At 39.1% G+C, this 72,089-nt stretch overlaps 1 protein-coding gene and 1 long non-coding RNA gene across 2 annotated transcripts; one reads left to right on the top strand and one right to left on the bottom strand.

Annotated features, from left to right (window-relative positions):
* Positions 1 to 20,901: 20,901 nt before the first annotated feature.
* Positions 20,902 to 22,464, bottom strand: LOC145790115 (uncharacterized). Its single transcript, XR_014328756.1, has 3 exons — positions 22,031 to 22,464; positions 21,725 to 21,824; positions 20,902 to 21,167 (listed from the first exon to the last, which is right to left on the bottom strand). It is a non-coding gene; the product is annotated as an uncharacterized LOC145790115 (long non-coding RNA).
* Positions 22,465 to 34,620: 12,156 nt separating this feature from the next.
* LOC145790114 (AP-4 complex subunit epsilon-like) lies at positions 34,621 to 38,306 on the top strand. Its single transcript, XM_082867944.1, has 8 exons — positions 34,621 to 34,759; positions 34,840 to 34,950; positions 36,253 to 36,450; positions 36,557 to 36,688; positions 36,907 to 36,963; positions 37,054 to 37,170; positions 37,474 to 37,551; positions 38,096 to 38,306. The coding sequence occupies exons 1-8, from the start codon at positions 34,628 to 34,630 to the stop codon at positions 38,273 to 38,275; spliced, it is 1,005 nt and encodes a 334-aa protein (XP_082724070.1). The 5' UTR covers positions 34,621 to 34,627; the 3' UTR covers positions 38,276 to 38,306.
* Positions 38,307 to 72,089: the final 33,783 nt, after the last annotated feature.

Here is a 72,089-nt window from a genome sequence, read left to right as displayed (position 1 = left end):
AGATTGCCGGCCGGCACCTTACACTGCCGGTCGGCAGAGTATTCCTGCAGAATCTGCAAATGACAGCAACAGAGGGCAAGGCAAAGCATGGCAGCACAATTCAAGGCATATATGCACCAACCATGTCCCTTATCATGATAATGACTCAAAGGGGCATGTGCCTCAATTCTCGGACCACCAATCACGCATTTCCATGCATGATGGCCCAAAGAACCAAGTATGCAACTTTGATTTCAAATGCAATGCAAATCAATCAAACAAACTCCCAATCCCTATCACCCAAATCAAGGGACGAGGAATGCATGTTGATGCAATGCAACCTAAGCATGTTAGCTATCATGCAACATGAACAATGCAATGTAATCATGCAAAGCTTACAAGCAAACATGCAAGGTAAGCATGCAAACCAAATAGAAGATGGACTTAAACATGAATTAGGCAGCCCCAAATAGGCCTAAAACAGTGGCCATAACATGAAAATGAAGTGCCTCGAAACGCGTGCACACGGGCACGCAAACCGAGGCAATGGCATACGCAATGCAATGGCTAAAACGGCATATAGAATGCAACATGGACTTATACTAACATGAGAGAACCTCAGCCACACTCACATAAGAGGCCGATGAATGAAAATGGAGTGCCTCGAAATGCGTGCACACGGGCACGCAAACCGAGGCAATGGCATACGCAATGCAATGGCATGGAAATGATATGCAAACATGCCAATGGGATTTCAGCAGCAAAATGAGGGGCAAAACAGCCCCGAAATGAGGCGAAAGTACGCCCGATGCATGGAATTCCTCCCGAAATGCGAAATTAGGCACCCGAAATGGCTTACAGCTATACAAAGCATGCATAATATGGACATGGAGCATGAAGACAGAAGCAAGACAGCTCTGAGACAAGCATTTTTACAGTTTATGACATGGCCAATCAGCAAGCAAAGATGGGGCTAAAATGGCATACGAAAAACGGCCCTAAACATGCGATTATGAAGCAACTCACAGCTGCTGCACCCAAACATGTTAGGGCCCTTCAACAACATTGAAGAGGGGCCCAAAATATGCACATTTATAGTTCATGGCAAGGCTCAAAAACAGATACAAGCATGGCAAACAATTTATGCAAGATTAAGGCCACAAAAGGGCTATAACATGAAGTACACAAAATATTCATCAAATAGCCAAAGACCCTTAATGAAACATGACAAGGGGGTCAAAATATGGCCACTTTAAGTTCGGACCAAGCCACAAAAACAGCAACATCAGGGGCTGCCAAGACATACAAAAATGGGACCAAAAAGAGGATATAAAGGGAAGTACAACATGGAAGTCCCAAACAGTGTTGAGCCCTTCTTCAATGTTGAAGAAGGGCTCAAAATAAGCCTATTTTCAGTTTACATCAGGCTCAAAACCAGATTACACATAGGCCAAAAATAACATGCAAGATTAGGGCCTAAATGAGAGATAAAGAAGGAAGTGCTAGCTATTATCCTCAAACAGCAAGAGGTCCTCAATCAAACATGAAGAGGACCTCAAAATATGATGATTTGAAGTTTGGGTCGGAGCCCAAAGATGTAAGCACAAGGAGCTAAGATATAGGCCAAAAAAATGCGCAAAAGAGGGAAAATGAGACTCACCCTTGTAGAACCAAACTTTAGCAACCTTTGGACTGAGTTTGGGAGCTTTTAACCTCTGGAGGACAGCCTCAAGCTGCTGGAATAGGCGTTGGATGCCTTGTGCTATGAGTTGATGAAGAAATGACCCAAGAACAAGGGTATTTGATGGTTGAATGGGAGAGATATAGAGAGAGATCAAGGGTTGTGTGTATGTATATCAGATATATCTATATATCTCTGGTTTTTTGTTGCCTCAAGTCTCTAACCTAGACAAAGGGAGAGGAATGGTGCTTATATAAGCAAAGCTAAGCTTCTAAGACAAGCTTCAAAGGGTCAAAGGGGTTCAAGGCTTATTGGAGAAGCTTGGACAGCTGGTAGGCTTCTTGAGGAAGCCAAGAAAAGGGGTCAAGGCTTCCTCAAGAAGCCTTGAGCAAAGGGTGCAAGAAAAGGGGCCAAAGGTGTGCAAAGGGTGCAAAACAAGCACACATGCACGTGGGGGATCAATTCTGTGCATTCCAGCTGGCACAGCTGTAATCCACTCAATCTGCAGAATGCTCTGGAAGGCCGTCGGCTAGCAAAAATTGCCGGTCAGCACAATAAAGTGCCGGTCGGCACAATAAATGGCCGGTCGGCACAATAGATTGCCGGCCGGCACAAACAGAGTGCCGATGGGTGGCTGGTGAGGTCAAAAAAGTGCCGGTGGATGTCCAGATTGAAGACCCGGAAGTTAGATTTCCAATGGCGCAAACCTTGCATTAAAATTCCTTCTGTGCAAAAAGTTATGCCCTTTTCCGTGAAGCCGCGCAGATTCGATCCAACCGGGATGATGCCCGACTTCAACTGATCATATCTCCCCCACCCGGACTTGGCTCTGGGAGATTCTTGAGTGAAAAATGAAGCCCCGGAAGTAAGCTTTCCGACGGTGGTGGCCCCATAGCTAAACTCCAAGCGTACAGACAGATAAGCCTGATTCAACGAGGGCTGCGCGACTCGCTTCTACCCGGATTCATGCCGAACTTTTCCCAAATTAGTTTTCTCCTCTCCTTTCCTCTCTTCTTCAACTCCAAACTCCTAAACAAAGTGTTTTGAAGGATTTGCCTCTCTCCTTGCCAAAGAAACTGAACATTTCCCCTGCACACCTGTCTCCACCAAGTAAACCATCAGTAACGCCCAAGTCTTAAGGGCGGTCAAAAATGGGGTGTCTACAGTAGGTTGAACCAGCACAACCACGTGAACAAGACAAAGCGTTCCAACATTCAAAATAAGATGCTTAATTAAGCATATAAAAATTCAGAATGAAGTAAACTTCTAGAATGAAACATTTTATTCAATTAAACAGTAATTACAAAAAACGCAATCCGTGTTCGAAGCATTACAATATCTGTTCTCATACGGCGTCGCGTTGGGACAAGCAGCAGCGCCGAGTTAACGCCCACTGATTAGAGCACCCGCAACGTAAAATGCCTTGATCTGGTCACGCTAGAATCCACGATTCACACCAACAAGATAATCACCCTTGAGGCTGGGACCTTCAACACCATAGACAACATCAAGGTCAAGATCCAAGATAAGGAAGGAATTCCCCGCTAAAACAATAATACCTAATGGCCCCGACGCTACGACAGCCTCATTTCCCGGTTGCGATTGCGGAGAACTTCGCCGTTGCTGTTTGTCCCTTCGAGGTGATCTGCTTTGACGACTTAGAGGCTGACGTTTTTCTCATCTTTTGAATGCCCTACCTCCCACCCAGCCAGAGTCCGAGCTTCTCCTCTACTGCTGAATAAAAACTCCATTCGACATACACACTTATCTAACCCCACGCAACAAAATCATTTTAAATCGAGTCTGAGCACAGTAAGTGAAGCCTCTAGAGCAAAAAATCTGAGGCGATTTATTTCGAAACACCTTATGATAGCCCCGAGGGGATTTTATTAACACTGAACCCCAAAAGACGGACGCCGAGCGATATTAGCCACAACCACTCCATGCGTTGACTATCTCTGAATTCTGAGCCCCTGGCGCATGACGCCTTTGGGCCGGTTGAGCCTCCGAATTCGGAGCCTCCTCGGCGCGATTGACCGCGCATAACATGCAAAATACATATTTAATGAAGAGCGCTCATGACAAGCCGGCATATAACCGTTCGGAATTAAAATGACTTGCTGACTCAGGCCGGTCAATGTTTATGAATAAAACACATGCAAACACGTGAGTGCCGAATCCAAATTACAATGAAACTTTTAAAATAAGACATTTTATACAATCAGGCAATAATTACATAGATATGAACGCGATCCGCGTTCAAACGCTACATTGAGTGTTTTTACACGTCTCCCTCATCTTCACTCTGCTCGACTTCAAAGGCGGTAAACGGAAGATGGCTACGTTGGTACAGTGGCAATGTCGAGTCGACACCCATTCCTCGGAGAGCTTCTTCGGCCTGAAGCGCATTGATCCAACCGTGCTTAAATCCACGATTTTCGCATCAACAAACTTCCTCGGCAAGTTTTTCCTTGGTCTTCTGTATCCCGACTTTGCGGCCATCGTGGAAGCCTTTTTCATAGGCCCTCCCCTTCGCGGATTCCATCGCAAACATGCTCGCCGTATCTCGATCGGCAAGCGCGATACTGATAAGCCGTTGGGTGACCCTTTCTTCAACGATTGGGCTAGCCTGTCCGACGGGTTACCCATGAATGGCCTTGACCTTCCTTAGCTCACATTTAGCCTCTTCCACGCGAGCCTCCAAGTTTCGAATGCATTCATCCCTCTTCTCTATTTCTCGGCGGGCAGCACAGAGACGCATACCGATTTCATAGGTGATGTAGACCCCCTCCACCGCACCTTGAATGCCTTCACGAAACACTTCGAAGTCCTGCCGACCTACCATCGACTGCTGGACCTCGGGAGGAAAAATCTGTCGAGCAAATTTGACTGCCACACTTGAATCTCAAACGATTGAGTCCGCATTTGTCATGGGTCTATTCCCCATGAAGACTGTGAAGCTCAATGGGCGTGGGTTTGCACCAGGCTCCCATCCAGAACGAGGTTGCGGGGATTTGCCCTGTGGCTCCTTGTCCCCCCTAGGCAACCTACTTCGACGACGAGGAGATCCATGTCTCTCCCGATCCCTCGAAGTCCTACCTCCTGCCGCGAAGGTTCGCCACTTCAATTCATGTTTCCTCCTAGCTCTGCTAGCGTCCTCGCTTCCCCTTTGCTATTAAAAAAGAGTCTATTCGACATTTGCGCTCGTTTATTCTTTATCAAAGACCTGAACTGAGTTGCTCACTGAGCACGCAAATAGGACCTTCATTCATTTATTCCCTACGAGGGCAGCGCCACTGAGGCAATCTCATTAGTATCAAAACCTCAACAGCCCGACACCGACCCAGTCGTGCCCCCATCACACACTGTTATTCGGTGTTTAACGTTCGCGAACCAGTTGGGGCAAGGGCAAATTCATCAATCTATCCGACTTGAGTGTCGCAGCTGCTTCATGAATCGACTAATCAATATTGTATGATTCACCATTTAACGTTCGCGAACCAGCTGGGGCAAGGGCAGATTCATTAATCTATCCGGCTTGAATGTCGCAGCCGCTTCACGAATCGACTAATCAATATTGTACGATTCACTGTTTAACGTTCGCGAACCAGCTGGGGCAAGGGCAGATTCATCAATCTATCCAGCTTGAGTGTCGCAGCCGCTTCACAAATCGAATAATCAATATGGTAGGATTCGCCATTTAATGATCGCGAACCAGCTGGGGCAAGGGCAGATTCATCAATCTATTCGGCTTGAGTGCCGCAGCCGCTTCATGAATCGACTAATCAATATGGTAGGATTCGCCGTTTAATGTTTGCGAACCAGCTGGGGCAAGGGCAGATTCATCAATTTATCTGGCTTGAGTGCCGCAACCGCTTCACGAATCGACTAATCAATATTGTATGATTCGCCGTTTAACGATCGCGAACCAGTTGGGGCAAGGGCAGATTCATCAATCCATCCGGCTTGAGTGCTGCAGCTGCTTCTCGAATCGATTTACTAGTCCTATTCGGCACCAAGATTACACTGATTCCAATCGCTGGTTAGAAGGCACAACAGACAGTAATCATTTTATCCGAAGTAGTGGAAGGCAAAACTCTTTATTAATATCAGAAACTTCGTACAACTAATAATGACATGGGAAGGAAATTTTCATTAGTAAATTGAGCACAGATAGTAACTAATATATACATGAAAATTACCTTCAACTAACAAGGATCCACTAAACAAAAAACGTACATCGAAATTAAAGATGCCTAATAAAACTATAATGCGTCCCAGATCAATCCTCGGGATCAGACTCAAGTGGCTCGACGTCCACTTGCTTGTATGGAATTGGCAAGGCCAATGTAACTCTAGCGGAAGCAAGGGCTTTGAGCCACCCATGTTTGAATCCTCGATTCTCGAATTTGGGGACCTCATCTATGTATTCCTTCAAGGCGGCGCTCTTCCCAGCTTCTAGCGCCGTAGAAGCTTCAGATTCGGCTTTTTCCTTGGCCGCCTTCATTTCTTCTAACTCGGCCTCTGCCTTGGAAAGCGCCTCCTAGGTTAACTTGAGCGACTCCTCACTCGCGTTCACGCTATCCTCGGCTTCGGATCTAAGCTGGTCAGCAGTCCGAGCCCTCTCATTTTCAGCTTCGGCTCGAGTACTTTCCATTGCGGCTCTTATCGCCTCGAACTTGGCCCTACTTCTTTCACCCTCAGTTTCAACCTTTAAGCGACCAATTCTTTCAATGGCATCATGCTGCCGGCGGCCTAGTTCGGCTATCCTTCCAACCGTCTGCAAAACAAGTTTGGATTGCCACATCAAGCAACGTCGTACGCAAACCAAACCAAACCAAACGAGCAAAAACAAAAGTATCGTATACATACCAGAAGGGCCGACTGGGCAATGAACGCTATAGCTACCAAATCTGGCTCTTCTTTAAAGGTGGCCTTGTCAACCGGTAGCGAAACTGAAGTGGCCAAGCTCAACGCTACGGCTGGATCCTTCATGGCAGATGCGTCAGTGGAGATTGGCGTGTCTTTGATCTTCGGTTGAACAACGAAGGGGACAACCACTCCGAACTCCTCTAAGCGAGGTCATTAGTCAGCAAGGCTATCCTCTAAGCTCGCCTCTCCCTCGGCGGAACGTTTTTTGCCCTGCTCTTTTGAAACCAGCCATTCTTCCGTAACCTGTTGTTCAGCTCCCTCCGTCTCGGCCACAACTTGAGCTGTTTCTTCTCTAGTAACCGATTGTATAGATTCAACCAGGGCAGGCTCAGAACGAGCAGCCTCGGCTTTCTTTCGGGCGACCATTCTCTCAGCATTTTTCTTTCTCGCCATCTACGTGACATTTTCCCCTAGCCATGCCTTCAGAAAAAGCTCCAGGAAGATCTCCCAAATTTGTAAAAATATCTCCAAAGGAAAACTCTGCCTGACCCGAAGTGGACGAAGAGTTAGGCTCGTTAAGATCAACTGCCGCAAACGCTGATTTGAGGGCTTCATCGACTTCTTCGACCTTCGTAGTGAACACCTTCATTGATTCGGCAACTACTTCGACCACCGGCTCTAAGTCTCGCTCCGAATCAGAAGCTTCAAGACCAATTTTCCTGAGGGTCTTGAAGTTGGGGAAGACAATAGCCGTAAGGTGTTTTTCACCAGTTGGGATCAGAATATCGTCCGCGGCCGAGAATGTGGTATAAGTAGGCTCGTACCGCAGGAGAATATGGACAGCTCTCCCTTGCTTCTGTACGTTTGGACGGCCAAAGTACTTTAGTGCTGTCTTAATCTCTGCAAGGACTACGTCGTCAGCCGAGGTCAAAATCCTCTTCAACTTATTGCCTGCAAGAATAAAGGGTAAGGCTTGGAGAAAACGCCGCATGAAAGAAAGATCAACAAACAAGGAGTTATACGGCAACCTGGTTCACCCCTCCGTCTGGGAATACGGTCCAGGCGATCTTCGCCCTCGCCGAATTCCCAGTTACCTCGGACATTGACCATTACATCGTCAACTCGTTTGCCAGAGCTGGCAAACATCGTCACCAAGTCATGGTCAGTGTCCTTGGCCCTGAGAAAGTAGCGTCCAAGCCGACCAGAGGATTTGATGCAGCCAAACATGTTAGTGAGTTGGCTCAAGCTTTTGTTTTTTTCTTCACATGGAAGATATGCGTTTCCCTAAATTGTGAAAGCAATTGATTAGCCCTTTGATGATAAGGGATGAGACTTGTTTTCTCAACAATGTACTCTCCACGGAGTTGCTTTACCACAAGTTCTGAATCTTCATAAATTGAGAGTTCTTCAATAAGAATTTGTAATGCCAATTCTAATCCAGCAATTACAGCTTCATATTCTCTCTCATTATTGGAGTATCCTTCACTAAAGGCAAAAGAATGAGTTATTATAGCATTGTCTGCAGTCACAAGCACAATTCCAATTACAGCCTTATTGTTTTTAGGATTTTCCTATTTCTTACCATCTAGATTCCTTGAAGCTCTATCGAAGTACATCTCCCATCCTTTTTGGATCTTTACTTGTATAACCACTTCATCTGGAAAATCAGTTACTAGAGATGAGTCATTAGGTATAAGACGTGCTGCCAAAAAGTCTGCTAGAGCCTGCCCTTTTACAGGTCCTTAGGGAACATATTCAATTGTGAATTGTTGGAGAATTATAACCCACTTTGCAATTTTCCTTGAAAGTACAGGTCGCAAAAGTATATATTTGAAGGGGTTTGCTCTTGATATCAACTTGACTTTATGTTCCAATACATAGTGCTTTAGCTTTTGCAAAGCAAACACCAAGGTAAGACATGTCTTTTCGATAGGGGAATAATTGGCTTCTGCCCCAACTAGAGTATGACTCAAATAGTACAATGCATTTCTTTCCCTTGCTCATTGTGTTGTGCTAACAGTGCCCCTAACGAACCATCAAGGGCTACTATGTACAACAAAAGTGGTTTCACTTTTATTGGGCTTATGAGTATTGGAGGCGTAAAAGATACTCCTTAATACTGTTAAATGCATTTTGGCACTATTGATCCCATTCCAACGGAACACCCTTTTTCATCAATCTTGAGAATGGCAAGCATCAACCCACCAAGTTGGAAATAAATCTTTTCATATATGCCAATCTTCCTTGTAGCCCTTTCAATTCCCTTAAATTTAATGGAGGAGGGATTTCAACAATGGCTTTAATCATGGTAGAGTCGACTTCAATACCTTTGTTTCAGACCACAAAGCACAGAAATTTCCCTGATGAAACTCCGAATGCCCATCCATAAAAGACAAGGTTTCATCTAGTAGTCACATCTACAAGAAGTTCAGTGATGGGCAAGGGAAAGTCATCTTTAGGACAAGCTTCATTGAGATCATAAAAATCGATGCAAACCCTGATTTAACCATTCTTTTTCTTGACTGGCATTATGTTTGCTAGCCAGGTTGGATATTTGACTTCCCTGATGAATCCTACATTGATAAGCTTGTCAACTTCATCTTCAATTTTGGCTTGTAAGCTCTAGTTGAGTTCGCCTTTGAGGATGTTTAACAGGTTGTTTCTCAGGGTGGATTGTGAGTTTATGGACTACAATCTCTAACCAAGACCAAGCATCTCACTATACTTTCATGCGAATATGTCGCAATACTCCCTTAAGAAGGAAATATATTGTTGAGCCTCTTCTTCCTCTAATTTTGCACTAATGAAGGTTGGTTTATTTTCTATTTCATCACCAAGATTTACCTTACGAAGGATATCTACTGTGCTTGGCCTCCTACTTCAAATTCTGTTGGTGTAGGTTGAACTTCATCTTCGTTAACATCTTCCAACACTTCTTAAGTGATAGTCATATTCACTAAAAATTTTCCGTCATCCCTGCAATAGCCTAACCCTTCTGTGCTGGTGGTGATAGTACCGCCTTGCTAGATAGCTTGCCTCTACGAAGGTGTCAATGCAGCATCAAATGGTGTCATTGTTCCTGCTGGTATTTTTCAGGATCTAAACCAACTTTTACCAACATCTGCATAATTTCTATACTGAAGGTAGGCTTCTCAAAACTTGAAATTTTTTTTCTGGCATTTGTTCAACTTTTACATTATGTTCAACATCTCCAAGTAAGTGGAATATGATAGGTTTCGACCCTTTCCCGTTAGAAGGGACCACGATCTTATTGTATTTCTCTACATATGTGTATTATGTCCTCCTTAATGGGAAACATTAAACTCACCCTTTAGATCCAAAATTAGGTTTATTGGGGCTAGAGCCTATGGCCCCGGTCTCATTTCGAACTTTGGCACATATCGAAAAATTATTTTTGTCAAAATTGGAGTAGGCTCTAGAGCATCTTCAAATTCTTTGACTTTTGGAGTATCTTCAGACTTTTTCACATCTTTTCCCTTTCTTTATGTAGTCCTTGTATAGAAGCGAGCATCAGCATAATAGGCTTCTACTTCTTCAAATGGGTCATCAGCCACAATTGTCCTCTCTTTTTCAAGTGAAGACAACAGGTACTTGATACATAAGTGAAAATTTGATGGTACTGCATGATGATTATGCATCTACGATCTCCAACCAAAACATTGTAGGAGGTGTCTACATCAATGACCAAAAACCCAATTCTTTCTTTAATGTCCCCAAACTTGGTTCATAATTCAATCTTTCCCATAAGGCGTTGCTCATTTTGATTGAATCCTTGAATGACTAGATGACTTGAGCGAAGGTATGAAAGTCGAACCCCTAATAAATTTAAGGCCCTTCGAGGTAAGAGGTTTACAGAAAACCCTCCATCAATCATAACTCGAGAAATTTTCAGATCATGGATTAAGCCTAGTGATAAACAAAGGACGATTATGGTTCACCATTTCAGTACACATGTCATTGTCACCAAATGTTACCATAACCATGTAAGTAATTGTCTTCTCTTGATTTTTACCCTCAATTTCCTTATGAAAGTCCTTTGGCTTGGACAGGGCATATATTAAAGACTTTCGAAGCACTAGAGACATCTTCAGTGCATCATACACGCTCAACAATGCTGGAATTTTCTTGAGATGAGCCACTACATCATATTTCACTTCCTCTTCCATCGGCTAAACCTATGGAACTTCTAATGCTTGAGGGTCTTAAGGATTTCATGATTTCCTTTGGTAGGTTAAGTAAGTCTAGCATACTTTAGCACCATCTTTTTCATTGACCTCAACTTCTTTTGATCCATCACTTATTTGGACCGTGTTAACTAGTCCAGCTACAGAATGATCATCATCATCATCAATCACTTCTCCATCTTCCTAGAACTACATTCTTCTCCTATTTCTTAGGTACTGAGAGTCATTCCTATAAAAGCATTGGGATTCTGCAAAACTGTTCTTCATGGCTTCCTAACTAATCAAGGGAGCAATACCAGTCAAAGGTGATCCTATCCAAAGAAAAAGGGAATTGTCATAGGCAAAATGCTTGATTTTGAGCTATTTCCCAACACTGTTTCAAAAAACGCCTAATATGTTTTTGAGGATCTCCATACCCCTCATTTAGAACAAAATTTGGCAACGTATCCCTCAGGAAATGGTGTTTCCTCTACCCAGGAAGGAAACAAACCCCTTGGGCGATAAATGCCTATCTCTCGAAGATCAAGGATAGTTTCAATCTTCTCCTCAATTGTGCCTTATATGAGATCATATGTTTGAGCAGATGTACCCTCTCCCTCCAAAGGTTCTGACATCTTGAGTTCTATTGGCCTCAATTTATAAAATGTCCTATAGAATCGATCAGCCATGGTGTCCCAATCAGGGATTGAATCGGGTGGAGGGTTAAAGTACCAATCTATTGCCCACCCATCCAAAGAAATGACGAATTGTCGTAGAAGTAATGCCTGGCTTTTTATTGTATTTCCACATTATACAAGGAAACAAATCAAATGATGCCTTGGACAACCCATCCCATTATATAAAGGAGAATGAGATACTGTATATCCTCGTGGGAATTGGACCCATTCGACCCAATTAGGGAAAGGATGTCTAGAAATTTGATTTCTTTCAATAAACAGATTTTGATGGGCTTCGAAACCCTCATCTTTTAAAGAAACTATTACTTTTGCCTGATGTTCTGCTTTCTTTCTAGCTTTAATTCTTGATTTCTCATCATCACTTGGATTGCGAATGATATGTATTCCTCGCCCTTCAAAATTTACATCCACAGTGATGACGTTACAAGGAAAGTCAAAATGGTCACTTGATAAACTCTCTCCATTATATGTCCTAGTGGGAGATGTGTATGGTGAACCATCAGGGGAAAAGTCAAGTTTCCAATCTTCATTATGATCTTCAATTTGAGATGATTTTGCTTGTTTATTTTTATTTGAATGATTCCATACTTCATCATCTGGCCTACACTTGTGATTCACTTTATCATCCCTGAAGTGCAATTGTTGTCTCGCCCTTTTTACAAGCTTAGAGTAAGACCTACACCCAGTATCTCCCTGTTCTATTCCCCTTACATATTCTAGAGTGTTTTGATAGTACATTGGTTGTAATGGAGAATATTCTCGAGAAAAGGTTTTTGAAGTGTATATTGGAGAAGTTGGTGTGTACTTTGGGGAGTCAAGTATACAAATAGGAGATGTAATACAATCTTCTTCCCTAACTCTTGAACAAACTTCATTCTCCTCATCTTCATCGTCAGCACTTAAAACAATGATGGTTAGGCAAGGGGCCAAAGTAAACTTTTCCTTTATTCTCTTATCAAAGTGGTTTACAACTCCAAATATTGAAATCCTAAAAGCAAGAATTCCTCCAATGTGACCGGGACAAGGGGACACTGCTCTAATTGGTCATCAGGAACCAATTTCTTCAATTTTTCCTTCTTTCGGTCCTTTCCTTTTCTCTTACTTACTTTAGCTCTTTTTCTGTCTCTTGGAAAGTTTTGATTTTTACTTCTTGGAAATTTTTGGTCCTTGTTGTGTTGTAAAAGCAACCACATTTCTAGCTTTCACTGTGGCATTTCGGTTTTTCCTCATGCTTTTTGACTGAAAAATGACCCATTCACCTTCATTATCATTGTCGATAGTGATTGGGTTAGCCGATGCTTTCTCTTGAGAAGGGAGCTCAATAATCTTAGAGTCTAGAAGTTCTTGAATTTTATCTTTCAGAACAAAACACTCCTTTAGCAGATGGCTAATCAAACGATGATAGGGGCATTACTTTGGAACGTTCATTTTTCTATTTCATGTGGTCTTTTCACCTCAGAGAGAGCAATGAACTTTTGCACCAACATATTTTCAAATAAGTTTTCGACGAAATCATCCGTGAAAGAATATTTTTTCTCCAACCTTTCTTTCATAGTCACCTTTTTAAATTCCTTGGGCTTTTTAGCCCCAACCACAACAGTACCCTTATTTCTAGTTTCAACTATAGCTGCGGTTGAGGACTTAACCCTTTTAACTGTCCTAGACCTCCTTCGTTTAGCCAGATGTAGTTCCATATCATGAGCTTTGGTACATAGATCATTGAACCCATTAAAATTTTGAACCATAAAAGCTGTAGAGAGCACATGTTGGAAGTTGTTTAGGCACATCTGACTTAACTCTAATTACATGAACTTTTGAGGGTAGGCAAATGTTAAAGCTCACCACCTTGCAATGAAATTTGTAATAGGCTCATTGTCTTGTTGCTTGGTTTCAATCAATTCTGGTACTTTGACTTGCCTTTGCGTGTTGCAGAATTGTTTAAGGAACTCCTTCACCATGGAATCCCAATTTGGGATTGATCTCTCAGGAAGGTTAGCATACCACGTAAATGCAGAATTTTCAAGTGATTGGACAAATAGTTGTAGGCAAAGGGCCTCATTCTGGGTTATTGGCCCTTATCTTCAAAGAAAGTGAGCCATATATTGTCTTGGATCTCCTGTCCCACCAAACATTTGAAATTTGGTTGGGAAAAACCAGAAGGAAATGGAATAGCATCTACCATGCTGGGTAATTACTCAAAAATTCTCATCATATTTCTCCTTAACTTTCGTACTTCTCTCTTTACCATATCATCAATCATGGCCATGAGCATTGGATTCATACCACCACTAGTGTAGCTTGACTTTTCGTGCTTCTTTCGGATACAACTAACCCTATAATTCGGACTCCCGTGATTCTGAATCTGATTCCACAAGTGCAATGTGAAATAGATAAACACAAATAAGTCCAAATCTGGCAATTCTTTTGAAAATTTGATTTTGAATCAAAATGCCAAAAATGGACTATTTTGCCTGATACAGAGTCGCTACCAAAATATTTTTGAAAAATTTAGGAAACCCATGACTCGTGCCAAAGGCCATATGTCCGTTATCACCAAGATTGTCTCTGCTCGGGAACTTAGGTATGAGAGGGGAAGGTCGTGAATTGAGCACCCCACTCGCCCAATCAAAGATCGGTCTCTACTAATCATGATGTGATTCTTATTTACATTATATGCTCTTGTTCCGATTATTAGACTAATTGACTATGTGTTGCACACAAGTATAGACTAATTTGCAAAAATTGGAACACTCTGATTTTTATGTTTGTTTGAAAATTATTTGAATATGTACCACTTGAAAAAGTGATCTCATAGGTACATTGATCAAATCATCCCAATTCAAGCAATTAGCCTTAATCCATTGGCATTCGAACAATTTATCACTTAAGCAATTAGCCTCATGGTAATCATGCTTGACATGGCAACAATCACACTCATGCAATATGCTAAAGCAAATAAAAGCTTACCCCAATTCCCGAGGTGAGCCAAAAAAGAAACTAGTTAGAAAAATACATGATCCTAACTAATGAAAGATGCCTAATGCAACACATGCAAAGGTGCAATTAAAAGGCTTGGCCACTAATTGTGACATGTGAATTAATTTGATAGCATGCGATTTAAACATGTATTCAACGAAGTATTAAACAACAATACTTGTTAGAATGGTGGACCGAGCCTCGATGCATGCAAGACAAGTGGATGCAAATCATGGAATATGCTAAATGAAACATGATGTTCTATTATATCCATCATAAGCGGGTAAATAAAAGGAAAAAAGACATGGGGTTGGAAGACATACACACATTATTACAAGTTTGCCCTTGCGCAGGAGGATCCGAATAAATGAATTAGCTAAGTTACTTAACTAATTATTACAACACTGAATTTAACTAACTATTCTAGCTAATTAAATAGTTACGAAACAAAATTAAATCAACTAGCTACTCTAGCTAATTAATACAAATTAACTAATTAAACTAGCTAACTAGTTACATTACAGAATTAATTAATGAAGTAATTAATTACAAGTTGTACAACATTAACAAATGTAACGGGTCCCGAGGAGCAAGGAAATGACTTATGCATGCACATGAATTTCTCCCTCCGAGAATGCCTCTGCACTGTTTTTACACCTCAGTCTCTGCTCTGCTCTATGAAGAAAGTGGTGCTGCCTGGCTGAAAAAGGTGGTCGCTAGGCCTGAAGTAGTGACCAGCCGCCCAGTAATGATGGCCTGCCAGCCACTAATGTTGGGTTTCTCCTGCTGCAACAGAAAACAAACAGAGTACAAACAGAGCATCTTCAGGGGATGTTTGTCCACCCTACCCTTCCTTATCATCGAATAGTTCAAATGAGTGGCAGGCTCGATTCGTAAGTCATCAATCAGCATAAATTCATTGCGTGATGTCTTATGAACCAAGGGACACAATTTCAATAAATGCATAATTAAAGACTCACGAACCCTCTCCCTATCATGATATTGATCAAGGGAAGCGGTTAACGTTGAAACTCGAACCATTTTCATCACTAGTTAGTATGAAATGCTTCAAGACTCAATGGGTTCAATAAACGTCCGATGGAACCCTAACCATTTCATTATCTTACTCCATTTTATCTCCAATTTTAACACCTCTTTTAATTACCTTTTCATTCATTAGTCATTGTAATCCAAAATAAGGATTAAGTTCACTAATGAAGAGGAGTGTCAAACAAAGGGTTGTTTAGGCATGAGAGAGATGTCATGTCGTTGGTAATGAACCTTCGAAGAGATTAAACCATTAAGCCCAACAATCTCTATCCCAAGCTTAAACAAACAATTGGTTTGAAACAACTCTCAAAGAAGGTAAAAAGGCAAGAAAGGAGGGAGGTTACAGAAGTTATTAGAGATGAACACAAGTGTGGAAAGCTTGAAATAAAAGCTGTCAACTCAAATAGGTTGGTGTGTAATGCCTAAAACACCAAACCTATGAAGACCATTACACTACAAGCATGCTATACAAAGAATAAATGAAATAACCAGCCTAAAATAGTCCTAAAGTATGCAAAAATAGTGCTGAAATTCACATGGCAAAGCTTGAAAAAGTTGGCTACAATATTGAGGAATTTAAGCTAACAAACAAGCACAAGGAGGGGACGCTAAACTCTCCATTTTTGGTACTTCAAAACTACATTTTTAGCTTTTGAAAACCTCTAAAAATCAGTGGTAAAAAGCTCAAAAAAATTTGATGAAAAGATGGGAAACACAAGGGTAAAGGCTTAAGAAGCAAGGTTCAAAGAAGGGTGGTCAACCCCTCTACCTTTAATGGCCTTACACCAAAAGTTCAGCCCATAAACACAGGTGAAAAAACAGTACAAAAACAACAAGTAAACATAGAAAAGAAGCAGTGTAAACAAAGTCAAAGTTGTACCTCTTGAAGCAAGGTAACTATTTGTTAACAAACCCACAAGTTCTCACTCTCAAAGGTTGAGATTTGAGCTCAAGAATCTCAGCAAGAAGAGCTAAATTTTTGGTTTAGGAAGTGTAGAGAGAGAGTGCTATGCAAGTTTTGGAATTTTTTTCTAACCTAAAAACATGAGGGAATGTCAAGAATATATAGAAACATAGGTTGATATCTCGGAAATATCCACATAGAGATAGTTGGAGTGGTGCATGCATTTGTGAAGACAGCTAGCAAAAATATCTAGTTTTTGACACAAGTGGCCGGCCAGACAAAAATCTACTTTCAAGCCCAACTTCAAACGAGCATATATGCCTTATCCAGACTCGGATTCAGGTCATTCTTGAGTCTAAATTGAAGCCCCGGAAGTTTAATTTCCAATGAAGGTGGCCTCACATCTAAATTATTGGTGTGAAAAGAGATATGCCTATTTTAGTGAAGGCTACTCATTTCCGTCCTAACAGATTGATGCCTAACTTTTCCCCCAACTAGTTTTCTTCCCTCCACTCCTATTTTCTTCAACTCTAAACCTATAAATAAGATGTTTTTAAAGATTTTTCAAAGAGTTCACTGTGCTTTCATTTATTTCCACTTTGTCCTTACTCAGTTTACTGAAAAGTGCAGTATTTTAAACGAAATGCGAGTCTCGGAACATCGTAAAAACATTTGGAAAAATATTTTGAAAAAAAGGGTTTTAAGGTCTAAAATAGTTTTGGTCTAAAATGGTTTTGGTCCAAAATGGGATGTAAGGTTGGGGTTTAGAAGCTCTTTTTGTTGAAGAAATCAAACGTTTATACAACATAACTTTCATCATTAAGTGATCGACTTGAGGCGCCCAAGTCTTAAGAGCGGTCAAAAATGGGGTGTCGACAACTGGCTAGGTCAGAGTAACAAAGACCATTTCCCCTTTGGGCCAGTGTGCTTTGTACACCTACAGATGTCCCTACCACAGGTTGTGTCGTTTGTTTGGGTGCACTTCTTATTCTTGTCATTTGGACCTGCAACTGTTGCATTTGCTCCAACGTGCCAGCCATTTCCCGTTCTCTTCTTTCAAGTTGTTCTTGTAGGGTCGTCACTTTTTCTTTGAGACCCTATTGGTCCTGTTGGACTTGCAAATTTTTGCCTTCTTTTTCAACATTAATCATCATAACATCAACGACTTTGTTGACATTTCTCAAATCATCGTTTTTAATATTCATTGAAACATATGAGTTATATATAAAGGATTATCAATCCCCACAGCCTTACTTACATTTGAAGCATTTGACCATGATACTTTGTTCTAAGCCTCACGGGTCATAAACCTTGTTATAGGCCTCGTTCTCACTTCATCCATAGACGGTTGGATCAAGGCAAAAATATTTTTCAAGGGTCATTTACTCTCCGCCTTTGAGAGGCTTGACTTTCTAATTGAGTCTGATTCCATCCTAGTTTGAATATAGGACTTTCAATTTGTTTTTGGCGTTCATCTCTCTCGAGAGCCTTTTCAATAACTCCTATAACATTTTTTGCCACTGTTCTTTGTTCCAATTTCCTTAAGGCCTTATTCTTCCTTCATCTTTGTTTTTCAAAACTAGACCATCTGATGACACATTAGGTCGAGCCTTAGGGCATAGAAGGAACTGTTTGCGTTTTTGCAAATTCCTCATAGATTTTCAAAATAGTCCCTGCATTTTTTGGAACAAGGAGAGTTTTTTCTTTTTCTTTTTTTTTGTTTTTTTTTTTTTTTTGTAGCCCATAATTGGGACAAGTTGATGTTGATTCAACTTTGCGCCTTGAACAAAATTGTTCGTTCGTAGGCCATAGTTGTTTTTTCATCAATAAAGCCGATTGTTTTTCAATCAATGAGAGTTTAGGTCATTACCTTTCTCCCTATGGCCTGAATGATGGCCATGTTTTCAGCAAAGGCCCTCCTCTAGGCAGACTCCACCATTTTGACGAAGTCTTCTACCCTTGTGAGTAGTTGGGCCGTAACATTTTGTGTGCGCCCGCTGAAGTGGCAACAAAGGCCGCAGTTGCAACTCGATTAGCCTCCCTTTCCTGGATTAGAAAACTCTTTGTTCGGGTTGTGGCCTTCACCGTTGTGTACTCTTTCAACGCCTTCACATAATCTTCAGCAATCTTTTTCAAATTTTTAGCTTTGTAGAGAAGTTTCACCATCTTCGTGACACTAGTTACCTTTGGGATAGCAAAGAGCATTCACTCCGGAGCCCCTTGGGCAATAGATGCTGGGGAAAGAAGTGCATCTTTTGAGGATTTCGCTAGTTCTACCTTTAGGACAACCAAGAGCATTCGCACCGGAGTCTCTCAGATGATAGGCGCTATCTCCATCCTTGATGATTTCAGAACCACCGGAGTATAAATTAGCCTATTGATAGTTGCTTCAACGTCCCTATCACAAAAGAATAAGTCAGTAAGTTTCAATTATATATATATATATATTTTTTTTGTTCTTCAAAAGATGGAAGGAGAAATAGGTCCTACTGGGCATGTCAAAATTTGTACACACAAATTTTGAAATGTGAAGTGTTTCAACACATTTTAAAATTCATGTTACAAATGACCACTATTTAGTTTTTGGACTAAATAGTGTTGATTATTTGAATAGCAAGTTCCAATTTTCAATCTGTATTACAAATCGTTAATTACACATTTTATTTAAATGAAACCTCTAATCAATGAAGAACAAGAAAATTAACATAAAATAATATAAGGAAAAGAAATATTTTATAGAAATTATTGTGGGTTTTAAAGCCTTGAAGACGAAGTACAATTCTTGGGTTTGGAACCCTTTACCTATTCATAGCCATTATGCGTTTGTAGCGTAGGCTCCTGAGTTCTATGAGTTTCTCATATTATTTATTGTGAAGACTTCTTTAACTCCTGATTTCTCTTTCTCTCTCTCTCTCTCTCTCTCTCTCTCTCTCTTACACACACACACACACCCCTTTGATTCTCTGACTTCTGATTTTTGGTCCCCTTTCTTGTGTGATGGTCCTCATATTTATAGAGGGCCATCGATATGATAAGAGTGCCACATCTTCAATTTGAATTTCAAATTAAATGATAATGCCATTTGAATTTAGGCGTAATCATATCTGATTAATCTTATATTTGATTAATCGCATTGATGCTTTGGATTTCATCATGTGTGGTATCCTTGCTATAAGCTCTACAGGTGTCATCTTTCGTAGGCTTTACGTGTCATTTGAGTATCTTGAATAATGTCGCTGAGATACGATGTTGTTTTATTTATGCACTTCAATGGATCAAGTTGATCATTTTAGGAAGTAATTACCTACAACAATCTTATCATAGACTATATGTGTGTCATTAACTAATTGACTGTATTTGAAATTTGAACATAAATTTGATTGAAATTTATATGCCAATAATGTCCTAAATATGCTTCATATAAAATTTCATATTTTTCATGATCTTTGTCAATCAGATTCTAAACTCTAAGAACAAACTCATGAACTTCGCAACCCTAACACCCCAGGCTCTAGATTTTCAAACAAATCAAATTAATTTGTTTCAATATTAGAATCTAAAAAACTATAAAATTTTAGGTCCAATGGTGATGTGGCAGTTCATTAACAATTAATTTTGAATTTTGATCTATATGCTTTAAATTGGAATGTTTATAAGAACAAATAAAATCTAAAGAAGATTGTTATAATTTAAAATAAATCACCGTGTGACAATAATCAAGTAATCTAGTGCATGGATATTGGAGTAATAATGTTCCTTTTAATTTTTTTAAAAAAAAATTATGAATGGAAACAAAATTTAAAGAGACATATACTAGTAATGAACATGTGAATAATACGTGGAATATTTGTTTCAGGAAGCATGTGACTGAAAAGAATGAAATCCAAGCACACACTACAAAAAAATTGGTTTTTTGCGACGGCAAAATGCCGTCGCAAATACTCCAAACGCCGTCTCAAAAGGTTTTTTGCGGCAGTCAGTGACTTTTTGTGACGGCAAGTGGGGGGTCGCAACAAAGGGGGTTGCAAAAGGGTTTTAGCGACGGCATAATGCCATCACCTTTTTTTTGCGACGGCAAAATGCCCTTTTTGCGACGGAAAAATTCTGTCGCAAATAACACGTAAAAATCTGAGTTTTTTTGAGACGGCACTGTGTTGCCGTCGCTAAAAATGCCTTTTGCGACGGCAAAAAATACCGTCACTAAAGGTTTATTTGAGACAGCCCCTGAACTGTCATTAAAGGACTATTGGCGACGGCAATAAAACCGTCGCTAAAGGCGTTACATTTCAACCAATTCCCTATCTTTTGCGACAGTAAAGGTGCCGTCGCAAAAAATCCTAATTCAAATTTTTTTTTTCAGACGGTGTGTGCTGCCGTCTCCAAAAAAAAAAAAAAAAATGTAATAAAATTATTAAAATTATGAAAATGACCTGTATTAAATGAAAAATAACTTTAAAAAAAATCGATAATTACATAATAATATAAAAAGTCCAGTATATAAATAAAAATGCATCCATAATTAAAAATATGAAAATGATCTTCCATTTTTTTCTTTTTGATGTCATACATTGTACAAGAAAAACTAACTAAGCAGTAATATAAAGCTAACAGAAGAAAGGGCATCACTAGCATCATCTCACTAAAGTTTAGCAATAAGAACATATATCTTATTCACATCTTCATGTCTGCCATGGCACAAATGATTTCAAATGAACAGAATGGAAAAACAAGGGAAAATTACAGCTCTCAACACCGCCTTCTCCACTACTTTCACACTATGCACATATTCTTCCTTCAAGTCATCCGGTAGCCAATTACAAACCCTGTAAAATAAGGATTATATTAAAACTAGACTAAAACAAAAAATTTAAAATTAAAATGTGCATCCTTTGAAACCATCATTAGCCTAAATTATCAAGACACACCGACAGTTCTCCAAGTCACAAAATCGTACACCTAAACACCAATCCCGCAACAGGTGACAAACATCAAATGTCTGAAATAAAAGCCACTACATTAATATGGCTATGATATCACAACAATTCAAACTAATTGGCCACTAGTACATGAAATTAAATCCTACAAAACTAACCCAATTAAACATGCTTCCTGGAATACAAGATAACTACATTTGATTACCATCCATGCCGTGATGAACTCAATTAAAAATCCCACAAACCTGATTCAGCTCAACTCAACAAAGTCTAGAATTTCAAATTAAATTCCACTAAAATCATATTTTAACAAATTGGATAGCTTTAATTTCCACGGAACATATTAGCACCACAAAAACTCATTTGAACTTGGGTTACAACATTACTACCACTGTACTATATTAACTTTAAACATGAGATAGAACTTAATACCCTTCAACCCTTACTTGGAAAAACTGTAATCACGGTATGATGTAGTTATTGTTGTCTTCAAAATTCCGATTGAACACTCACTAAACTTCCGGACTCTCGCAATGGACAACAATACTGCAATAGTAAAATGGTTAAATGCTCGAAGATCTGATTTCACCAACCCCATAAATTCAAATATGATTTGAAAATCTACTAGTCTGTAAGGTTTTAAGACAAGCTTACAAAAAAATTCAACATGATCAACATGAAGAACATATAAATATACATATGGTAATATGTGAAAAATTGAAATGTAGAACAATAAATTTAGAGTTTGATACCTGAAAAGATATTCCTTCCTTCCACTCCTCTGAGGAGAAGCTGTACGTTGTAGTGATGGAAATCGATAAAGAATATTTCCCTGTATTAATTGCAAGTGAAAAGTAAAAAAAATAATATAAAAAAAAAGGTGGTTTCATCAGTGAAAGGCAAAGAAGGGTGTGAAAATGAAAACTGAGATCATATGGACTACATAAAAAATAACATTTTGGTCATTTATGCAAACTTGTCAAACAATGCTTAGAAATTAACACAGAATAGGAAATATAAGACTGTGGAAAGTAACATTGAGGAGGGACAACAGGGCCTTAAAAGTATAATGAAATGTGGTTGTCAAGGAGAGTTAACTTCAAAGCAAAAAAAAAAAAGATTGCTATTTATAATTTCCATGCACACAGTGATCACACATTAAAATTAATTACTGTGCTGTGAGTATATTTATTATGTTCATAAAGTATGACCACCACAAGCATTCTTACCTTCTTTTCTGCAGCCATCGTTAATTTCGCCCAAAATGAATCTGTTAGGACACATCCCATGTAAACATGTTTATTTTGATTTCAACATCAACTATGCTTATATAAGAAACGTATGCAAGCAACATGGAATTGTGAAATGCCACAAATTACACATGAAATGAATGTCACACAGATGGGGAGAGAGAGAAATTAATGGGCTAAAGTAAATACATAAGAAAACAAGATCAGAGATGTTTTCATATATAACTAAAAACATGTTTTCATATAGTGCGATTATTTTGCAAAAAAAAAAAAAGAAAAGAAAAGAAATTTGGTTTTGCTGTTGATTTTGTTAGGACTTTTTCCGCTTGTGTATGAGGGGGTTTGAGCCGTGCAATCCAAGTGCTGAATCTACCCAAGGGGAAGACTTAGTTAAAAGTCCAAAACCAACCAACAATCAATATAACTCCAGAAGTATAATTGGGAAGATCATTAATGCGCAATAGATGACTTCTTAGAACAGCAAAGACCTCAAATACTTAGAAAGTGTCAGTTACAATAAATAGCCAGTCATATGATCAAATAATATCCAATCTCATTAGAAAAATTCATTAGTTCAAGCTCAAAACCTTGTACGAAAATTGTAACATTCATTCGAGTAGATGCAAGAAAGTATCCCAAACTAACCTGTTGTAACTAAAAAGTCTTGTCAAGGCATAAAATATACAAACAGTATGTCTGTCGTGAAATAATTTGGTATAAAAAAGTTGCAAGATCTAAAATTTCACATGCAGAAATTGGCTTCTAAGAAACAGGAAACCTCAATAAATGAAAGGAGCAGCAATCCACAAATAAAAAGCCGCTGAGGTGAATTGAACTAATTGTCATATGGCTATGGAGCAATGTTAAAAATCAGAGAGGCTGCGTCACCATTAAGCTTTTTACTGCTAATTTTGGGCACATGACCTCTTCATTATTCAAAACAATTTCTGCCAATTGAATATTGCCACTTAGCCCAAATGCCTTGTATGATGGCATAAATGAAAAGCCGTCAAGAAGTTTCGTGCACTTCAACCCCCACTTCGCCATCAAGAACTCAATTAGATGATGCCCGCTGCACAAAACAAAACAAAACAAAACAAATATATAAATACATAATACATTTTTAATAAAATTCAAAGATTAACATTGTTGAAATGTAAACTGCCAACACAAAATCACATTATATGAAATATATGAAAAATACCTTATATTGTGATGGGTTGTTATGAAAACAGATCCTGGAGAATTTTGGAGTAGAAATGTCACAGTGGCAAAGAGATCATCAAAGCCTATTCAAAAACAGACCAAAAACAAAAACAACTACGGATATATGTATGTGTGTAACCAAGATAAGAACAACCCACAAACAAACAAATATCTTACAAACCCAAAACCAACAGCAAACAAATACAGAGTTACATAACATAAACAAAGAAAAATATGAAACTTTTACCGCAGATCTTGACGGGGGCTTCGAGCTCGAAGAGATTGGGTTGTTGGAGGAAGATTTCTCTCAAAACAGTGCAAAACTGACGGATCTCGGCCTCGGAGAGCTGGACCTGGACCTGGCGTACACTCCTCGCCTGCCGAAACTCCAAAAGCCGATTAATGATGTCATCAAGAACTGCAGGGTCCATCCCCTGCCCATTTTGCGCCATCAAACCTCTCTCTCTCCCTCCTTCCCTCCCTCTTCAATTAATTCGTAGGGTTTCACAGAAAAAAAAAACCCTAGATTTCCAAACACAACGAGAAGCAAGAGGTGGAAGATTGAGCGACGAGAGGTGGATCGGAGGCAGAAATTAGGGTTTGAAGAGGATGAATGAGAGAGAGAGAGAGAGGGAGAGAGAGGGCGGAGAGTAGACGAGATCGATGATCTTTTCTCTCTCACTCTCTCTTTTCTTTGCCTGGTTGCCACATCAAAGACTGAACAGATTGGGGATTTTGGGTTTTTGGGGGGAGGGGGAATGGAAAACAACAAACAGATTAGGGATTTTGGGTTTTTGGGGAGGGGGGAGGGGGGGAGCGGGAATGAAAAGAGGGAGGGGGGAACCGGGTGGGAATGGAAAGAGGAGGGGGGTGGCCATGGAAATTTTTTTGGATTTTTTTTTATTTTTATTTTCATTACAAATAAATATTTAAATAATAAAATGATTTTTTTTTTGCAATAAAAATAATTTTTTTTTATAGTTAATGAATTTTTATTTTTATTTTTATTTTTTCATTTAGTAAGGTTAAAAATTTATTTGTTTCATATTTATTTTAATGAATATAAAATTATTATTATTTTTTTATTTGGTAGAAGTAGGGATAATATTTTCCATTAAAATAAAGTTAATTTTTTGTGGCCAATGAGAGAAAGAGATATAGAGAGAGAGAGACAGAGAGAGAAAGAGATAGAGAGAGAGACATAGAAAAATAGAGATAAACAAGATATGAGCGAGAGATAGACAAAGATAGAGAGAAATAGAGCGAAAAGAGATGATCGAGAGAAAGACATAGAAAAAGAGAAACGAAGAGAGAAGAAAGATGAGCGAGAGAAATAGAGAGAAGATAAATGAGCGAGAGATGAGAGAGATAGAGATAAGAGAGATGAGCGAGAGACAAAGAGAGAAAGAGAAAGAGAAAGAGACAGAGACAAAGACTGACAGATAGAGAAGAGTGATAAGTGAAAGAGAGAAGATAGGTAATATTTTGTGGTAGAGGAGAGGAAGCGGCAGTAGTGGTGAAGATGGTGGATAAGAGACGGTGGTGGTGGTGGTGATAGCGAAGGAGATTAGTGGTGAAGTTGTGGTAGTGGTAGAATAGATGGAGTGGCAGTGGTAAAAGAGAGGTAATGGTAGTAGTAGTAGTGGAAATAGTGGTAGTGGTGGTAGTGGAGTGGTGGCGATGGTAGTAATAATGGTAGTCGTAAAAGTGAAATGGCGACCGTGGTAGCAGTGGTGGTAGTGAAATGGCGTTTGCAGTAGTGGTCAAAGTGGTAGAGGAGATGAGTGGTAAGAGAAAGAGATGAGTGAGAGACACAGAGAGAGAGAGATAAAAGAGATAGAGAGAAGAGAGCTGGACGAGAGACACAGAGAAAAGAGAGAGACAGACAAACAGAGAAGAGTGATGAGTGAGAGAGAGAAAGAGAGAGACGGACAGACAGACAGACAGACAGAGAAGAGTGATGAGTGAGAGAAAGAGAGAGAGAGAGACAGAGACAAAGACAGAAAAGAGAGACAGAGACACATAGAGAAAGGGAGAGACAGACAGACAGAGAAAAGTGATGAGTAAGAGAGGAAAAGAGAAGAGAGACAGAGACAGAGAGATAGGAAGATGAAAAAATGGGTGAAAAGAGAAATGTTCAAAAGAGTAAGGCGACGTCGTTTATAGTAGATCGATAAATCGAGAATGAGCTCGATAAATAGAGAAGATGGGAGTAAGAGAACGAGCAAGACGAACATAGTGAGGGAGAAATAGACAAATAGACAAGTAGACAGAGAGAGAGAGAAGAGTGATGAGTGAGAGAAAGACAGGGAGAGAGAGAGAGAGAGAGAGAGAGATAGAAAAGGAGAGAGAAACAAGAGATGAGCGAGAGATAGACAAAAAGAGAGAGAAATAAAACGAAAAGAGATGAGCGAGAGAGAGACACAGAAAAAGAGAGAGACAAAGAGATAAGAGAAATAAGCGAGAAAGATAGAAAGAGAGAGAGCGAAAAAAGAAATGAGAGAGATAGAGAGAATAGAGATGAGCGAGAGAAAACAGATGCGAGAGATAGAGAGAAGAGAGATAGACGAGAGACACAGAGAGAAAATGAGAGAGAGAAACAGACAGACAGAGAAAAAAGAGTGATGAGTGAAAAAGATAAAGATAAGAGATAGAGATAGAGACAGAGAGACAAGAAGATGAAAAAATGAATGAAAAGAGAAATGTTATATCAAAAGAGTAAGACGATATTGTTTTTTTTAATTTTTTTTGCGACAGAAAAAAGTACTAGAATTTATTCAAACCATTTTGTGACTGTATATATATGAAGCTGTCTCAAAACCACAATCACTATGCTAGGTTAGAGTTTTCCAAAAACTCTTTTGAGAAAATTATACTTTCTTGTTTTCTGTGTTATATTGTTTTTACTGAATTTTTTAATATTTTAAGTATTTTTTTTTAATTTTTAGACACACCTAACATAAATACACCTAAAAATTTTAAAAATTGTAAAAAAAATCTTTTAAAAATTCACTAAACACCAAAAATACAATAATTCAATACATTTTTTTTTTGTATTTTTATATATTTATTAATTTTTACAAATATTTTTCATAATTTTTTTTTAGATACATCTAAGTAAGGTGTATCTAAAAAAAATATTTAAAAATATTCACTAAAAACAAAAAAAAAAACACAAAAGTCACTTTTTGCGACGGCAGAAAATGCCGTCTCAAAAAAGTAGAACATTTGCGATGGCACAATTTGCCGTCTCAAAAAATGAGAGTATTTGCGACGGTATTTTCTGCCGTCGCAAATACTCTCATTTTTTGAGACGGCAAATGGTGCCGTCGCAAATGCTCTGCTTTTTTGCGACGGCATTTTTGAGACGGCATTTTTTGCCGTCGCAAATACGCTGCTTTTTTGAGACGACATTTTTTGCCGTCGCAAAAAGTGACTTTTTGAGACGGCAAGTGTGCCGTCGCAAATAGTTCCGTCTCATAAACCCACTTTTCCTGTAGTGACAGAGAAAATGAATGAATTATTCAAGTTTCTATATTAGTTCATAACTATAAACATGAAGTTCAACACATATCATAAACATTATTTTAATGTGTTGTTATTAGCCCTTAAAATCTTTCTTCTTTTCACATTAATTCTTTTTTTAAAAAGTTAAAAAGAGTTTGAGAAAGTTACTCGGAGTTATCTGATTAGAAATAATTAGTGTTCTGATCTTCACACTCAATTTTTTAACAGCTTTTCAATTATGTTTTAATTTTTTTATTCAGGCTTGATAACAATGCTGATTATTTCTGTATGCTAAAAAATTTACATTTCACCTGCAAAAGTTTTTGACACCACATACCATGTTAAGTTGTGAAACAGCAATACTATGCATCATAACATGTGCTAAAAAAATGTAATTTTGTTGATTAATTTTATTTTTAAGTGTAATTTATATCACATAAAATTCAAATATAACACACTTCATTTTCAAAGTACATTTTGAGAATACATGTATATAGTTTTCAGTTATGAAATCTAGACCCCCTAAAAACAATGAGGATCAAAAAAAAATTGTGAATAATATTCTTTTTGTCCAAACATTTTCTTACCAAAAAATGTATAACTTTATTTTTAAATCACAAATTTTTATTACTCTATTAGAAAAAAAAAATAGTTAACATTTGTTACAAAAATGCATAATATATACCATAAAATTGCATTAAAAAAGTGTATATGGTACACACCTTTTTAAGGAATGTATACGATAGCATTACCCAAACATTTATAAGCTATCATAATCTAATGTCTAAAGAACCAAAAAAATTACAAATGACTTTTTGAAAAATTATGTATACAATGAATTTTATTAATTTTTGAAAATGGGGAGTAAGTAAAATTCATGTGAGCATACATAATAGTTCTATAACTTTATACGGGGATAATTTAAAAACTCTACTTCATTAATAAGATATCTGTTCAAATCAACATCATTATTTCATAATAAGTTTCCCAATTTTTTGAAAGTCCCAAAATTTTAACATTATTAGCCTTAATAAAACTTCATTGTCCAAAGGGTTAGTAAGAAAGAAAAATTCTTATTCAAAGGGCTAACAAATAAAAGCCTTTCTTGTTTGGAGGGTAGTAAAGATCCTAAACTTATCTAGAAAAGATATGCAAAGAAAGTAATCAAATTTAAAATACAAAATTTGAAATGTAATAGAATTGAAGGTAAATTATAAATACAACCCCGAGGCTTGTCAAAAATAAGGATCCCCCCTCTAGTTCTAAAAATTATAAAAGAACTCTCATAATTTTTCATGTTACTGAACTAACAGAAGAAAAAAAAAATTACAATTACCAAAATGAAATAATGACACTACCATTATTTTCATCCATCACTACAACAAAAAGTAGTTTTGGCGACCAAAAATGTAAATTTCGTCGCTGAAAGTAGGACAATTGGCGACTAAAATTGAATTAGTAGCCAAAAGTGAAGACTTTTGGCGACTAAAACAGTTTAGTAGCCAAATGTGTACTTATTGGCGACTAAAAATTAGATTAGTCGCTGATTACATGGGTTTTAGCGATTAAAACAATTTTAGTAGCCAAAGGTGAAGGTTTTTGGCGACTAAAAAAGATTAGTAGCCAAAAGTATAGGCTTTGGCGACTAAAAAATGGTTTGGTCGCCGATTGTAGGTGTTTTACCGACAAAAAAAAATATTGTAGCCAAATGTAAAGATTTTTGGCTACTAAAAAATTTTTAGTAGCTAAAAGTGGACAATTGGAGACTAAAATTGAGTTTAGTCGGCAAAAGTGGCGGTTTTGGCGACTAAAAATCAATTTAGTCGCCGAAAGTGGTTATTTTTAGACGAAAATTAATTTTTTTAGCGACTAAATTATTAAAAGTAGCCAAAACTAAGGTTTTTGGCGACAAAAAAAAACTTTAGTCGCCAAAAGTGGCTCCCTTTTTTTTTTAATAATTAATTTATTTTTTACATAAATTAATATTGAATAAAAATAATTATATTTATATATATAGTTTTAAATTAATACGGGTAAATATACTATATAAATAATATATATTGCATATATATTTATGTGATCTTGTGGTGGCATAGTGGAGGGAGTGTGTTGGTAAAGGTGTAAAAAGTAGAAGGTCCGTGGTTCGAATCTCAAAAAAAGCAAAAAAGTTAGTAATTTTTTTTTTCACAGAAGCACCTTTGGCGACTAAAATTATTAGTCGCCAAAAGTCTTTATTTTGGCGACTAAATGGATTAGTCGGCGATTCAGTGAGTATTGGCGACTAAAGGATTAGTCGCTAAATGTATGATTTTGAAAAGTATAAATCACTATTGGCGACTAAAATGTTGGTCGTGAAAGAGCTGCTTTTTGGCGACTAAAAAAGTTTTAGTCGCCAATACCTCTGCCGACCATCTATACGCGACAAAACCAGCGACTAAAAAAATTAGTTGGGGAAAGTAAAAAGTCGACTTTTGACGACTAAAAACGGACTTTTGGCGACTAAAAATTTAGTCGCCAAAGGTGCTTTTTCTTGTAGTGCATCCACCTTCAAATTCTTCACTCTATACTAGCACAATATTCTCCAACGCTCCTCGATGACACACAAAATACTTGCAGACAATAATAACAATAGTGTTGATCAAGAGTGAGAAAGGGTGGTTCGATGATTGAGTAAAGTGGTTGATGCAGCAAATTGCAAGGGATGAACACTAAACACAAAGGACAACTATGAATTTGAAAAAAGAGATACTCTCTCTTGAAATATATTAATTCTCCATAATAAACTCATTTGCCCTAAGGATCACAACGCCAATTTATAATGAAAGACAAGGCCTAATTACAATAGGAAATAAATTAGGAAAGTCAATTCTTGATAGTCTTGCATAAATTAATAAATAAATAATGAAATTTATCAAAAATAGAAAGATTCGAGTTAAGCTCAAATCTTAAAAATATAATGAAAACTAATTATGTTAGAAAAAATCTAGTCTCAAACAGATTCGTTTATTAAAGAAATGTATATTTCCTAAAATGGCAAAATTGTGCAATTCATTGCCTAAACAATGGAATTTGGATAAAATTCATCGTACACCGTGCCACCATAATGGGTATTGATCATGATGTCATTTTTCATGTCTCGACCGAATCTCAAGCTATTCCGAGCACAAGCCATTTCACGTCTATTGGCACCTTTGCCTTTCACTCTGTTTGCCCATGAGTTCCTGAAACTCTATGGCCAAACACTTTGCATCGTGGTGTTAATTTGTGAAGATAAATGGAGAATAAGGAAGGTGAGAGAAGAAAAAGAGAAGAGAAATTAAAGTTAATATAGATATTTTTGAAAAAAAAAAATGTTATTGCTTACATCATACACTTTATTAGTTTGACTTAACTGTTAATTAATGGATGGGCTATTTGTTATGTAATTTGAAACTTTAAAGGACGTGATGTAATTTCTCAAACATGATAAAAGAATATACATTTTTGATAAACCTCATACGGTGTATTTGTAATTTACTCTAAAATTAATAAATACTATTCAATATTTACATACAAAAAATTATGTATTTTTAATAAATCTCAGATAATATATTTATAATTTACACTAGAATTAATAAATGCTATTCAATATTTACATATAAAAAATTCTGTAAGATTTCTCCGAAGGCCCAATAGATTTGGACCGGCCTGAGTACGAGGACCCAAAGGTTTTTTTCTTAGGAGCAAAAAGTATAGACTTTCCCTTATTTGTTGAAAATGCAAAACCTAGAAGAGCAATAATTATTGGGAAGGACTAGGCTTCTGTTGTCCGGACTTGTGAGATTTATCATAAATTTTATTTTGATAATTTAAATTATTTATTTTATAAAATTCTTAATATATAATATTTATATAAAAAATTATATTGATCCGATATTCATAATTTATTCAATTTCTTGTGTTTGGTTACTATGCTTGATTATCATTTTTAAAAAATACTTTTCAGAAAATTCTACATTTTTATTTTTCGCGTTTTTTTGTTTTTACTGAAGTTTTTTAATATTTTGAGCAATTTTTTTAATTTTTAAACATACCTAACATACATATACCTAAAAAGTAAAAAAAAAAAATTGAAAAAAACCTTTTAAAAATTCACTAAATACCAAAAATACAAAAAAAAAAACGAGAATTCAATATTTTTTTTGTATTTTTATGTATTTTTTAATTTTTAAAAATATTTTTCACAAATTTTTTACTTTTTAGATACATCTAAGTAAGGTGTATCTAAAAAAGTAAAAAAAAATGTTTAAAATTTTAAAAATATTCACTAAAAACAAAAAAAACACGAAAATCAAAAAATTTAATTTTTAAAAAACTTAGTTCAAAAAACTCAAACTAAACATCAATTAGTTTTCTTTTTTTTTAGAGTCAAATATAATAAATTACGATTATTAAATTGTCATAATTTTGTGTGCGAGTGATGTAGACAAGTCTTAAGAAACCAATAATTTGAATCATTGAATCAAACTTGTAGTGAGCTCAAAACTCTCCAATCTAGATAAGGACCAGTCTTACTGTAAGGCCACTTAGGCAACGGCCTTCAGAGAGAAATCAATATCGCATAATCAAACAACATATTAGATAAATCAATATTTATATTATATATCTATCGATCTATCTATTTATCTATGCTATAATATATATATATATATTGTATTAGAGTATGAGAATTCTCCAAACTATTAATATTAAATTCTTACAAATTCTCTCTCTTACGTGTCACCTCTCACGTCTCCCCTCCCACTTTTCCTAATTTTTAATCATGTGCCAATTATTTTAAGGAAAAATTAATTTAAAATCTCCCTCCTATTTTTAATAATGAAAGAGATTTACAATATTATTTTGTGATGTCTAAGGTCCTTCAACCCTACGCACATATATCAGAGAGAAATTTGACTCTACCAAATCAAAACTCATTTCTCTCTCTCTCTCTCTCTCTCTCTCTCTCAACTTCTCCATTCTCAGACCTCTCTAATTTTTCCAAGAAATCCAATCAAAAATTGAATCAAAGTCCTCCACATGAATGGCTCGTCGATTCACATCCATCCTCAAACAACTCCGCACTTGATCACTATCACGATCTATAACGTATATGCCCCAACCCAGAGATGGCACTCCGAGAGCCATCTTTTTGATTTTCGGTGACAGAATCAAACCTCCGGTCACCAGTGTCGTCGAGCAGGTCATGGAGGCAATGCATGCGCCGGTGCACTTCGATCGCTACCAAGTCCGAGGCGACATGAAGAACGCATCTACAGAGGTGATCGAATCGATCCGCAAGAACAAGGTGTGCTTGAAGGGAGGTTCAGGGTTTCTGAATCAAACGGATCGGTCACTATCTCTTAGTGCTTCTTCCTCCACCTTGATTACTTGATCGGATCTACAGCCACGCCGGCCAAAAAGGCTCCTTCTCCACTGTTGGCAATGCCTTTGGTGTACCAGTAGCCGTCGCTGGGGCTGGTGGTCCAGCTGGTGGTGTTTTCTCAGAAACGGTTGTCTCCGGTAGTGAATGCACTACAACAAAAGTAACCTATGGTGACGAAAACTAGTGAAGAAAATAAAATTCGTCACTAAATGAAAATAATTCGTGAGGAATTTATAAATTTTGTCACATATAATAAAAAAATAAAAATGATAGGTGACAAAATTTATTTTCGTCAATAAATACTTCATTTTAAGTGAGGAAAAATTTAGTTTCGTCACCAAAAATTTTCCCGCTATTTTTTTTGGGTGGCGCCAAAATTTTGAGACTTTTGGTGACAAAAAAATTTGTCACTAATTATAAAATTATTTGTGATGAATATATTTTCGTCACCAAAACATTTTAATATTTCTGATATCTTTTGGTGAGGAAATAATATTGTCACCAATTTTGGTGAAATTTTTTTGATATATTGAGCAGCAATAAAAACAAAAGGGTATTAATTTTTTTTACCCTTTTTCTGTTTATCATCTCTCTCTCTCAAAATAGGGTATTAATTTTTCTTACCTCTTGCTCCTCCACTACGCCGATTGCCATCGTTGCCTCTATTAGTCTTGCCGATCGCCACCGCCAGTAGTAGCCTTGCCGGTAACCGTCACATCTTCTTCGCTCGATGATTTGGTACATGGTTTCTCTTTGCTCTTTTTCTGGTGTCACTTTCTCTTATTCTCTGTTTTGGTATGGTGACGAAAATTAGTGAAGAAAACAAATTTCGTCACTAAATAAGAATAATCCATGAGGAATTATAAATACTGTCACGTATAATAAAAAAAATAAAATAATAGGTGACGAAATTTATTTCCGTCAATAAATACTTACTTTTAGGTGAGAAAAAAAATAAGTTTCCTCACCAAAAATTTTGAAAGTTTTGGTGAGAATTTTTTTTTTCGACAATTAAAAAATTATTAATGAGGAATCACTACGACAAAAACAGTTAAAGATTACACTTTAACAAAATGAAAATATCTCACTTTTATTAGAAGTGTGATAAAAAAAAATTAGATTGATATTTTAATCACACTTAATTTGATTAAGTATGATAATATTTATTTTTTATGATACTTTTTAATTAAGTGCAATTATATATATATATATATATATATTTTAATCTCACCTTCTAAATAAGTGTGATTATATGTAATTTTTTTAAACACAATTTCTAAATAACTGTGATCAAAAAATTTTGAGGAAAATATTTACCACCTAATTTTATTTTATGTTTAATTTTGAAATACCAATCACGCTGTTTACCCCTCTTTTCCACTCTCTCATTGTCTTGAACCCTAACCCGTCAAACAGAGAGCGGTGAAGGTTGAGCAAAATCAGAGGGCAATGGCGAACGGAGGTTGACGGCGGACTGATGGGTCTGCGACGACGAGAGGAGGCAGCTGTGAAATCTGGGTGCCTGCGACGAGGTTTGATGAATTAGCCTCTGACCTTCTCTTTCCCTCTCTCTCTCTCCCTCCCTCCCTCCTAAATCCATTGGATCCCATGTTTCTGAACCGGCGCTCCTCTTCGCGAACACCTTCTGCTTCATTCTCTGGATTTCTGAGGTACTTTCACATTTGGGGTTCTCTTAATTTGTTTGGTTTACTTTCAATCTCTTAAATTGAATGTGATGATCACTAGTCCGAGAGCAATCCGCTTATTGGTTATACACGATAATAGTTAGCTGGCAGAGGTATTGATGGTTCACCTTTATTAATTGATAATAGTCCTCTGCTTCAGCATTATTGAGGCTGGTTGTCAATTTGTTTAGCATTTGATGCTAGAATTAGATATTAGCTGAATGTAAAGGCTTGAACATATTCAATTAGGAAATAAAAAGGGCTGATGATCTTGAACATACTGTCGTGGGTGACATAATGAGAAAGTTTGACTCATCAAGTAACATAGGAAATGCTGTTCTATATGAGTGCATATGCTGTGCTTCATCCATACATCCCAATACTAAGTTATTAGAGGCTGCAGCAGAAGCAATATCTAAATTTTTGAAGGTTTGCCTTCTGCAACTTGTGTGTGTTGTTTGCTTTTTTTTTCTTTAACTTGTTTTCATGCATTCTTATCTGTTGGACAGAGTGATAGTCACAATCTAAAATATATGGGCATAGATGCCCTAGGTCGGTTGATAAAGATAAGTCCAGAAATCGCTGAACAACACCAACTGGCCGTGATTGATTGCTTAGAGGTGAGAAACATTTTCTCGTATGCATTTGACATCAATATATTCGTGTTGATGGAGCCATCAGAGATGCAGGCTGTGCTCATGTTCTTTGTTTTTCCTCTTTGTTTTTGTGCACACTTGAATGGCTATACCTTTCCATGTTAACCTTATTTTATTGCTTTAACAACTGTGTAGTTAATATATACTTTCTGTCTGTTTTGTGATTAGTTTATCTGTCTTACATGAGCTGTATATGCATTCATGGAATTTTTTAGATCAATCTTGCTTTGTCAGGCTGATGTAAACTACTCCTATACTTTGACCTCTGCTGAAGTATTTGTGAAATTTGTCTTATGGTAAGCAACGAAGTATTTGGAATGTAAATGTTTATAAAGCATTATCAAAGTCGTCATTGGAGTGATGACACCTAGCACTTCAATGGAAGAGTGAATAATTCCAAAAAGTTTTCCTCGCTTTTAGAAATATATGAAAGGAAGCAAGGATGAGCTAACTGTTCTTTGTAACTTTGACTTTTTACCTAGTCTATTTTATTGTATATGCATTCATGGAATTTTTAGATCAATATTGCTTTATCAGGCTGATGTAAACTACTCCTATACTTTGACCTCTGCTGAAGTATTTGTGAAATTTGTCTTATGGTAAGCAACAAAGTATTTGGAATGTAAATGTTTATAGAGCATTAACAAAGTCATCATTGGAGTGATGACACCTAGCACTTCAATGGAAGAGTGAATAATTCCAAAAAGTTTTTCTCGCGTTTAGAAATTTATGAAAGGAAGCAAAGATGAGCTAGCTTTTCTCTGTAACTTTCGCTCTTTAGCTAGTCTATTTTATTGTAATGGCAAGTATTACCCAACATTTGGTTGCATAAAACATAGCTAGCATTATCGCTGCTTCAAAAAGTTTTTGTAATGACCTCTTGCTGATTACTGGGGTGTTTTTATTACTTACCAGAAAGGAAAAACTGGAGTGTCTCTCTGAGGAAAAAGCGGGACCTTTGTACTCAATGAATAATAGTTATGATTAATTGAAAGTATGTGATAACTAGATATGGCCTGATAAGGATGCAGCTCAATGCTTCCTCTTCCTCCTTTTTTTTTGGTTCATTTTATTTATTTATTTTTATAAGTTCTAATCTTTCGTGTTTCCATTGCGAAATTCTTTCTGTTTCTATGGTTGTAATCTTATTGAAACTAATGCCACGTTACCCTTTCAATTTGATGTTCAAACTAACTTTGACAATTTTTCATCATAATTGTTCTTCAACTATGTTTTGGTCAAACTTTGACATGCTTGATGACACAGGACCCAGATGATACTCTAAAGAGGAAAACCTTTGAACTTCTCTATAAGATGACGAAGTCCTCCAATGTAGAAGTTATTGTTGATCGTATGATTGATTACGTGATAAACATTAATGACAATCATTACAAAACTGAAATAGCGTCCAGATGTGTTGAGCTTGCGGAGCAATTTGCACCAAGCAACCAATGGTTCATTCAGGTTATGTCAATGTTACCTTTTCTTGTTGTGATTGTTTGGAGATAACATTATATTTATGTCTTCTGAACTTCCACCTATTGGCTTTCTCTTGATTTATGTACTACAGACCATGAATAGAGTCTTCGAGCATGCAGGGGATCTAGTGAATATTAAAGTGGCACATAACTTGATGCGGTTGATTGCTGAGGGATTTGGGGAGGATGATGATACTGCAGATAGTCAGCTCAGATCTTCTGCTGTATGTATTCATAATGAATTTCTACTGGCTCACTTCATATATTTGTTGTTACTTAAAGCCAACTCTAACAGTCTTCTTATATTCTGTGATCTAATGATTCTCACTGGGTTATCCAGAATGAAACTGTTTGCTTTAAAATATGATGTTCATTCATAGCAAAAAAAAGCATTTCTAATTTAGCATTACTCTCTTGATGTTTAATTATTTTTTGGCTGCAGGTAGAGTCATATTTGCATATCATTGGAGAGCCAAAGCTGCCATCTGCATTTCTACAAGTACACAGCCCCCCCCCCGGTATATGTGTTGACATTGTTTTGGATATACTTCTTGTGTTTGTTGTCTTATTTCTTAGTTTTGTGTCACAGGTAATTTGTTGGGTCTTGGGGGAATATGGAACTGCAGATGGAAAGTATTCAGCCTCTTATATTACTGGGAAGTTATGTGATGTGGCAGAAGCATATTCCAGTGATGACACTGTCAAGGTACCTTGGAATTTTGTCTCTTCGTATGGTATGGAGTATCCAAATTTTGTATTTGATGACTCAGTTTTGATTGAGAGCCCTTGAGTAATCTAAGAACTGAAAAAGGAAAAACTACCAACTTTGAATCTCTTCAATATGCACATGCATATAATTGATTATAATTTATTGAAAGGAGGGTTTCTTTGAGATTTGATACAATTGATTTTTTTTTTTTTTGACAAAGTAATACAATTGATGATTTTATTGCCTTGCACTCATTTCTTTTCTAGTTTGAACTTGTACTGAATTTTTTCTTCCTTCAAGGCATATGCAGTTACAGCACTTATGAAAATATACGCCTTTGAGATAGCAGCTGGGAGAAAAGCCGATGTGCTACCTGAGGTAGGTCTTTTTGGTGTTTTCAGCACACGTCTCGTACCTTAGCCATCTAAATCAGTTTTGTACTTAAGTGGCTGAGTATTTGTGGTGGTACTTGCTGTTAAATGGGATCGCTATAAATCATAAGCCAAAGTTTCATCTTTCTCTTCGACTCTGCCTCAACCCCATCCTTCTGGATCTATACCATATCCTTAAATTATGTTGAACCTAAATCATGTGTCTCTAGGGTATGCATTCTCTCTTTGGAGTTGATAGTTACGATGCGATTTGAGCCTGATTTATTTGATTCATTTATGTTCTCAGGTTTCCCTGCTAGTGGCATTCTTCCATTTACTGCTTCCCTGCTTTTCTATATGCACTGCTTGCTATATTAATTATTATTATTATTTTGGTTTTGTATGTGTATATCATCACCAAAATATATGTGGGCATCATAGACAAGAAAGTATATGCTTTTCTGTGTCATAGACTCGTATTCAGCATCATGAGAATTCAATTCCGCTTTTATGTTTTGACTATACATTGGTAATTTCTTTCCTTGTTGCAGTGTCAATCTTTGATTGAAGAATTATCAGCATCCCACTCAACAGATTTGCAGCAACGTGCATATGAGCTCCAAGCAGTCATCAGCTTAGATGCTCATGCTGTTGAAAGCATTATGCCACTGGATGCAAGTTGTGAAGACATTGAGGTTTTTTTTGATATCTTAAATATAGGCAGTGTTTGACAAGTTGGTTTTTGGGTTTTTTTTTGATTTTTTTCACTACAAGACAAATGTTTTACAAAACCAAAAAAAACTAATCCAAACAAAATATCACATCAAACCCCATAATCATTTCACTTTTTCTCTCGCAAACATCATATCCAACCACAAAAAAATCCAACTATCTTCTCAAACACAATTTTTTTTTTGGCATCTTATGTTATCCGTGTTGCTTTATCATCAAGGATCACCTCAACTCTTTGAAGTTTTGGTTTGTTAGATGCATTTCTACTAAATTGGTTTATAAAATAAAATTATTTATATATGAGTTTAGATGTAATTGATAATATATTAATGTTTTCTTTGTTTATTTTCTTTGCAGATTGGTTTTTAATGACGTTCGGAAGTTTACTTGCAAATGAAGATCAACTGTTGAATTTTGTTTCCTGAACGAATACTTAGTTGTAGTTGCAAATCAAGATTGAGTGTTGAGTTTTTTTTGTGGATTTCACGTTAGTTCATTTTGGGATTTGCTTTGATGGTTTTTTTGTTACACTTAATGGTTTATATTATTAAAGTTGTTTGATGGATATATTTTGATTTATAATATAAATTGTTTACTAAATTTTTTTGTGGAGTGATGTATAATAGCTAATGGATTTCTTAGTACAATTAAAAGGCTATTGGGATATGAGCAGGGATATTTGTGAAATAATAATTGAAATTAAAATATAAAATATGGAACAGGTTTAGTGACGAATTTGTTTCGTCATTTGTATTTGTTATTATGACAAAGTGATTATTCGTCATTAATAAACATTTTTTGTGACAAAATTTATTGCAGCGCATATATGAAAGTTTTCATTGATTTTGTTGTTTGGTGACGAAATGTATTTCCTCATGTATATAAATATATTTGAGAGGAAATATATTTCGTCACCCATGTATGACTTTTGGAGACGAAAAATTTCGTCACCTTTACATCTTACCGTGACGAAATTATTTCCTCATCAATGATCAACATTTGTGACAAATTTATTCGTCAACTAAAATTATAAATATGGTACTGAATAATTATTTGGTGACGAAAATGAGAATTTTTGGCGACAAAATCTTGTTTTATTGGTGACAAAAAATTTCGTCACTGAACTAATTTCATTGGTGACGAAATTATTTTTCGTCACGATGGTTTTTAGTGACAAACATTCAATGACGAAACTTGTGACGAAAATATTTCGTCACAAATATCTATAGTGACGAAATTAGCTCTTTCGAGACAAAAAAAATTCGTCATTCAAGACCCATCTTGTTGTAGTGATGATTCGTATTTTAGGAGGAATTGAAGAAACAGAGGCAGATGATTGAATTGGAGAAGTAGATGATGCAATTCGCTAAAGATTTGAAGGTTAAGAGGATGCAGTTGTTCAAGGATACTCAGGTTCAGCTTAAGAAGATCAAGCAAGCTAAGCAGTCGGGTTCGAATGGTGACAGGAAATGGAATTTCGGAGTTGTGAATTTCTCTGGATTGAGTGATTTGGAGAGGGGGAATTTCTCTGATTTGTGTGAATTTCTCTAGGTTGCAAAGGGAAATTTCTCTGGTTTTGATAAAATATCTCTAGGTTAAAGTGAGTCTAAAGAAATTCTTCCCTGGTTCAGAGAAATTCTCTGGATTTCTCTAGTTTAAACTTAGAGAAATTTCAAAAGAACCGAATTTTGTTTCTTGGTTGTACTCAGTGCAATAATTTTGTGTATGATCTGTCTGGTGTGCACACTTCTTGAAGTGAGTCCGGAAAAATTCTTCCCTGGTAAAAATTTCTCTGTGAAATCCAGAGATCTGGATTTCTCTAGTTTAAACTCAGAGAAATTTCAAAAGAACTGAATTTTGTTTCTTGGTTGTACTCAGTGCAATAATTTTGTGTATGATATGTCTGGTGTACACATTTCTCTTTGCATCAGTGCTGGTGGTGGTGGTGGTGTTGTTTTGCCCCTTTGAGTTAAAAACCATAGCTATTAGTTCTTTACATAATCTGGAAATTTCTCTGGATAGAAATAGAGATCCAGAGTTTCTCTGATTTAGAATTTCTCTGGATAGAATTTCTCTAGGAAGTCCAGAGAAATTCTCTGGATGAAATTTCTCTAGATCAAATTGAGGGACCTTAGATATTATGAAAATATTAGATGTCCTTTACGGTATAAAATCTTAATATCAGAGATCCTAAAATAAAAACCCTTATTTTAATCTCAAAAGCCAAAAGGATTATATATATTTAGATAAAATGATAACTACTTAAATATAAGCAACAAATATTTAGATATGAACAACAAATAAGTAGAGATAAAAACATACAAAATAAAATAAAATAAAATAAAAAGATAACTACTCCCTCCGTCCCAAAATATTAGTCCCTTATTCCATTTTTCATTGTCCCAAAATATTAGTCCCTCTTTATAAATCAAGTACAAAAATAATGTAAATTTCCTATTTTGCCCTTTTGTTAAATTAATAAACAATTTAAAAAGTACAATTATGACATTGATATTCCCAAAAAATGTATTATCAAAAGGGTAATTTTGGAAAACCAACTTTTTTCAAATGCAATAAGTGTACTACCAAAAAAAGTTGGATTCCCCAAAAAGGACCAATATTTTGGGACGGAGGGAGTATTCAAATTTCAACCAATAATATAAAGAGCCAAATAAAAGATTAAAAAATTAAGTAAATAAAAAATATTATGAGTCAATTAATTTTAAAAATAAAAAGTTTACTATTTATATATGAACAATTAAAAAATATTTAAATAAAAAAGTAAAATAATTTTAAAATAAAAAGATAATTATTTATATATGAATAACAAAAAAATAGAGATAAAAATATATACAAAAAAATATGTATATATATAACTATTTAGACTTGAATTGAAAAATAAAAATTCAAATAAAAGATAAAAAAAATATTTAAATAAAAAAGATTAAAATTGAGATATAAATTCCAAAAATATGATAAATTTTTTAACGATCTATATGTACCTTATGTGAGTTTGTTGTAGAATTCCCATATATTTCAGCTTAATCTTTTTAAAATTTATCTTCAAGTTGAACTTAATATTTTATCTTTTAAAATCATCAATTAATTATCCTTATAAATTTTAAATATAATAAAATTTCATACATAAAATTTTAAATAAAATATAGAAAACATTTAAATAAAAAAATATTAAGATTGAGATATAAGTCCCAAAAAGATGATAAATTTTTTGACGATCTATATTTACCTTCTGTGAGTTTGTTGTAAAATTCTCATATATTTCAGCTTAATCTTTTTAATTTTTTAAATAAAAAGATAACTATTTATATATGAATGACAAAAAAATAGAAATGAAAAAAAAAATATACAAAAATAAAAATATAACTATTTAGATTTGAACTGCAAAATGGAAATTCAAATAAAAGATAACAAAATATTTAAATAAAAAATATTAAGATTGGGATATAAATATCTCAAAAAGATGATAATTTTTTTAACGATCTATATTTATCTTTTGTTAGTTTTTTATAGAATTTCTATATATTTTAGCTTAATCTTTTTAAAGTTCATCTTTAAGTTGAATTTAATATTTTATCTTTTAAAATTATCAATTAATTATCCATATAAATTTTAAATATGATAGAATTCCATATATATCTTTTATCTAAACATAATCTTTTCAATAAAAACAAGTTCCTGCAAAACGAACCACGAACAGAAGATTGGAAGGGAAAACAATAAATATTGAGCCATTTCTAATCCTTGCCTAAAAATTTTAAATATTTGCTTTACGTTTGAAATGTGTACTTGCATGATTTTTTCCATTTGTGTGAAAGTGAGTTTATGTAAATGGATATTATTATTTTATTAAAAAAAAATTTTTCCAATCTATATTTTTCTTTATTTCTTTCTTTTTGCTAATAATGTGTCATTTAATTGAGATTTTATTTATTTATTTTTTTAAAGTGCTACTATTATCAACTTGTAACTTTCTCACTTATTCACTATTTGTGTTTAATTTTATTTTGTTTTATTTTATTTTTTGGTTCGGTTGATTTTTTTATCGTTGATTATCCTATTGAATTAAGGGGATTTTTTTTTAAGGCCCATTGTATTAAGATTTTATAATATAAAGAATATTCAATATTTTAATAATGTCTAAGGTCCCTCAAATTGATCTAGAGAAAATTCTACCCAGAAAATTTCTTTGGATTGCACAGAGAAAATCTCACCAGAAGAATTTCTCTAGACTGTACAGAGAAAATCTCACCAGAAGAATTTCTCTGGACTTTCTAGAGAAATTCACTTCAACCCAAAGAAATTCCCCTCTCTAACTCAGAGAAATTCACTGAAAATCAGAGAAATTTCCATCTCAAATCTAGAGAAATTCACTCAACCTAGAGAAATTCTCCCTCTCTAACCCAAACCAGAGAAATTCTCCCTCTCCAACCTAGAGAAATTTCACTTTCTGTGATTGGGATGCAAGAGATGGAGGGGAATTTCTGTACTTAACACTATGGGCAGCTTTGTATACATCAAGAAGATAAATACAAAGGGAGAAAAATGCAATGAAGCCTATTACATTACATATATATATACATATACATGGCCAATGAACGCCTTGACATTTGCAGCAAACTTATATACTAGCAAAGGGACGCCACCAGAACGCCGTACCGCGCCGGCAGAAAGTCATACCTCCGGTCAAACATGATGCAGAAGGACGGCTTCGTTCGACCATACCTTGCCAGTAATAACCTTCTCCGCTTGGATCTGAACGAACAGAGATCTCTCTAGAAACGATCTCTTCGACGATGGACTTGGCAATGACGATGGCCGGCGGCGGACTAGCTCCTCTGAATCAATGTTGAAACAGTTCATGGTTGATCGAATGAGAGAGAGAGAGAGAGAAAGATTACATCTAATGGTAGAAGTGAAAACTTGAAGCAAAGTGATGCAACTCAACAGTTTAACCTAGTGAATCTGGAAAAAAAAACTTGGAATGAAGTGGTACAACCTAGCTCGTGTATGTACAAACAAACACATTGAGATACTGTAGAAAGTATATATTAAAATCTGTTAATATCCTATAATCATCGTTTACACATGTTCGCATTGTGTCGAAAACCTTAGAAATGTGTTCACGTATGTAGAAGGAGAAAGCGAGAGGCTGGAATTTCTCTAGATATATGGGTGTAGAGTTAAGGGATCTTAGATATCATAAAATAATATTGTGGATCTCTTCTATCGCTAAAAGTGAGAGAGGGACCTTAGACTAATTTTCCGTTGAATTAACTCATGATAAAATTTATTTTTAGAACTCATTTCTTTTGAGAACTAAGCCACAAATTTCTTCTTTTTAATTTTTTTATTTTTTTTTATATTCAAATTTAGAGTTTGAGCAAATGGACGGGATCTCATATTAAAAATGTTAATTTTTTTTGAATAATTTAAATATTTATATTCTTTATGTTTGTCAATTCAACTTTATTGCATTTCCAAATCATTTTATTATTATTATTATTATTTTTAATCATTCCAAGCCTATTTACATTTAATGAATCAATATAACCAAAAAACAAATAGCATGTAAAAAATTTTAAACCACTAGCTAAATATAATGGGAATTAAAATTAAATTTATTTTAATTCATTATACTATGTAGGTGTAGACGTCCCCGAACGCCCCGGGAGGACGAGTCCCGTCCCCCGTTCTGTTCGTTTTGGGTTCGCTACAGTTCAGGACTCTCAAATTGTCACGGTTCTTAATCTGAACCAAAGAGTCTAAATCTGGCAAATCGTTTTGAGAAAAACAAATTTTTAGAAAAGAAGTGCCAAACATGGACTACTTTGCCAGATATAGAGTCACCACCTAAATATTTTTTATGGGGGAATTTAGGAAACCCTGACTCGGTGCCAAAGGCCACGTGTCCGTCATCACCAAAGTTGCCTCGGCTCGGGAACTTGGGTACGATTGGGGAAGGTCAGCTATGAGCACCCCCTCTCGCCCGATCCGAAGATCGGCCTCTACTAACCATGATATCCAGTTTTGAAAACGTTATGTGTTCTTATTCCATTTATTAGCCTGGAATTACTATGTTATGCGCTCAGCAAACAAGTATAGACCAAATCGCCTAAATTGGAACAAAACATTGCATATCTGTTTGTTTGGAAAACGCTTTGGAATTTGCTACTCACAAGTAGGCTAAAATACGGATTTCAACGAGTTATCCCAACTCAAACAACCCAACCTTCACCCACGGGCATTTAAGCAATTTATATCACATAAGCATCTAGCCTCATGGTAATCATGCTATCATGTTAACGTTCACACTCATGTGAGATGCTAAAGCATAAAGAGCTCACCTAGTACTCCGTGCCAAAACAAGAACATGTTAGCAATCATGCATGATCCAAGTCCATGTTTAAATGCCTAATGCAACGCATACGGAATATCACTAGAGTAGGCTCAGCTAGTCTATAAATGACATGTGAAAATGCAAAAGTAGCACGTATTCAAGTTAGATTTGAAATGCTTATGCAGTTAGTATGATGCGCCGAGCCTGGTGCATGCAAGACTAATGAATGATGCACGCATGCATAGCATAAGGTATGCTAAAGTAAACATGTCCTGATACTAACCATCAAAGTAGGTAAGTAAAAGGGAGAAATAAGTGGGGGTTGGAAGACATGCACACACGCACCCACACTTATTACAAATTCACCCTCGCTCGGAGGGACCAAAAGAATAATACAAATTAATTAACCTACAAGCTAATTAATTATTACCGACCACCTAATTAATTAAGCAAATTAACTAAGCTAAGAAAGCAGTAAAGGCCTCGGGACAAGGATCCAATGCGCGCATGCTTCGGGTTCGCTCGGAAATCCAACGCCATGCACAAGTTTGCCTCTGCTTTGACTGTTCTGCTTCTCTGAAAATTGCACAACTCCCAAGGTTGCTTCTCTGAGTATTGTGGAACACCACCGGCTGAGTGGGATCATCACCGGCCATTTTGAAATGGTCATCGACCATCCGTTGAGCTCTCGGCCAAATATATTTGGTCGGTCGGCAGCATATATGGCCGGCCAGCCAAAACTTCCTGCAGAAACCTGTTTGACAGCAGCAGAGGGCAGGCAAGGCATGGCAATGTATTTCAAGCAAATGTATGCACCAACATATCCCCTATCATGTTTATGACTCAAAGGGACACAGTTCTCGATTCTCGGACCATCAATCGCGCATTTCAATGCATGATGGCCCAAGAAACCAAATATGCACTTTGATTTTAAATGAAATGCAATGCAAATGAGCAAACAAAGGGGCTTTCAACCTCTATCATGGCTTGATCAAGAGGTGAAAGATGCATGCAAACGTGATAAAACCTAAGTATGTTAACTAGGCATGCAACATGAGCATATGGGAAGCATGCAAGGCATATAACAAGCATGCAAGTTAAATGAGTATACGAGGCACAATGTCAACACACAAGCATGCAAAACATATGGCATGTTAAGCAACCAAAACAAGGAGGAGAATACGTGCCAAATGTAACATCATTTCAACATGCAACAGCATGTCATAAGCTAAGCATGCGACAACATGCCAAAGGGTGGACTTAAACTAAATTAGGCAGCCTTTAAACAAGCCTAAAACAGTGGCCAATGCTATGGAAATGATAACCAATACACATACACACATGCAAGCAAATGGGCTAACACTTGAACATCAAATAAGCAACCTCTAAGCACACTTAAAGGAAGACAAACATGGGCATATGGCATGTATCATAAACTCTGAAATTGCATGAAAGAGAGGTGCCAAACCAAGTAATCAAAACAAGCAAAGCATGCAATAATGGCCCAAGTACTTAAGGCAAGCTAAGGAGGTATTGAACTACTCTTAGCAAAACCAAACATGGCATGAATTAAATGATCAAAACAGAGTTTTAACATATTAAAACAAAGCCTAAAGACCACTTAGATGGCATCTAAATGACTTAAATTCAGGGGCATGCACAATGACTAAACATGGAGCACAAGGCACAACCTCATAAGGCATCAAAGAGGCATCAAAGGCAAGGATACAAGCATATTGTAAGGACTGAAATAACATGGCAAATGGTTCCAAATCACTGAAACCATGCAAGTAATGCGTGCTAGAGAGGCCAAAGCTTAAGGCATTCAAAAGGGATTGCATGGTAGCTATACAAAGCAAGACATGAATGACTCAAATGACCTAAAACGGTCCCTTAGCACATCAAAATATGCATGTAAGCTTCACAAAGCTAAGCCTAAATCATGCTAGAACAAGGGTCTACACCTAAAGCATGTTAAGGCGAAAATGTGGCATTACAAGACATGTATGCAAGGCATGCAAGGTGTGTCCAAACCAACTAAAAACAGAGCTATATTATGACATAATAAGCACAAAAATCAGTTAAAGCATGGCCAACATACACTTAAACAAGATGCTCCCTCAAGAGGCAAAAATGGCCCTTTTCAAGGACAACAAGGAGAGGGGGTGGCCCTCTCCTTCTTAGGACCTCAAGGCACCATCCTCATCACTGAAATCCCTCAAGATTTTAGTGGTGAGGAGGCCCAAACACAATGGTCCCGGAGCTCAACCGAAATGGCACAAAACAAGGGCCAAACAAACCTTAAGAGGGGTTAAACAACCCCAAAGCTTAAAACATCCTTAAGAAACTATTTAGGGCAGATAAAAACAAGACTTTTCTATGTTATATGTTAAGCTCAAAAATAGTTGCAAATATGGAAAAACAAGCTATGAAAACAAGGCTTAAAAGAGGTAAAAGCTCACCCTTGAAGCACAGCAGCAAATCAGCAACTTTTGGACCAAGAAAAGGCTTCAAATCACCCCAAAAATCACCTCCAAGGACCTCGCTCAATAAAGGGAGTAGAGAACTAGGTGTTTGTATGCAAAAGTGCAAAGAAAATGCACTTTTGAGCACAAACAAGCCCTAAACCTTAGAGAGAGAGGCAGAAAATGTAGAGAGAGAGATTTTTTTGCTCCAAGTTGTATATCTCTTCCTCTTGTTATTGGAGAGCTTGATTGATATAGAAATATATCAATCTGCAGCTCCTCAGAACTCCCACGTCCAGGTATGGGCTGGGGTATGGCCTAGAATGACAGCTGCCAGCTGTCTACAGAGATATCTGTTAAAAACCACACTTGGCCGGCCGGCCATAAAAGTGGTCGACCGGCAGTCAAATTGGCCGGCCGGCCATCACATTTGGCCGATTGAAAATCAAGGTGGCCGGTTGGCAAGAGACTTGGTCGACAGGCTACCCCCTTCCCTCAGGAACACATCCACAAGCTCTTGGTGCAACCAAGCACAAAACAGAGAAGTTATGAGATTCTAAGGCAAGGGGCGCAGCCAAGACTTTTCGAAACTCAAAACAAACACAAGCATGGATAATCATCGCGTGTTCAAACGATGACGTCCAGGCCTTGAGGACGGTCAAAAATGGGGTGTCTACAGTTGTCCCTCTTTGACAGAACTCGAAACTCCAGAAGTGATGTGAGTGAATGTCAAAGCCCAGAGACGACCCATTTTTGACAAGGCCGAAGACTTGGACAAACAAACAAAATACCGATAAATAAATGGTTGTGCCCACAGGCTACCTACGTATCCCTTTGCAAGGAATCAAACCAGCGTAGTTCAGGGGCAAGATGCAAATGATATGAAAGAAGACTTTGTAATTGGACTTATACGCTACGCGAAGCCGGTTTGTATTCAAAACAATGCAATATACTAACAAGTACAGGTGAGGTGCGCAAGATAGCGCGATAAAATGCATGCAAAATGCAAGTAAGGTGCACAAAACAGTGCGACGCAATGCACTGACAAATGCTACAAGCATTTTCTATGCAAGATGAGAGAGAGCATGTAATGAAATGCACAAGACAGTGCGATGCGCAAGAGAGCGCGAGTGTAAACTGCACAAATAGTGCGATGCACAAAATAGCGCGAATGAAACAATATGATGCACAAAACAGTGCGATGTGCAAGAAAGCGTGAAAGTAAATTCCACGAAACAGTGCGATACGCTAAACAGCGCGAGTGTAAATTGCACAAAACAGTGCGATGCGCAAGAAAGCGCAAGTGATTTGAAATGCACAAGACAGTGCGATACGCTAAACAACGCGAGTGATTTGAAATGCACAAGAAAGTGCGATACACTAAACAGCGCGATTGATTTGAAATGCACTAGAAAGTGCAATACGCTAAACAGCGCGATTGATTTTGAAATGCACAAGACAGTGCGATACGCTAAACAGCGCGATTGATTTGAAATGCACTAGAAAGTGCGATACGCTAAACAGCGCGATTGATTTTGAAATGCACAAGACAGTGCGATACGCTAAACAGTGCGATTGATTTTGAAATGCACAAGATAGTGCAATATGCTAAACAGCGCGATTGATTTTGAAAAGCTCAAGACAGTGTGATACGCTAAACAGCGCGATTGATTTGAAATGCACAAGAAAGTGCGATACGCTGAACAGCGCGATTGATTTTGAAATGCACAAGACAGTGCGATACGCTAAACAGCGCGATTGATTTTGAAATGCACAAGACAGTGCGATACGCTGAACAGCGCGATTGATTTTGAAAAGCACAAGACAGTGCGATACGCTAAACAGCGCGATTGATTTGCAATGCACAAAATAGTGCGAGTGAGATACAACCACAAGATGCACAAGACAGTGCTAGTGAGATACAAAGTGTAAGTGCACAAGACAGTGCGAGTGAATGCATGTTCTATGCAAATGAGGTGCATTTTCTATGCAAGTATGGAAGAGTGCATTTTCTATGCAAAAGATACGAGCATTTTCTATGCAAGAAACAGGAGCATATTCTATGCAATATTGAAAGCAAATTCTATGCAGAATCGAAAGCAAGCATATTCTATGCATGAATCATAACAATGCGCGGCACGCATGTAACAGAAGTGTATATGAAAGTGCACATTCTATGCAATGGAAGGGCATCAAACACGTACTCTGGTGCCTCCGATTTACCTTCCGGAGGACTTGGCAATACGCTCAGCTCAAAAGGGGACACCCTGTTTATATTGGCAAGAGATAACCTCTGCATGTGAAACCCTCAGGTGCTGCTTGGACTGCCATTCTGACTTGAAGCAGGCTTACACTTGGGGTCGAGATACACTCATACTCCAGAGAAATGGCGAGGCCTGAGAAGGTGCACCTGGAGTGCAGTCTCGGAATTTGCCGAAGTTGAAACAGACTAAGATGCTCCAAATTTTCCCTCTTTTCTTTTGCTTTGCAGTCCAGAACCTATATAGCTTCAGATAGGTCCTTGTTCTACTGTTCTCACATGACCTGGGTTGAACCTTGCGGTTTATGAAAGAAAAAAACTTGTTTTGCATAAATGTGCAGAATGGCACAGCACTCTGAACACAAAACAATTTTTTGAAAATGAGAAAAGTGTTCTCAACCGGGTGTTGAGCCTACAACTGAACACAGCATACTATGACTCAACAAAAGGTACACGACCTAAACACATCAAGTAACACTCGAAAAAGACTCAAAATAAATGTTGAGGTAAACAAAACAAAAGACACGACAGACAGACGTGTTACAAAGACAAGAGACCTCTCAGTTCGCGAGGAGCCAGTTTCTCCGGGTAGTGTTTCCCACCCTTTCTTCATTTGTGATTCTCACATCACTCTGCCACTCAATCTCTGTTTTTCTGAAAAAAGCCATTTTCTCACTTTTTCTCTCAGCACACATCTCTCTATTCTTCAATCTCTCAATTTTTTATCCCTCCCCTGGGTGGTTGGTGGATAAACAGAAAGTTGCGGGGTCTTGCCCCTAGCATTCCGCTAGATTCTTCTTCTCGTTCACAACAGTGAGTTTCTTCCACAGAGGGGCTGCGCTACAATTGGGTGTGTAGCAAATCTGCGGCTGACATCGGTTGACGATGCTCTTCTGGGGAGTTTAGACGTGATCAGATTTGCCCAGATGAGGGAATGGGATATCTTGTCCCATTCCGGTTCGTGCATCGCACTTGGCTTAATACCTCGTTGCTTGGAGGATGAGAGAACTTTCAGCTCTTTTGCGGTCAGCTTCAGTGGTGTCCATTTCTGGCTAATATGGTGCCCCTTTTGGCAAGTAGAGTGCCTTTTCTGGCAAGTATGTTGACAACGGAAAAAAAGACCGAACACCTGACTCAACTGTGCCCCTATTTCATCATTTTGACCATTTTTTTGTTTTTGCTTTCTGCTAAAACAATTTTGACCAATATGAGAGTTAGATTAACATACTTGTTCGATTTTTGATTTGAAAATCATGCAATTCAGGCTATGAGCACTGAAAATTTTCCTTTTTCGGGTCCAAGAAATGGTCCAGTTTTTTGGAAAAATGGAATAATTTTCGAGAGAATAGTCAACCTCAGTAAAAATTCTCAAAAATTATTTTTTGCGAACGGTCAATGCTCAACGAGCACGGAACCTACACTTGAGATGCGCAACTTCAGATCCGAAGGAAAATTGCCCCTTGGTTGAAAAGAGCTGCACGGCAACGGAAAGTTGCCCCTTGTTTGAATGGCACCACGACACACTCTATGGCAACAGAAAGTTGCCCCTTGTTTGGATAGCATCGCAGCGTAGCGCATTGTAATCAGTCTTCAGAGTGACGATGACAACCGAACTCTTGGATATAGAGAAGGCAAAGATGATCAAAACCATTACATGGGCACAATCAATTTGAAGTGTTTTACGGCTGGACTTCAGAATGAAGTTGCCTACGTATCCCAAAGATGGGAATCAAGCCTTACATAGTTCGGGGTTAAGGTACACTCGGGTATTTAACCTCTCATTTTGCGCTCTAACTTTTGCCAAGGCCGCCTTTCCGGGTTTTTAACCTTGCAAGCTCTGTTTTTCTTTTCTTTTCAATTCTTTTCATTTTTTTCATCTTTTCTTTTCTTTTTTTTTCTTTTTTTTTTTATCTTTTCTTCATTTCTTTTTTGTTCTTTGCATTTTTCTTCTTCTTCTTTTTTGTTCTTTTCCTTTTTTTTTTCTTGCTCTAACTTTTGTCTGGGTCGCCCTTCCTGGTTTTCGACCCAGCGAGCCTCTCAAAGGTAAAAGTGTAGCTTTGTCCATGTCAAATAGTTCTGAGATTTCGAATCCATCTAAATCCAAGAGAATGGCTGTTCGCTGATGATGTAGAAGTCCATCCAATGGGGGCTGAATTTGCCCCTAGCGTTATGGATCGGAACTCGGTTGTCCTTCAGCGATACCTTCGTCTTTCCTCCCTCTGGGATTTGGCATTCTTGCCGACCTTCTTTGATTTGTGGAATGATCCATCTTCGGCTGTTCAAGCACATTTGAAATTCTTTGCCCCTAGTTCCAGGGGTGCTTCTAATCTAGCTTCGCAAGCTTCTTTTGATGACATCTGATCTTCTTGATCTGACTTTCTTGCCTCTTGTTCGAGGGCTGCTTTGAATCTGGCCACAGCGGCCTCATGTTGTAGTTGACCATTGAACATTCTGAATTTAATTCCAAGGTTTGACAATCAATGGGGTCGAGTCTTGAGGCTGAGAGCGATCCTAGGCTGCACAATCTCAAGAGTGATTCCACACAGGTCTTCGCAGGACAGCGCAAAACACTTTTTCTTTGAAATCTTTTAAGAAAGCGACTAGTCGCTTGCGCTGAAGACAGTGTGAGACCAATCTGGATCAAGCCAGGATCCTTCTCAGTACTCACATTAACAAGCATTATCTCGATCATTAAAGGCTTAGCATGCCTCTCTTTCTCTCAAATGATCAAATTTTTACAAAAACCCGAGGAATTCCTTCCTCTTCGTTTTCATCACAATGTTCAAAAACAGCTTTGAAAAACTTAGGTCAATGCAATGACTTAAAAGCACAGAGAAGCAGGTGAAATGCACTGTCGTTCCATTCGACTTTCTGGCATAACTGGCACAAGGCAGAAGTAAACACAAAAGCATGAAAAACCACTGCTGTTTCATTCATAACTGTTGGTGTAACTGGCTCCATGGCAGAAACAGACTCAAAAGAAAGCGAAAAGACAAACACAAAAGAAAATAGTGTTGCCCGAGGTAACACCCCCGGAATCACCTGACTCTAACAAACAGGACTGACTCGATACAACAAGACAGACCTGACCGACTCAGTACAAAAAGAATGACCATATACAAAACACCAAAACTGACCCAATACCCAAGTCAGAAAGTACAAAAACTAGGGTTCGCACATTGCTCAAAATTGTGCGTGCCATACGCCACATCTGAAGTAAACTGAGCGCCGCCTGCAGGTGGTTCATCCCCCGATTGCATCACATTATCCCCCAGGTTCACTGATCCAATGACGATAGACTTTGCTGAGTTGGTGCGATGATGACCTTATTGTCAATCAGATCTTGTATTTCGTGGCGAAGACGGAAACAACTATCAGTGACATGGCCGACTTGTTGATGAAAGGCACAGTACTTGGCCGGATCATGGGAGGGAGAAAGTCTATCTGGCAGTGGTCGCGGCTCCAGGGGTTTCAGATCCCCCTCTTTAATTAGAACCCTCAAGGCCGCTGATAGAGACATGTACAGTGGCGTGAGCACCCTCTGGCCTCGAGGTGGGTGTTTTGAGGTTTGTGGAGTTTTGCTGGATGCACCAGCAAAGGGATTGGTAGGCGCTGACTGGGTTTGCTGATCTCTTCCGAGCGAGGGTTTAGAGCTGAAAGGAACATTCCTGGTACAACGGCCCTTCTCCCGGCTTGCCCCTTGATTCAGACTGCTCTCATTCTGAGTGGCGAAAATGTCATCCACAGTTTTTGCAACAACTGCGAGTACTTGCTGTTTGTTTAGCCCTTCGGCTTTCAAAGCCACAATATCCCACTGAAGGTGTTCATGGGGACTAACGCTTGCCCCTGCCTTGTTCTTATCACTGGCCTCCACTTTGCTAAAAGAATGGCCTTCTCCCAATGCAGCCCGTCCTGAGGAGCCTTTTGACATGAACTCCCTGGTATGTGATGCGGTTAATGACGGAGCCAAAACTCCAAAGGCCAGATCTGCCACAGTTCTCTGAAGATCTTCAATCATCCTCATCAGCTCAGAAGTAGTGGGTTCATGGGTTTGAGATAATTGGGGTTCAGATGCACCCATCATGCATAAGTTCATGCTTTCCGGGATAAACACATTAGGCTTGGGTAGATGGGCTGGGGTGATGTATACGGTGGGGTCGTAAGGGACGGCCAGTATGTGGATCAGATTGAGATGTGGATGAGGTACTTGGTCATTGGGGGCTGAAGGTGGAGTTATCGTCCGGTTGTCGATGAGATTTTGAACCTCATGACGAAGGCAGTAGCAACGGTCGGTGCCATGACCACACTGCTGATGGTACATACGGTACTTGGAGGGGTTATGTCTGGCTGGGAGTGGGTTAGGCAAAGGTTGAGGATCGAGGGGTTTGAGATACCCTCTTTCCATTAAGACTTTTAGTGCGCTAGTCAGGGTCATATAGAGAGGGGTGAAAGTTCTGCCTTGAGCTCGGGTTGGGCTGGCGGTTTGTAGGCTTGGATTGGCAAAAGGGTCGGCTATGGCGAGTGTATTGATTTCGGTGGGTTTGGAAATAGTGCTACTACCAGCATTGGTGCTTCCTGCAACCGCCCTCCTTGTCAGTTCACTTGTTCTGGGAATGATCCCGCTGTTGAACGCATTCTCGACCTGAACCCCCAGTTCATGCAAACTTTTGGAAGTGAATAGTGGAGCGACTATCAACTTTTGTAACATATCATGCTCGAGGTTTCGCACCATCATCTGCACTTGATCCCTCTCCGAAGGCCGATCTGTCATCTGTGCTGCCTTTGCTCTCCATCTTGCAACAAATTCCACAAAAGGCTCTGTTGGGTTCTGGCGGGTTGTTTCAAGCTCATGTATGGTAATTTCAACTTGGGTATTGTAGGAATACTGATCGACAAAGGCCTCAGCCAATTCTTCCTAGTCTTGCTTCCCTTTATCTTCCAACTTAGCGAACCAAGTGGTTGCTACACCCGACAGGGTTCTTCCATACAGAGAGATTTTCTGTGGCTTGGTCAGACCCATCGGCTTCAGGATATCCAAGAAAAGTTGGATATGTACCATTGGATCTCCAGACCCGTCGAAACGGTCAATATATGGCATTTTGAATCTGTCTGGGAGCCGAACAGCAGCCTCAGTGTGCCCATCCTCAATGTCGGGAATGGAGTTAAGGCCCTGTGCCTTTTTGAATTGCTTCTCAAGGTTCGCAATCTTCACTGCAGTCGGATTGAGCTCATTAACATCAAGGGAATAAAGCCTCTCATTTGGCTGCACCAGGGGTCTGAGCACCTGAGCTTGAGTCTACCTTTCTTGAGGATTCGGACACTGCAAATCTTCAACTGGCGGAAGTGGGTCAAAGTTTGGCTGGGGTCCCAAAGCTAGATGTGAGGCAGATGCCCCCGATGGACGCTGCATTTCAATACTGGTCTCAGCCTGCATGGCAGTTCCCTGATTTAACGCTGCTATCACGGCCACAAATTCTTCCGAACCCTGTGCCATCATGGTCTGCTGAGTCTGAACAAAGGTGATGTGACTGGCGACTGACGGATCAAATGGATCGGTGAGCCCTGACTGGCCTTTCTTTGCCTTGCCTCAGCGAAAGAACACTGGTTGCCCTTGAATTGAATTTCTGACCTAACAAAGTCTATCAGCACTAGTCCAATGTACCCGGGGGATATCGGAGCCTTCTGAAGCTATGGTTCCCAGACTACCTAGCAAAAGTGAAAACAGACAGCATCTTAGCTTGATTTCGCCAAAATAGATTTGAATCTTTACTGAATTCTGTCCCAAATTCTGCCTGTAAACCGATACCCTCAGGTAAAACTGATTGCCCCAAAATACTGATGCCCACAGGCCTGATACTCAGACTTGCAAACTGATACACACAACTTGTAGAGACATACTCTGACAGCACATAGCAAGCAAGTAAGAGCCAAAACACCCCTATGTTGGGGTAGGGTTTCCCTGTCCTATTTTGTCAGGAGCTAGGGTTTCACTACGTACGCAGCGGTTTCAAACAACCTATAATCGGGTAAGCAACCTGTCCTAGCTTGGAATGGTTACTATGGTTTCCGAATATGCACTAGGTCGAATGGTCGAAAAGGGTGCCCCGGTAGAACTGAGGTTTATGTTCCCATACTGTCAGAGCCCACAACCGATCAGCCTTATGGCATGCTTTGACAAAGTCAAGCCTCCGGCAAACCGTTCAGGAATGGTAGACGGCAAACACGGTGTCTTAGGCGCACCAATGCACATGCAATGCAAAGAGACACATAAATGAAATCAAAATAGAATATCATGAGTTTGAGTCAAGCTCTCTAAATCCCCGGCAGAGTCGCCAGAAACTGTAGACGTCCCCGAACGCCCCAGGAGGACGAGTCCCGTCTCCCGTTCGGTTCATTTTGGGTTCGCTACAGTTCAGGACTCTCAAATTGTCACGGTTCTTAATCTGAACCAAAGAGTCCAAATCTGGCAAATCGTTTTGAGAAAAACAGATTTTTAGAAAAGAAGTGCCAAATATGGACTCCTTTGCCAGATACAGAGTCGCCACCTAAATATTTTTTATGGGGGAATTTAGGAAACCTTGACTCGGTGCCAAAGGCCACGTGTTCGTCATCACCAAAGTTGCCTCGGCTCGGGAACTTGGGTATGATTGGGGAAGGTCAGCTATGAGCATCCCCTCTCGCCCGATCCGAAGATCGGCCTCTACTAACCATGATATCCAGTTTTGAAAACGTTATGTGTTCTTATTCCATTTATTAGCCTGGAATTACTATGTTATGCGCGCAGTAAACAAGTATAGACCAAATCGCCTAAATTGGAACAAAACATTGCATATCCGTTTGTTTGGAAAACGCTTTGGAATTTGCTACTCACAAGTAGGCTAAAATACGGATTTCAACGAGTTATCCCAACTCAAACAATCCAACCTTCACCCACGGGCATTTAAGCAATTTATATCACATACGCATCTAGCCTCATGGTAATCATGCTATCATGTTAACGTTCACACTAATGTGAGATGCTAAAGCATAAAGAGCTCACCTAGTACTCCGTGCCAAAACAAGAACATGTTAGCAATCATGTATGATCCAAGTCCATGTCTAAATGCCTAATGCAACGCATACGGAATGTCACTAGAGTAGGCTTGGCTAGTCTATAAATGACATGTGAAAATGCACAAGTAGCACGTATTCAAGTTAGATTTGAAATACTTATGCAGTTAGTATGATGCATCGAGCCCGGTGCATGCAAGACTAATGAATGATGCACGCATGCATAGCATAAGGTATGCTAAAGTAAACATGTCCTAATACTAACTATCAAAGCAAGTAAGTAAAAGGGAGAAATAAGTGGGGGTTGGAAGACATGCACACACGCACCCATACTTATTACAAATTCACCCTCGCTCGGAGGGACCAAAAGAATACTACAAATTAATTAACCTACAAGCTAATTAATTATTACCGACCACCTAATTAATTAAGCAAATTAACTAAGCTAAGAAAGCAGTAAAGGCCTCGGGATGAGGATCCAATGCGTGCATGCTTCGGGTTCGCTCGAAAATCCAAGGCCATGCACAAGTTTGCCTCTGCTTTGACTGTTCTGCTTCTCTGAAAATTGCACAACTCCCAAGGTTGCTTCTCTGAGTATTGTGGAACACCACCGGCTGAGTGGGATCATCACCGGCCATTTTGAAGTGGTCATCGACCATCCGTTGAGCTCTCGGCCAAATATATTTGGTCGGTCGGCAGTATATACGGCCGGCCGGCCAAAACTTCCTGCAGAAACCTGTTTGACAGCAGCAGAGGGCAGGCAAGGCATGGCAATGTATTTCAAGCAAATGTATGCACCAACATATCCCCTATCATATTTATGACTCAAAGGGACACGGTTCTCGATTCTCGGACCATCAATCGCGTATTTCAATGCATGATGGCCCAAGAAACCAAGTGTGCACTTTGATTTTAAATGAAATGCAATGCAAATGAGCAAACAAAGGGGCTTTCAACCTCTATCATGGCTTGATCAAGAGGTGAAAGATGCATGCAAACGTGATAAAACCTAAGTATGTTAACTAGGCATGCAACATGAGCATATGGGAAGCATGCAAGGCATATAACAAGCATGCAAGTTAAATGAGTATACGAGGCACAATGTCAACACACAAGCATGCAAAACATATGGCATGTTAAGCAACCAAAACAAGGAGGATAATATGTGCCAAATGCAACATCATTTCAACTTGTGACAACATGTCATAAGCTAAGCATGCGACAACATGCCAAAGGGTGGACTTAAACTAAATTAGGCAGCCTTTAAACAAGCCTAAAACAGTGGCCAATGCTATGGAAATGATAACCAATACACATACACACATGCAAGCAAATGGGCTAACACTTGAACATCAAATAAGCAACCTCTAAGCACACTTAAAGGAAGACAAACATGGGCATATGGCATGTATCATAAACTCTGAAATTGCATGAAAGAGAGGTGCCAAACCAAGTAATCAAAACAAGCAAAGCATGCAATAATGGCCCAAGTACTTAAGGCAAGCTAAGGAGGTATTGAACTACTCTTAGCAAAACCAAACATGGCATGAATTAAATGATCAAAACAGAGTTTTAACATATTAAAACAAAGCCTAAAGACCACTTAGATGGCATCTAAATGACTTAAATTCAAGGGCATGCACAATCACTAAACATGGAGCACAAGGCACAACCTCATAAGGCATCAAAGAGGCATCAAAGGCAAGGATACAAGCATGTTGTAAGGACTGAAATAACATGGCAAATGGTTCCAAACCACTGAAACCATGCAAGTAATGCGTGCTAGAGAGGCCAATGCTTAAGGCATTGAAGAGGGATTGCATGGTAGCTATACGAAGCAAGACATGAATGACTCAAATGACCTAAAACAGTCCCTTAGAACATCAAAATATGCATGTAAGCTTTACAAAGCTAAGCCTAAATCATGCTAGAACAAGGGTCTACACCTAAAGCATGTTAAGGCGAAAATGTGGCATTACACGACATGTATGCAAGGCATGCAAAGTGTGTCCAAACCAACTAAAAATAGAGCTATATTATGACATAATAAGCACAAAAATCAGTTAAAGCATGGCCAACATACACTTAAACAAGATGCTCCCTCAAGAGGCAAAAATGGCCCTTTTCAAGGACAACAAGGAGAGGGGGTGGCCCTCTCCTTCTTAGGACCTCAAGGTACCATCCTCATCACTGAAATCCCTCAAGATTTCAGTGGTGAGGAGGCCCAAACACAATGGTCCCGGAGCTTAACCGAAATGGCACAAAACAAAGGGCCAAACAAGCCTTAAGAGGGGTCAAACAACCCCAAAGCTTAAAACATCCTTAAGAAACTATTTAGGGCAGATAAAAACAAGACTTTTCTATGTTATATGTTAAGCTCAAAAATAGTTTCAAATATGGCAAAACAAGCTATGAAAACAAGGCTTAAAAGAGGTAAAAGCTCACCCTTGAAGCACAGCAGCAAATCAGCAACTTTTGGACCAAGAAAAGGCTTCAAATCACCCCAAAAATCACCTCCAAGGACCTCAGCTCAATAAAGGGAGTAGAGAACTAGGTGTTTGTATGCAAAAGTGCAAAGAAAATGCACTTTTGAGCACAAACAAGCCCTAAACCTTAGGGAGAGAGGCAGAAAATGTAGAGAGAGAGAGATTTTTTTTCTCCAAGTTGTATATCTCTTCCTCTTGTTATTGGAGAGCTTGATTGATATAGAAATATATCAATCTGCAGCTCCTTAGAACTCCCACGTCTAGGTATGGGCTGGGGTATGGCCTAGAATGACAGCTGCCAGCTGTCTACAGAGATATCTGTTAAAAACCACACTTGGCCGGCCGGCCATAAAAGTGGTCGACCGGCAGTCAAATTGGTCGGCCGGCCATCACATTTGGCCTATTGAAAATCAAGGTGGCCGGTGGGCAGGAGACTTGGTCGACAGGCTACCCCCTTCCCTCAGGAACACATCCACAATCTCTTGGTGCAACCAAGCACAAAACAGAGAAGTTAAGAGATTCTAAGGCAAGGGGCGCAGCCAAGACTTTTCGAAACTCAAAACAAACACAAGCATGGATAATCATCGCGTGTTCAAATGATGACGTCCAGGCCTTGAGGACGGTCAAAAATGGGGTGTCTACAGTTGCCCCTCTTTGACAGAACTCGGAAGTCAAGAAGTGATGTGAGTGAATGTCAAAGCCCAGAGACGACCCATTTTTGACAAGGCCGAAGACTTGGACAAACAAACAAAATACCGATAAATAAATGGTTGTGCCCATAGGCTACCTACGTATCCCTTTGCAAGGAATCAAACCAGCGTAGTTCAGGGGCAGGATGCAAATGATATGAAAGAAGACTTTGATAATTGGACTTATACGCTACGCGAAGCCGGTTTGTATTCAAAACAATGCAATGTACTAACAAGTACAGGTGAGGTGCGCAAGATAGCGCGATAGAATGCATACAAAATGCAAGTAAGGTGCACAAAACAGTGCGACGCAATGCATTGACAAATGCTACAAGCATTTTCTATGCAAGATGAGAGAGAGCATGTAATGAAATGCACAAGATAGTGCGATGCGCAAGAGAGCGCGAGTGTAAACTGCACAAAATAGTGCGATGCACAAAATAGCGCGAATGAAACAATGTGATGCACAAAACAGTGCGATGTGCAAGAAAGCGCGAAAGTAAATTGCACAAAACAGTACGATACGCTAAACAGCTGGAGTGTAAATTGCACAAAATAGTGCGATGCACAAGTGTCACGACCCCAAACCGCCCCTAGTAGTTTGGTGGCGTGATGGCCAGTAATCCGAGATTACCGAAGGCCAACTTACAAAATGAACACACAATCAGAGTATAATTTATGGGGCTTACAAGTGCGGAAGCAATAATCTAAAATACAAGTGGTCCATAAGAGCAGTGCATAAGTCAAATGGAATGGCATACATTTTTACATAGCTTTACAACTTGAATACAAATAAAATAAAATAGAAAATACATGTTACATCTTGATAAAAGGCTTCTCAAGCCGACATGTTCAAAATACATAAGCTTCAAGATTGCCGACATAAACAAAAACACTTGAGCCCCAAATCATGAAACATAATCTTCAGGATTGCCGACATCCTTACAGCCGGCCTAACATGCATACAAAACACACATCTCGGCGTAGCCGACCTCTTGCTTGTTACCTACATACATACATAGGGAGGGTGAGCTTGGATACTTAGTGAATGGTACAAGTAATAAAGGGGTTAAATGAATGATTCCCGAGGTCCTTGTCAAAACGATACATATATATCTCTTTGTCAAAACCATACTTATCATAGCTTGTACAAAACATGAGATAAATCTTGTTCATCAAACTTGATCTTACATAACTTACATACTTAACATGCGTCAAATCTTATAACATAACCTCGGCATAACCTTGGTCCTTCAAAACTTACTTACTTACAAGACCCACGCGGTAAACCACTAGTGGCAAAACAAGACTAAGTAAGAAAGCCCGTAGCCCTCTGACACTTGGGTGTTGCTCAAGTTTAGAGTCCTCCAGCACGTGGGACTTGTGTTACTTAGGCCCGTAGCCCGCTTTAACACGATGAGACTTGTGTTACTTAGGCCCGTAGCCCGCTTTAACACGATGAGACTTGTGTTACTTAGGCCCGTAGCCCGCTTTAACACAGTAGTCTTTCCAAGAAAGGACCGTATCCTTTTATACTTAGTACTGCGAAAGTTTAGAGTCCTCCAGCACAAGGGACTATCCGAGAAGGTCATCAAAACAAAGCTTACTTGATACGTTGCCATTCAAAACGAAGCTTATACTTGATACATAAAATAGGGATATCATTCATGTTTAACAAATACTTTTATCAAAACAAGGCAAAGCTTTATCAAAACCTTAAGAACATAACTTTATTAAAAATACCACTCACACTAGTTCTTGGGACGTCGGGATCAAGGCAAAGGTCCAAGTCCTACAAACACATGGCAAAATCTACTGAACATTCATCTCAAAACAAGTCTTACATGCATGCAAATGATCTCGGGAAGACATGCTAGAAGTCAAAACACTGTTTTACATGTCAGGAAGACATGCTGGGTACCAACCAGGTCTTTGTCGAGGTCCCACACCTTCTGGCCGAGGTGTGGCTATCTAGGCTTCGGCGTGCGGTTGCATGCCGAGGTGCGCACAAGACAAACTAAGGTGTAAGTGATCATGCAAGGTAGGCCAAGGTGAGATACGATGCTTGGCCTAAGTGTGAGGTCTAGGTAAGAGTGATCTCAGCGACTACACTTTGAGAAGCGAGGCCTGGAGATCTGGGCTTCTACCCGTGAAGAACAGGAAGAACATGAACATGAAGGTCATGAAGAACATGGATGCTAAAATCATAACTTCTTTATTTACCAAAACTGAGATTCATGTTATGAGCTCGAAAACATGGACCTGGGTACCCATACTTGAAAATCATGCGAAAACAAACACAAAAACATGGATCTAGGCATGAGCCTTCGGATCAAAACATGACTTTTCTTGAAGAACACATGAATGCTATTTTCTCTTTCTAAAACCGAACTTCAAAGCAATGCATGGCTCACAAATCATATTCAATCATGCAATGCAATAACATAAACATAAAGAACTACGTGGGCAGATCAAGAATCTAACCTTAGAACACGGATCTAACGGTTCGATCTCTAGGAATCAAGCTTAGAAATCTACCTCCTCTCAAGAACTCCTCTCCCTCTTCTAAAGCTTCTCTCTCTACTCTTCAAAACAAATATAGGAAAAATGATGGGTTTCCGTCTCTGCCGGCTGAATTAACTCTCAGCTTGGACACGTGGCAGCGGCTGGTTGGTTCCCCTAAAAAAGGTGATAGATTGACAAGACAAGGCAATGACAAAGCATATCTAACAAGCTACTCGGTATGGCACTCCGGCAAGTGGTGACAACGGCTAAGGACAAGGCTTCGGCAACTAAGGTGACAATGACCTCGGCTAGGAAGGACAACACTTGACGAAGCTGTGCCACACCTTGGCCTAGATATGCCACACCTCGGTCTAGGTCATACCACTCCAGGGCCAGATCGCTCAGGTGTAAAGGTAACATCTCGGCCTAGATAATACACATCCTGGCCTTGGTGATTCACACCTCGGCCTAGATAATGACATCTCGGCCAATATGTCAAAGCAAAGGTGGAGGTCAAACGAAGGGGTTCCAAGATACTTCTAGACTGAAGATGACCTCGGCTTGGAATGATCTAGGCGTAACATGACCTAGGCTTGGCAAGACTTCGGCTAACATAACTTAGGCTTGGCGTGACCTAGGCTTCACATCAAGGAAGGAGCAAAGCATGCGAGCAACACTTAGACACTTCACATAGCCACAAAACAAGGCATGGACCTTACTTACTTAAGCAAAACAAGTCACAAACATACAAATGCAAGCTTAACAAGTCATAATCATATAGATGCTCTTGAACATGACTAAGACGTAAATGTGGGTTCTTACAACAAGAAAGCGCGAGTGATTTGAAATGCACAAGACAGTGCGATACGCTAAACAGCGCGAGTGATTTGAAATGCACAAGAAAGTGCGATACGCTAAACAGCGCGATTGATTTGAAATGCACTAGAAAGTGCGATACGCTAAACAGCGCGATTGATTTTGAAATGCACAAGACAGTGCGATACGTTAAACAACGCGATTGATTTTGAAATGCACAAGACAGCGCGATACGCTAAACAGCACGATCGATTTGAAATGCACAAGAAAGTGCGATACGCTGAACAGCGCGATTGATTTTGAAATGCACAAGACAGTGCGATACGCTAAGCAGCGCGATTGATTTTGAAATGCACAAGACAGTGCGATACGCTGAACAGCGCGATTGATTTTGAAATGCACAAGACAGTGCGATACGCTAAACAGCGCGATTGATTTGCAATGCACAAAATAGTGCGAGTGAGATACAACCACAAGATGCACAAGACAGTGCTAGTGAGATACAAAGTGTAAGTGCACAAGACAGTGCGAGTGAATGCATGTTCTATGCAAATGAGGTGCATTTCCTATGCAAGTATGGAAGAGTGCATTTTCTATGCAAAAGATACGAGCATTTTCTATGCAAGAAACAGGAGCATATTCTATGCAATATTGAAAGCAAATTCTATACATAATCGAAAGTAAGCATATTCTATGCATGAATCATAACAATGCGCGGCACGCATGTAACAGAAGTGTATATGAAAGTGCACATTCTATGCAATGGAAGGGCATCAAACACGTACTCTAGTGCCTCCGATTTACCTTCCGGAGGACTTGGCAATACGCTCAGCTCAAAAGGGGACACCCTGTTTATATTGGCGAGAGATAACATCTGCATGTGAAACCCTCGGGTGCTGCTTGGACTGCCATTCTGACTTGAAGCAGGCTTACACTTGGGGTCGAGATACACTCATACTCCAGAGAAATGGCGAGGCCTGAGAAGGTGCAACTGGAGTGCAGTCTCGGAATTTGCCGAAGTTGAAACAGACTAAGATGCTCCAAATTTTCCCTCTTTTCTTTTTCTTTGAAGTCCGGAACCTATATAGCTTCAAATAGGTCCTTGTTCTACTGTTCTAACATGACCTGGGTTGAACCTTGCGGTTTATGAAAGAAAGAAACTTGTTTTGCATAAATGTGCAGAATGGCACAGCACTCTGAGCACAAAACGATTTTTTGAAAATGAGAAAAGGGTTCTCAACCGAGTGTTGAGCCTACAACTGAACACAACATATTATGACTCAACAAAAGGTACACGACCTAAACACATCAAGTAACACTCGAAAAAGACTCAAAACAAAAGTTGAGGTAAACAAAACAAAAGACACGACAGACAGACGTGTTACAAAGACAAGAGACCTCTCAGTTCGCGAGGAGCCAGTTTCTCCGGGTAGTGTTTCCCACCCTTTCTTCATTTATGATTCTCACATCACTCTGCCATTCAATCTCTGTTTTTCTGAAAAAAGCCATTTTCTCACTTTTTCTCTCAGCGCACATCTCTCTATTCTTCAATCTCTCATTTTTTTATCCCTCCCCTGGGTGGTTGGTGGATAAACAGAAAGTTACGGGGTCTTGCCCCTAGCATTCCGCTAGATTCTTCTTCTCGTTCACAACAGTGAGTTTCTTCCACAGAGGGGCTGCGCTACAATTGGGTGTGTAGCAAATCTGCGGCTGACATCGATTGACGATGCTCTTCTGGGGAGTTTGGACGTGATCAGATCTGCCCAGATGAGGAAATGGGATATCTTGTCCCATTCCGGTTCGTGCTTCGCACTTGGCTTGATACCTCGTTGCTTGGAGGATGAGAGAACTTTCAGCTCTTTTGCGGTCAGCTTCAGTGGTGTCCATTTCTGGCGAATATGGTGCCCCTTTCGACAAGTAGAGTGCCCTTTCTGGAAAGTATGTTGACAACGGAAAAAAAGACAGAACACCTGACTCAACTGTGCCCCTATTTCATCATTTTGACCATTTTTTTGTTTTTGCTTTCTGCTAAAACAATTTTGACCAATATGAGAGTTAGATTAACATACTTGTTCAATTTTTGATTTGAAAATCATGCAAGTCAGGCTATGAGCACTGAAAATTTTCCTTTTTTGGGTCCAAGAAATGGTCCAATTTTTTGGAAAAATGGAATAATTTTCGAGAGAATAGTCAACCTCAATAAAAATTCTCAAAAACTATTTTTTGCAAACGGTCAATGCTCAACGAGCACGGAACCTACTCTTGAGATGCGCAACTTCAGATCCGAAGGAAAATTGCCCCTTGGTTGAAAAGAGCTGAACGGAAACGGAAAGTTGCCCCTTGTTTGAATGGCACCACGGCACACTGTATGGCAACAGAAAGTTGCCCCTTGTTTGGATAGCATCGCAGCGCAGCGCATTGTAATCAGTCCTCAGAGTGATGATGACAACCGAACTCTCGAATACAGAGAAGGCAAAGATGATCAAAACCATTACATGGGCACAATCAATTTGAAGTGTTTTACGGTTGGACTTCAGAATGAAGTTGCCTACGTATCCCAAATATGGGAATCAAGCCTTACGTAGTTCGGGGTTAAGGTACACTCGGGTATTTAACCTCTCATTTTGCGCTCTAACTTTTGTCAAGGCCGCCCTTCCGGGTTTTCAACCTTGCGAGCTTTGTTTTTCTTTTCTTTTCAATTCTTTTCATTTTTTTCATCTTTTCTTTTCTTTCTGTTTTTCTTTTCTTTTTTTTTTTTTTTTTATCTTTTCTTCATTTCTTTTTTGTTCTTTGCATTTTTCTTCTTCTTCTTTTTTGTTCTTTTCCTTTTTTTTTCTTGCTCTAACTTTTGCCGGGGTCGTCCTTCCGGATTTTCGACCCAGCGAGCTTCTCAAGGGTAAAAGTGTAGCTTTGTCCATGTCAAATAGTTCTGAGATCTCGAATCCATCTAAATCCAAGAGAATGGCTGTTTGCTGATGATGTAGAAGTCCATCCAATGGGGGCTGAATTTGCCCCTAGCGTTATGGATCGGAACTCGGTTGTCCTTTAGCGATACCTTCTTCTTTCCTCCCTCTGGGATTTGGCATTCTTGCCGACCTTCTTTGATTTGTGGAATGATCCATCTTCGGCTGTTTAAGCATATTTGAAATTCTTTGCCCCTAGTTCCAGGGGTGCTTCTACTCTAGCTTCGCAAGCTTCTTTTGATGACATCTGATCTTCTTGATCTGACTTTCTTGCCTCTTGTTCGAAGGCTGCTTTAAATCTGGCCACACAGGCCTCATGTTGTAGTTGACCATTGAACATTCTAAATTTAAGTCCAAGGTTTGACAATCAATGGGGTCGAGTCTTGAGGCTGAGAGCGATCCTAGGCTGCACAATCTCAAGAGTGATTCCACACAGGTCTTCGCAGGACAGCGCAAAACACTTTTTCTTTGAAATCTTTTAAGAAAGCGACTAGTCGCTCGCGCTGAAGATAGTGTGAGACCAAGCTGGATCAAGCCAGGATCCTTCTCAGTACTCACATTAACAAGCATGATCTCGATCATTAAAGGCTTAGCATGCCTCTCTTTCTCTCAAATGATCAAATTTTTGCAAAAACCCAAGGAATTCCTTCCCCTTCGTTTTCATCACAATGTTCAAAAACAGCTTTGAAAAACTTAGGTCAATGCAATGACTTAAAAGCACAGAGAAGCCGGTGAAATGCACTGTCGTTCCATTCGACTTTCTGGCACAACTGGCACAAGGCAGAAGTAAGCACAAAAGCATGAAAAACCACTGGTGTTTCATTCATAACTGTTGGTGTAACTGGCTCCATGGCAGAAACAGACTCAAAAGAAAGCGAAAAGACAAACACAAAATAAAATAGTGATGCCCGAGGTAACACCTCCGGAATCACCTAACTCTAACAAACAGGACTGACTCGATACAACAAGACAGACCTGACCGACTCAGTACAAAAAGAATGACCATATACAAAACAACAAAACTGACCCAATACCCAAGTCAGAAAGTACAAAAACTAGGGTTCGCACATTGCTCAAAATTGTGCGTGCCATACGCCACATCTGAAGTAAACTGAGCGCCGCCCGCAGGTGGTTCATCCCCCGATCGCATCACATTATCCCCCAGGTTCACTGATCCAATGATGATAGACTTTGCTGAGTTGGTGCGACGATGACCTTATTGTCAATCAGATCTTGTATTTCGTGGCGAAGACGGAAACAACTATCAGTGACATGGCCGACTTGCTGATGAAAGGCACAATACTTGGCCGGATCATGGGAGGGAGGAAGTCTATCTGGCAGTGGTCGCGGCTCCAGGGGTTTCAGATCCCCCTCTTTAATCAAAACCCTCAAGGCCGCTGATAGAGACATGTACAGTGGCGCGAACACCCTCTGGCCTCGAGGTGGGTGTTTTGAGGTTTGTGGAGTTTTGCTGGATGCACCAGCAAAGGGATTGGTAGGCACTGACTGGGTTTGCTGATCTCTTCCGAGCGAGGGTTTAGAGCTGAAAGGAACATTCCTGGTACAACGGCCCTTCTCCCGGCTTGCCCCTTGATTCAGACTGCTCTCATTCTAAGTGGCGAAAATGTCATCCACAGTTTTTGCAACAACTGCGAGTACTTGCTGTTTGTTCAGCCCTTCGGCTTTCAAAGCCACAATATCCCACTGAAGGTGTTCATGGGGACTAACACTTGCCCCTGCCTTGTTCTTATCACTTCATCCAATTTGCTAAAAGATTGGCCTTCTCCCAATGCAGCCCGTCCTGAGGAGCCTTTTGACATGAACTCCCTGGTATGTGATGCGGTTGATGACGGAGCCAAAACTCCAAAGGCCAGATCTGCAACAGTTCTCTGAAGATCTTCGATCATCCTTATCAGCTCAGAAGTAGTGGGTTCATGGGTTTGAGATAATTGGGGTTTAGATGCACCCATCATGCATAAGTTCATGCTTTCCGGGATAAACACATTAGGCTTGGGTAGATGGGCTGGGTGATGTATACACTGGGGTCGTAAGGGACGGCCAGTATGTGGATCAGATTGAGATGTGGATGAGGTACTTGGTCATTGGGGGCTGAATGTGGAGTTATCGTCCGGTTGTCGATGAGATTTTGAACCTCATGACGAAGGCGGTAGCAACGGTCGGTGCCATGACCGCATTGCTGATGGTACATACAGTACTTGGAGGGGTTATGTCTGGCTGGGAGTGGGTTAGGTAGAGGTTGAGGATCGAGGGGTTTGAGATACCCTCTTTCCATTAAGACTTTTAGTGCGCTAGTCAGGCTCATATAGAGGGGGGTGAATGTGGGTTGGCGGTTTGTAGGCTTGGATTGGCAAAAGGGTCGGCTATGGCGACTGTATTGATTTCGGTGGGTTTGGGAATAATGCTACTACCAGCATTGGTGCTTCCTGCAACCGCCCTCCTTGTCGGTTCACTTGTTCTGGGAATGATCCCGCTATTGAACGCATTCTCGACCTGAACCCCCAGTTAATGCAAACTTTTGAAAGTGAATAGTGGAGCGACTATCAACTTTTGCAACATATCATGCTCGAGGTTTCGCACCATCATCTGCACTTGATCCCTCTCGGAAGGTCGATCTGTCATCTGTGCTGCCTTTGCTCTCCATCTTGCAACAAATTCCACAAAAGGCTCTGTTGGGTTCTGGCGGGTTGTTTCAAGCTCATGTATGGTCATTTCAACTTGGGTATTGTAGGAATACTGATCGACAAAGGCCTCAGCCAATTCTTCCCAGTCTTGTTTCACTTTATCTTCCAACTTAGCGTACCAAGTGGTTGCTACACCCGACAGGGTTCTTCCATACAGAGAGAGTTTCTGTGGCTTGGTCAGACCCATCGGCTTCAGGATATCCAAGAAAAGTCGGATATGTACCATTGGATCTCCAGACCCGTCGAAACGGTCAATATATGGCATTTTGAATCTGTTTGGGAGCCGAACAGCAGCCTCGGTGTGCCCATCCTCAATGTCGGGAATGGAGTTAAGGCCTTGTGCCTTTTTGAATTACTTCTCAAGGTTCGCAATCTTCACTGCAGTCGGATTGAGCTCATTAACATCAAGGGAATAAAGCCTCTCATTAGGCTGCACCAGGGGTCTGAGCACCTGAGCTTGAGTCAACCTTTCTCGAGGATTCGGACACTGCAAATCTTCAACTGGCGGAAGTGGGTCAAAGTTTGGCTGGGGTCCCAAAGCTGGATGTAAGGCAGATGCCCCAGATAGACACAGCATTTCAATACTGGTCTTAGCCTGTATGGCAGTTCCCTGATTTAATGTTGCTATCACGGCCACAAATTCGAACCCTGTGCCATCATGGTCTGCTGAGTCTGAACAATGGTGACGTGACTGGCGACTGATGGATCAGATGGATCGGTGAGCCCTGACTGGCCTTTCTTTGCCTTGCCTCAGCGAAAGAACACTGGTTGCCCTTGAATTGAATTTCTGACCTAACAAAGTCTATCAGCACTAGTCCAATGTACCCGGGGGATATCGGAGCCTTCTGAAGCTATGGTTCCTAGAGTACCGAGCAAAAGAGAAAACAGACAGCATCTCAGCCTGATTTTGCCAAAACAAATTTGAATCTTTACTAAATTCTGCCCCAAATTCTGCTTGTAAACCGATACCCTCAGGTAAAACTGATTGCCCCAAAATACTGATGCCCGCAGGCCTGATACTCAGACTTGCAAACTGATACACACAACCTGTAGAGACACACTCTGACAGTACATAGCAAGCAAGTAAGAGCCAAAACACCCCTATGTTGGGGTAGGGTTTCCCTGTCCTATTCTGTCAGGAGCTAGGGTTTCACTACGCACGCAGCGGTTTCAAATAACATATAATCGGGTAAGCAACCTGTCCTAGCTTGGAATGGTCACTATGGTTTCCGAATATGCACTAGGTCGAATGGTCGAAAAGGGTGCCCCGGTAGAACCGGGGTTTGTGTTCCCATACTGTCAGAGCCCACAACCGGTCAGCCTTATGGCATGCTTTGACAAAGTCAAGCCTCCGGTAAACCGTTCAGGAATGGCAGACGGCAAACACGGTGTCCTAGGTGCACCAATGTACATGCAATGCAAAGAGACACATAAATGAAATCAAAACAGGATATCATGAGTTCGAGTCAAGCTCTCTAAATCCCCAGCAGAGTCGCCAGAAACTGTAGACGTCCCCGAACGGCCCGGGAGGACGAGTCCCGTCCCCCGTTCTATTCGTTTTGCGTTCGCTACAGTTCAGGACTCTCAAATTGTCACGGTTCTTAATCTAAACCAAAGAGTCCAAATCTGGCAAATCGTTTTGAGAAAAATAGATTTTTAGAAAAGAAGTGCCAAACATGGACTGCTTTTCTAGATACAGAGTCGCCACCTAAATATTTTTTATGGGGAAATTTAGGAAACCCTGACTCGGTGCCAAAGGCCACGTGTCCGTCATCACCAAAGTTGCCTCGGCTCGGGAACTTGGGTACGATTGGAGAAGGTCAGCTATGAGCACCCCCTCTCGCCTGATCCGAAGATCGGCCTCTACTAACCATGATATCCAGTTTTGAAAACGTTATGTGTTCTTATTCCATTTATTAGCCTGGAATTACTATGTTATGCGCACAGCAAACAAGTATAGACCAAATCGCCTAAATTGGAACAAAACATTGCATATCCGTTTGTTTGGAAAACGCTTTGGAATTTGCTACTCACAAGTAGGCTAAAATACGGATTTCAACGAGTTATCCCAACTCAAACAATCCAACCTTCACCCACGGGCATTTAAGCAGTTTATTTCACATAGGCATCTAGCCTCATGGTAATCATGCTATCATGTTAACGTTCACACTAATGTGAGATGCTAAAGCATAAAGAGCTCACCTAGTACTCCGTGCCAAAACAAGAACATGTTAGCAATCATGTATGATCCAAGTCCATGTTTAAATGCCTAATGCAACGCATACGGAATGTCACTAGAGTAGGCTCGGCTAGTCTATAAATGACATGTGAAAATGCACAAGTGGCACGTATTCAAGTTAGATTTGAAATACTTATGCAGTTAGTATGATTCGCCGAGCCTGGTGCATGCAAGACTAATGAATGATGCACGCATGCATAGCATAAGGTATGCTAAAGTAAACATGTCCTAATACTAACCATCAAAGCAGGTAAGTAAAAGGGAGAAAGAAGTGGGGGTTGGAAGACATGCACACACACACCCACACTTATTACAAATTCACCCTCGCTCGGAGGGACCAAAAGAATAATACAAATTATTTAACCTACAAGCTAATTAATTATTACCGACCACCTAATTAATTAAGCAAATTAACTAAGCTAAGAAAACAGTAAAGGCCTCGGGACGAGGATCCAATGCGCGCATGCTTCAGGTTCGCTCGGAAATCCAACGCCATGCACAAGTTTGCCTCTGCTTTGACTGTTCTGCTTCTCTGAAAATTGCACAACTCCCAAGGTTGCTTCTCTGAGTATTGTGGAACACCACCGGCTGAGTGGGATCATCACCGGCCATTTTGAAGTGGTCATCGACCATCCATTGAGCTCTCGGCCAAATATATTTGGTCGGTCGGCAGTATATATGGCCGGCCGGCCAAAACTTCCTGCAGAAATCTGTTTGACAGCAGCAGAGGGCAGGCAAGGCATGGCAATGTATTTCAAGCAAATGTATGCACCAACATATCCCCTATCATATTTTTGACTCAAAGGGACACGGTTCTCGATTCTCGGACCATCAATCGCATATTTCAATGCATGATGGCCCAAGAAACCAAGTGTGCACTTTGATTTTAAATGAAATGCAATGCAAATGAGCAAACAAAGGGGCTTTCAACCTCTATCATGGCTTGATCAAGAGGTGAAAGATGCATGCAAACGTGATAAAACCTAAGTATGTTAACTAGGCATGCAACATGAGCATATGGGAAGCATGCAAGGCATATAACAAGCATGCAAGTTAAATGAGTATACGAGGCACAATGTCAACACACAAGCATGCAAAACATAGGACATGTTAAGCAACCAAAACAAGGAGGAGAATACGTGCCAAATGTAACATCATTTCAACATGCAACAACATGTCATAAGCTAAGCATGCGACAACATGCCAAAGGGTGGACTTAAACTAAATTAGGCAGCCTTTAAACAAGCCTAAAACAGTGGCCAATGCTATGGAAATGATAA

Source organism: Camellia sinensis, chromosome 5 (assembly GCF_055761805.1).
Source record: "Camellia sinensis isolate YWXY chromosome 5, ASM5576180v1, whole genome shotgun sequence".
NCBI classification, from domain to species: Eukaryota; Viridiplantae; Streptophyta; class Magnoliopsida; order Ericales; family Theaceae; genus Camellia; species Camellia sinensis.
The sequence above is the reverse complement of the archived record's forward strand: the minus strand, read 5'-3'. Positions and strand labels throughout refer to the sequence as shown.

Bases quoted from the DNA above. Each gene is read 5' to 3' on its own strand.
- LOC145790114 (XM_082867944.1), top strand. From the start codon at position 34,628: ATGAGAAAGTTTGACTCATCAAGTAACATAGGAAATGCTGTTCTATAT. The intron at 34,760-34,839 runs GTTTGCCTTCTG...TCTGTTGGACAG, and splicing joins CAATATCTAAATTTTTGAAG to AGTGATAGTCACAATCTAAA. The intron at 36,689-36,906 runs GTATGTATTCAT...TTTTGGCTGCAG, and splicing joins GTCAGCTCAGATCTTCTGCT to GTAGAGTCATATTTGCATAT.